The sequence below is a fragment of the Ammospiza nelsoni genome, chromosome 3, assembly GCF_027579445.1.
Source record: "Ammospiza nelsoni isolate bAmmNel1 chromosome 3, bAmmNel1.pri, whole genome shotgun sequence".
In the NCBI taxonomy this organism is placed as follows: domain Eukaryota; kingdom Metazoa; phylum Chordata; class Aves; order Passeriformes; family Passerellidae; genus Ammospiza; species Ammospiza nelsoni.
In genome coordinates, this window is record NC_080635.1 from 12,648,260 (window position 1) to 12,718,392 (window position 70,133).

At 44.5% G+C, this 70,133-nt stretch overlaps 1 protein-coding gene across 1 annotated transcript; it reads left to right on the forward strand.

Moving 5' to 3' along the window:
• The first annotated feature begins 24,005 nt into the window (after positions 1-24,005).
• On the forward strand, positions 24,006-48,199 carry KCNK12 (potassium two pore domain channel subfamily K member 12). The gene is made up of 2 exons (XM_059469246.1): positions 24,006-24,357; positions 41,846-48,199. The coding sequence occupies exons 1-2, from the start codon at positions 24,006-24,008 to the stop codon at positions 42,739-42,741; spliced, it is 1,248 nt and encodes a 415-aa protein (XP_059325229.1). The 3' UTR covers positions 42,742-48,199.
• Positions 48,200-70,133: the final 21,934 nt, after the last annotated feature.

Consider the following 70,133-nt stretch of genomic DNA (forward strand, 5'->3'; position numbering starts at 1 on the left):
ATTATTATTCTACCTAAACTGTTGTGGCTTGTTGATCTTCATCTAAGGTTGGTAATTTGCTCCATGGGTCATAATCAAAACCACAGGGGCATTTTGTGCCAGGGTCTCTGAGAATCCTGGCAGGGGCCTTGGCTGCTCAGGACAGCCAGAGGGATGTCCTGGGTGCTGACAATTATCTACCAGGACAGTGGGTAGATAATTATCAGATGATGATCTGACTCAGGACAGTGGGGGTGAGAGGCAGGAGAGCCACTTTTGGAGCAGCATTTCCTGGCTCTGGGTGCATCAAACACAGCCCTGCACCCCTGAGAAGCTGAGGTCAGCCTGCCAGCCCCTGCAAGTCACCAGCAATTCACCCTGCACTAACAGAGGGGGCTGTAGAGGCAAATAAGAGCAGCCAGGAAGCCAATCAATAACAAGAAATTTTATCTGCATTTGTTTTGGGAGTTATTTGGGCTCCCATGAAGCAGAGGTTTCTCTGCAGCTCTGACAGATAGTGATCAAACTGTCTCTGCACAGTCAACGCCACCACAGAAGGGAACATACACAATTCAGGAGCCCTTTCTATTTGGTTCATAACTTTATTTTTGGAACAAAATTAGAACTTTGTCAGCCTGAAAACAGCACAATAAAACCAAGATCATTACTCTTTCCCTGCTTGGTTGAAAGCTTTATGGCTCACACAGCATGTCTAATCCTTTATGTCCTGTCTCTATGATGCATCTAATGAATAATCTCCCTTTCTCCTCTATAATTCACTTGACAGCCAAACAATGTATTTTTTAAATCACACAATTTCTTAAGCAGTGTTTTGTCTCCCTTTTGCTCACCATACATTTACAGTTAAAACCTCTTCTCTGTTACAATACCTTCTTTCCCCACCCAAATACTCCCCTGCCTCCCCAGCACTGCCAATCAGCCACTTGTCTACCTCCAAAAAGCACTTTTGCTGCTTGGTCCAGATTTTTCTCCTGGGGCAGGACATGCCTTCTCCAGAAACTCTGTCTGCAGACTGACATCTGCAGCCAAAAGGCATTGAGAAACAAAAAACTATATTAATTATTGTGTAGCTCTGATGTTCAGCAGAATGGAATACCTGCAGCAGCAGTGAAGAATAGTGCTAGAAGTTTAAAAGAAGAATATTCAAGTCTTCTCAGAGAACCAACAGCTTTCTTCTACTACAGGTACTGGAGTAACTAAGAAAAGAAGGATTAGTTTGGGATTTTTATGGGCCAGTTGCAGAGAGAGCAATTCCTGTGAAGATTGCTTTTAATCAGTCACTTGGCAAAGTGTCCCAGGGATGAGCAAGATTTATTACCTTCACCTTGAGGCTGATATATAGATGGTCTTAGTTACCTGCAGCACACAGATTTGGAACAGTGGGATTTAAAAGGTCCTGTATCCCTCTTCCCATTATCTCCACCAGCAACATAAAGTTTGGCAGGAGTATTCCAAAAATTAGTAAAATATACTGGATTTACTCTGTTAGTAAAATACATAGAAATATACTGGTGAGACAGGGGTATCCTAAATTCATTGAAACAGAGAGATGTAAATTACAGAAAGCTGTACCAAAACCTGCTTAGAGTACAGGGGAGAAGCAACCCTGTCCACAAATTTTCCTCTCAGACCACACACACATCAGCTGGGCAAGTTAATGCAGTGTAAGAGTGTACATGCTAACTACTCAAATAGTTCTAAACAATCTTAGATGTCAATTTTTAAAATGAACTATTACCTGGGGTGGCTTTGGGTGAGAAGGGAAAGAAGGTAAAAACCAAAGAGAAATTGAGGAAGGAAATTTTTGACTATTGAGAAGATTTCTTGATACTGAAGAAGCCAGGTCTGAGGCTTAAGTCAGGCTCATATATATTGAAATGAGCAGATTTAGAGCAATTTCAAGCCCTAGCATCCAGCACATTTGCAGGTGGAGCAATGCATCCACTGGGAGCAGAGCTGCAGAGGGATCCAGCATCTCTGGGGCTCCAGACGGGGGCTCACAGCTGACCCCTATTCTCTGTGCAACCTTTAGTTGCACTAAATGCTACATTTTCACTGCCTTAAATTAACTTTTGAATGTTGATTTCTTCTCCAGGTGGAGAGACAGTCTCTTACTACAAAAAATTCAAACAATAGCTTTCATCCAGACCCCTGGCAGCACCAAGTCTTTTCTCAAGCTCCTGAGACAACACAAGTTCAGCTCTCCACAGGTCCTTGGCAAGAGCTCAGGGCTATTTTCACCTCCACAGCTGCCAGAGACAGTGCTGCCTTGAAGGAAGACACACCTGAGAGACCAAACAGTCCCTCATCCCCTCTAAACGTGACTCAGCAGCTCCACCTCAAAAATATGTTAGAATGGAGATGAGGGGAAAGAGGAGAAAGAAAGGAAAATGTATTGGAAATTTACTGTAACACAGCTACATTAATATTATTTGTAATATACACATATGTAGCACCCACTTTCATGCTCGGGGCCATTTAATAAAGCTCTAGAAATTGTGTTTTTAGAGCAGATGCTCAAAGAGAAAAAGAAATTTATACCCTGCTCTCTACAATCCTGGTGTGCCACTGGGAGCCTGGGAAGCTTTTCCCCTCTTGAGGAAAACTGAGAAACAATTCCATGGTTTGGGTTCCAAAACACACACCTGACTCTCCCAGCACATTTTAATCAAAGTTCTGCCATATCTTAGCTTTGTTGAGCAAAAACAAGGTTTTTCACCTTTATTTGTGCTGGAGGAAATGATGCAAGCAGATTTTTACCATCAATTAATGGCAGGGAAGCCACTTTTTCCTCCTGTGTCACCTTTCTCTCTTTCTGTCCTTCATTGGGTGATTTGGGAGAGGCCTGCAATCAGTAACTTGGGGTGTCAAGGGCACTTCAGCAAATGCTGGGGTTACACAGTGCCACTGCAAAGCCCCATGCCCTGCCATGCCCATCAGGTGCAGGTGTTTGTTGTGTTGGCAGGACAGGAATTCTTCTGGCAGCAGCTTCAGAGCAAGAGTTACCAAAGGCTCCTTAGTCCTGGAGGGCACATCCATTAAACAAAGAAATTTATGCTTCCTTTTTCTTACCCTATACCCAGAATCCAAATCACACAGTTTTATCACTAATGTACTGGGCGCTGATATTCCTCTTAAGGCTGTATTTAATTTTCAAGGTATATCTCATTTTTTTTAAATTATATTTTCCAAAAACATCTGTAAAGTCCAGTCCTACAATGCTCAGCAGAAGAAGGCAGAAAAAGGAAACCTTTTTATTCCTTTTAATGAATCTGGGGGGGCTGACATACATTTCCTGAATGCTTGCAGATCACAATGATTAATGAGGAAGGGAGGGCAAATAAATCATAAGTCTTGTATTTTATAAATAAATGACAAAGTTTAGAAGAACTTTTCTATTCTTCATTTCAGCAACAAGATTAATTCCCAGCTCCTTCTGGAGGACAGTCCCCCTTGAGCTGAGTGGTGATTCTTTTTCTGCAGGGAAGATGAAACAGAAGGAAGAAGAGGAAGAGAGGAGGAGGAGAGAGCGAAATAGATTTCAGGTTTAATTTCAAAAGAATTTTTGCTAACCTTGACAAAAAAGGATTGAGAATGTGCTATCAGTGAATTTCTGTTCTGTTCACCTACTTGGGACATTCCCCTGAATCATTAAAAGCCCTGTGTGTGACAGTTCACAGGGGTCTGAGGATGAGGGAAGAGACAAGGATCTGACTCCATGTTTCAGAAGGCTTGATTCATTATTTCATGATATATATTACATTAAAACTATACTAAAAGAATAGAAGAAAGGATTTCATCAAAAGGCTAGCTAAGAATAGAAAAAGAAAGAATGATAACAAAGGTTTGTGTCTTGGACAGAATTCGAGCCAGCTGGCTGTGATTGGCCATTAATTACAAACATCCAACATGGGCCAATCACAGATGCACCTGTTGCATTCCACAGCAGCAGACAATCAATGTTTACATTTTGTTCCTGAGGCCTCACAGCTTCTCAGGAGAAAAAATCCTAAAGAAATAATTTTTCATAAAAGATGTCTGTGACACCTGTGGACACAATATGCCTGACAGAGGGGCCAAAGCAGCTCCTCCCCAGAGTAGTTTGGCGTTGTGGCCAAGGGACATGCCCCAGTACACCAGGGACGGCACTGCAGAGGTGTCCCCAAAGCCACCACCCACCCTGCTGCATCCCTGCACAGTGCAGCCCTGCAAAGGGGCACAGGGGGAGCCCTGAGGGCTTGGAGCCACCCTGACCCAAAAATGGCACACAGTGGGAGCCTGTCCAGCTGGGACAGGGACACCCCAGAGCTGCTCCTGGGCTGCCACCCCGAGCCCACCACCATCACCTTGGGCTGGCACTGCAGGCACAGAGCTGGGCATGAGGCTACAGCACCTAAAGAAACCAGCCTTACACCCCTCCATGTCACATCACTCCAGAACTTCTAAGCATAAAAGACTGGGAAAACCACTTTGTTTCTGCTTTTGTATTTCAGACTTTTTTTGTGAACAGCTCTCCTTTCTCCCACTCCTGTGCTGCACAAGAGAAATATGGAAGCAGGGCACAGGGTGGCACTGGTGAGAAAAGGCTCCTGCTGTGATCTTTGGGAAAACCAGACAGATTTAGATGGGTTATTATAAATAACCCTAAAATACTAGACCTAACATGAATTTCATCTGGAGCTCCCTCCAAGGTTCGTGCAACCACCTTGGAGCTGCAATCAGGCACTCTGCTCAAGCAGAGCTACAGCTGACCTTGACAGGGAAAGTCCCCAAGGGCACAGAGTTTCTGGGGGCCTGTGACCATGGTCACAGGGGCAATTGGAAGAAGGTCACTCACAATTCCCTCCAGGAAACTGCTGCCAGGGCAGCTCCACAGCCACCTTTGATACTGCATCTCCCAATAGGTGCTGCATCAACAGCAATTTTATTTTCCATTTCTGAATGGCTCCAATCACCCTTGTAAGCTGAGACCAGTTTGCCAGTCTGGGTCCTCAGGTTGTCTCTTGGCTTTCTCCCTCATTTTTCAGTGTCTTTTATTCCTTCTTGCAGTTTAAGTATCCTATATGTAGCAATTTGTGTATTGGTCAGCAAAGGATCAAACAGTTTCCTTTTATCTCCACTGTTTCCTTATTTATGCAATGGCCTTTTCCATGGTTGCAATGTGATTTGTATATATTTTAACTTCTAATATTTTTTGAACAAGATGCAAATTACTGGCAAACAGATGCTGCAATACTGAATTTCATAGAATCATAGAATATTCTGAGTTGGAAGGGATCCACAGGGACCATGAAATTTCAACTCCTGGAACTGCACAGAACAACCCAAGGGTCACAGCGTGTGCCTGAGATTGTTGTCCAAATGCTTCTTGAACTCTGCCAGGCTTGGTGCTGTGAGCACTGCCCTGGGGAGCCTGTTGCAGGGCCCAGGCACCCTGTGGGTGAAAAATCTCTTCCTGATATCCAACTAAAGCCTTCCCTGACACAGGTTCATGCCATTCCCCCAGGTAATTCATCCTTTACTCCCTGTCTTGAAGAGGAAGCAGGGAGAAAAACACAGGAATAATTTTGCAAAACAGGGATGCCCAGGGGATTTTCTAAAGATTTTCCATGCCTCCCTTGTAATTCCTGGTGGCCCTTCTGCTTCTTCCCAAAAACTCTGTTCTAGTTTGTGGTGTGAAGCCATGTCTGTGACCCATGGACACCCTGGCAAGGGTTTGGACATGACATCAGCCAGAACCAAGGATTTTGTGTTTCTGACTCTGAGAGTCTCTCCCTGTGAGATCTCTCCCTGTGCAGCCTGTTTCCTCTCTTTATTTTGCCTTGCTTTCTCTATTTCTTAGACACAGGTCTAGACTGAAATTGGGAAGAGCTCCATTTACAAAAGTACAGTTACAATATGGAGGAGTCCAGCGTGAGATTTAGATCTAGAAAGCTCCAAATATTCTGTCATGTTCAAAAATAAGATGAAAAACTGTCTGGATTATAAACGTTTTCACAAAGAACAAATAGTAAGCTGAATTTAACAATAGTTCAGCTGAACTGAACAAGAATTCAAACAATAAATATGAAACAAGAACTAATGTCTAGAAACTAGAGCCAGACAAATATGAATTAGAAACTAGATACACATTTTTAAACTTCAAGTGTGATTAATCACTGTGAGTTACTGAAGTCTTTCCAAAAGATGGGCTTGAGTTAGACTCAATGTCTTGGGCTCCCCAGAAAAATAATTGGATTAAATTCTACTTTCACCTGATGATCAGAACATCCCCTCTGGTCCTAAGTGACAATGTCTGTATTGGTTGAGTCAGATAGAACAGAGCTTTCATCAAGACAACCTCAACATTTCATAGTTATATTAAACCATTGGGGTGTTTGCTTGTCTTTTCTGCCAGCTGCATGTTGACTTTTTTGAGATCTGGGTTCCTATGGCAGGCAGTTTATCTTCTTTGACAAAGCTGCCCAAATTGTGTAGCTGTCCTTAGGGCTATGAATACTGCTCTAATTCAGAGGAAAAAAGTTTTGATTAAGATTCTGAACTTCCAACCCTTCGGCATCAAGGAAAACCATGTGACTTTTATATTGCACATTGGTCATTAGGAAAAGTGTTTCCAGTCCATTCTGCAAGCAATCTCCAGCAAAACTGTGGAGCTGCTCAAAACAATTTTGTAAAATCACTGACACAGACATTTCTTTATATTTCATGACATTTTATTGGCCCTGTTACACTGGGACTTACTTCTCTCTACAGTGCCCAGGAGGCAGTTTTCAGTCAGTAATGGCTATTTTCTTGATCCCTTCTACAACTACATCAAATAAAATTCCAGTTTTATTTCTCATGTTCTGTACAAGCAGGGCAGTTTACAACTCATCTGAAGCAAATCTGGTTGCTTAGTTCCACTTTCAATGTTTAGCAAGAAAATCTTTTCCCTAAAGAAGTCATTATTTTTAGGGACATGTTTATTCTGTTTTTGAGAGGTCAACACACGTCTTTTGCCCTTAAAATATTCCCCAAAGAAAGGAGGATTCTTAGATGACCAGGTATCTCCCAGTGGATAAGAAGCTCTGTTATTATTTCTGGAAAAAAAGAAAAAAAGGAATGTAAGACTCCATGTTGCGCTCTCAGGTACTGAGATACCTTGGGTTTTCCCCTGAGCTTAAAAACCTCAAAAACCTGACCATGTCTCAAGGCTTGATGCAGGAGGCAGACACTCAGCATGCTGTCATTAGTCTTCTGCAAATTACCAGCTTGTGAAGGAATTCATAAGTGCTCAGTAAAGATGGAGGAGAAATCTCTGATCCCTCCTACTGTCTGTCACACCATTTTGCTGATTTTGGTGGAGCTGCTTTTAATTAATTAAGTGAAAGGAGCCTCTTTTATGTTCCCACCATAAAATCTCACTTGATTCCTCATAAATAATGTCTCTGGAGCTCATTCACAGTAATAAAAACATATACAGTGCTGATTAAAATGGTTGTAATTTATATGCATTAAAACCTCGATTTAAAGACAAATTAAGGGGCAAAATTCTTTGACCATGACACTCTAGCTTGCATTTCATTACAAACTAAAGATTCAAGAGCTGAGATTGCTATGTACTGGCAAAGAACAATAAAATTCAGTGACATGATGTTCCAATCCTTCTGTGTTGGGAAAAAATGAAAGGAAGTGGAGGGAGGAAGGGAAAGAAAAGAAAAGAAAAGAAAAGAAAAGAAAAGAAAAGAAAAGAAAAGAAAAGAAAAGAAAAGAAAAGAAAAGAAAAGAAAAGAAAAGAAAAGAAAAGAAAAGAAAAGAAAAGAAAAGAAAAGAAAAGAAAAGAAAAGAAAAGAGAAAAGAGAAAAGAAAGAATAATAAAAATAGTATTTTCCATAGGTTTGCAATGAAGTCGTCAAGGCAAGGTTCAGGAGAGCAAATAATCTATCTCAGTGTCCATGATGATGATGATGATTCAGATGGTCACCCCAGTCATTTTTAAAGCAAAGGCTCACTTTGCAGGTTCATGTGAAAAGTCTGAAAGGGAAGGGAATTGCAAACTCCACAACCAGCCCCATGCCTGCTCCCGCATCCCATCAAGCTCCTCCTTTCCTTCCAATGATAATGAGCACAGGGATGCCCAACACTTTCTAGGAGGGTACCTGATGTCTTAGAAGAACAACCCTTTTGCAATGTGTCTCTCAAAGCAATCACTTTGCTTAGTCTGAAGGAGCATTTCACAGCTTTTTGTTGTTCTGACAGTTCATGAGCAGCCCACAGCATGCAGGAACAAAAATCATCAATTAAAAACACTGGAGCCAGAGTTGGTATTTCACATATCAAGGGCTGAGGTGGCCAACTGCCTGAATGGCAAAAGCAGCACAAAATTCCATGTAAGGTTCTATGCCTGCTTCTCCCCTGTCATAATTCAGTTTATTACACCAGTTTATTTAACTAAAAGACCTTGAGCTGTGCCTTTCATGCTTTCCATGCACTCAGGCTAAGGATATCTTTTCAGTCTGAATGACCCTGGGATGGGACAAGCAATGCTGAGAAAGAACAGAAGCAGGATTTCAGAGCAAGAATTTGGACAAACACAGGACTCCCGTGCTCTGCCTGAAGCAGAGCAAAATCACTTTTTTCCTGTACAAAAGCAGAACCCTCAAAGGCACAAAGCTGCCGAGGACAGAAAACCATTTTTAATGTGTTCAACAGCTGTAAACAGTATTATCTGCTAAGTTTAATGATTAACTATTTCTTTGCCATTTGTTCAAAGGCAGACAAATGCAGACACTGGAAGTGCAGCCAGACTGTTCCATCAGAGTGCACTCAATGCAGCCAGGGCTGTAAATGCACTCCACATTGGCTGAGAGCTCATCTCGGGGAGGCCACTAAAAGCAGCAGCCAGCTCTCACAAAACAAAACACAGCAAAGGCCCCACCATATTTTAGATTATCACAGAACATTCCTGGTGAGGCACACTCTGAGCTCCTGAGCATTCAGGCTGCTGCTGCACAAAGCCATTTCCACCCCACAGCCCTTTGTTGTCATCCTCCAGCCAGGGGACACCTTGTGCACATCACCACGTTCACTGGACTGAAATAAAGCCATCCACCTCCCCAGCACCATCAGTCACTTCTTCATTTCCTGTGCTTTCACCTTGACCTGCCTTCAACCCAGCTGAGTCAGAGCCCCCTTCCTGCTTGCATGGCTTGGATGAGTGTGCCTGGTGTGAGTTTCACTACCCACAGAGTTATTGGCTTCATGTTTTATAGTGAGGTTGAAATTACACTTTTTCCATGCCAGTAACAGTTCCTGTCAACACAAGGCCACGTTATCCATTTCTCTCCTGTGCACCTGCACTTGTAAACTCTCTGCAGAGCAATTCATGCTGATGATATAATAGGCTTTCTTCCCAACAAGCACAGAACTGAAAGAAATCATTGCATGGTCAATGTAGTGGAGAGGGGAGATTTGTAAAATCCAATTATAATTACAGACAGAAACATTTCTATTCAAGATTTTTACCCTTGATGTCAGTCAAAAGTGATGAGATTTTAATAAAGAGGACTCCTACAGATTAAAATCAGTCAGTGCAGTGAAGGGATGTCTGTGCTAGGTTTTAGGCTGCAGCAGAAGATTGTGATGGTGTTCACAAGGGTCTGAGGAAAGAGTAGAATAGAAAGGAGTGATAACAAAGGTTTGTGGCTTGGCTCTCTGTCCGAGCCAGCTGGGCTGTGATTGGCCATTAATTACAAACATCCAACATGGGCCAATCACAGATGCACCTGTTGCATTCCACAGCAGCAGATAATCAATGTTTACATTTTGTTCCTGTTTGAGGCCTCTCAGCTTCTCAGGAGGAAAAAATCCTAAGGAAAGGATTTTTCATAAAAATATGTCTGTGACAGAAGGTCCTCCTTCAGCAGCACCCATTTACATCTCTGAGGGCTGAGCACTGCTGTGCCTTCCATCCTCTGCAGCATTTTCCCCTCTGGGCAGAGGTGCAGGAAAATGAAACCCCTGAAACAGCCCCTGAAGCCAAACAGAAATCTCCAAAGACTGCAGAAACCTGACATTGTGTTTGGCCTGACGTTGTGTTTGGCTAGAGCGCACTCCCAGACCAAGATAAACTTCCAGTCTTTGGCATGAAGTGGAAAATAAATTTTAAGGCATGAAGACATGGCTCTGTCCTTCCCTAATGCCCAGCTGGTCCCCACTCCCCTGCCCTGCTCAGCTCTGTGGAACACCACTCACCACTTTCTGCTGGTGAACCTCTTCCTGCAGTGCTGTGCTCTGAACACACAAAACCCTCAGATCCAGGGGATGGGGGTGCTCAACCTAAGCTGTTGAAGTTATGTCGCAGACATCTCTACATGAAAATCCTTTCCTTAGGATTTTTCCTCCTGAGAAGCTGTGAGGCCTCAGGAACAAAATGGAAACATTGATTATCTGCTGCTGTGGAATGCAGCAGGTGCATCTGTGATTGGCCCATGTTGGATGTTTGTAATTAACGGCCAATCACAGCCCAGCTGGCTTGGACTCTCTGTCCAAGACACAAACCTTTGTTATCATTCTTTTCTATTCTATTCTTAGCTAGCCTTCTGAGATGAAACCTTTTCTTCTATTCTTTTAGTATAGTTTTAATGTAATATATATCATAAAATAATAAATCAAGCCTTCTGAAATATGGAGTCAGATCCTCATCTCTTCCTTCAACATAAGACCCCTGTGAACACCATCACAGACTTATTCTGCAGATGTCACTGGGAACCATTCATATATTTCAGAATTAAGCCTGTGATGAAAGGCTTTGCTGGAAAAGGGACTGAGCTCCTGGTGTTTTCAGGATGAAACCTGAAATTTGGCAGATTTTTACTGCTGCAAATAAACAATGCCAACAGCAAGAAGAGGTTTTCAAGCTCTTTTTACTGGGAATTGACTTAAAATAGATTTATTAAGCAGGACTGAGAAAGCACTGCAGCACAAGCCATTTGGGACAATGCTGCTTCACAAACACATATGGGATGATATTGAAATTCCAGTTATTCAACCCTGAAATTTTAGTTCAAAAAGCCAGTACCATTTTGGGCTCAGTTAGAATTTTCTTTATTAGTTTTTAACTTCAAAGTTAACCATCACCATAAAGCAGGAACACAGTTTTGCTGTAGATTTCCCTGGGGATCCGTGCCTTTAGCCAGCCATGCTCAAGAAGAAGAGGGTACAGGACTTTTCCCTGCATGTGTGGGAACAGGCAGGAAGTAGAATTAAAAATCACACCTGGGCAATCTTTTTAGCCCCAGGTCTCCCAAAAGATGCATCAAAAAATGCTGTGAAAGCAACCCACATACCTTTGAGAAATTGCTGAGCTGCTGGTGCACTGGTGATGCAAGCAGGCAGAATTTCTTATGACCTATGGCCCCATTTATATCCCTTTTTCTTTCAGCAGTGTCTTTATTTATATTTTGCAGTTATTTGCTTTCTTTGAGGGTGGAGAGATAGCAGTCATTACTTGCTGTCTTTTACACTTGAGATGTTTCCATGGATCCAGGATAATTGCCTGCTTTCAGAGTGCTAAGGTAAAAACTGTGTAACAATTAATGTAAAAGGAGAGGTTTCATTGAGTTTCCAGTGTCACAATATCGTTCTCAATAATATTGACAATGCTGAAGGCCATAATTCATTAATACCAGGGAATTTAATATCAGAGTCAAGGAGCCAGCTTATAGCTATCACACCTCTGCTGGGAAATGATACTGAAAGGAGTTTTATTGGAGAGGATTTCAGACTTACAGAGGCAGTGGAAGAGGCAAATGCAACTTCTATCAAAGCTTTGCTGCTGCATAGAAGACAAGTTTGTGCACAAGTACCAGATAGGAGCCATGGGGATGTGGATGTAGTTTCATGTTACCAGGCAAGAAGCATGGCAGTAAGCAATAAATCTCTTTTCCATGTCTCAATCTCCTGGCAGCAGCAATTGAAAGGGCAGTTGATAAAGACTCAAGTTTCTTCCTAGTAGAAATTAATCTTCTAATTATTCAGAATTGTCTTCTTATTGAGAAAATACTGATTAAAGAGGTTGGGGAAAGAGCACAAAAGAGGACATCAATCTGCAATGATAAGAAACTAAAGGTCAAGATGACAAAGTGTGGATGTGCCTCTCCTAAAAATGACAATGTGAATGTGCAGCCAACATCATTCTCCCATTTCTGGGCTCTCTCATGGTGTTTCACTGAGCTAGCACAGCCCCATGGATTGAATTTGACAGCTTCCTTGCTCAAGAATGTTTGCACCTACTTTCCAGACTTGTAAGCACAGAGGTGTCTATTTTACAAAAAAATTTTTTGCCTCTTCTTGTTCATGAAGGGTCCAGAGTGTTGAATTTAACAAAAACCTTCCAACAGCCTTTTTTTCCTCCTCTGTGATATTTTTATGCTTCTTAATCAAGCAAGGAGAAAAAACCAAAACAACATACTTCCAGCGGATCCAAAAGACAAATCATTATTTTAAATTTACAGAGTAAGGTCTGCCTTGAAATGAACATCCAAGGCAATTGCTGTATTTTAAAAGCTCCCCAAGTTGCAGGCTTAATATGAAGCAGTTCTCAGCAGAATGTCTTTTACTGCCTTTTCAAATAAGAGCCTAACCATAAGTATAGATCTTCTGGATAGGCTCAGTGTAAAAGATCAATTGCAGAACGGGCAGCTTGATGTTTGCAATCTGTCTTTTAGTAAACATTTCTCTTTCTCCTCCTCACTTGGAAAATTCCTGCTGGGTTCTGAACATTGGAGACCTTGAGGAGCTTTCATGTTGGTAAATTATAACAGACATAACTTTTTCCTGGTTTTTTTGTTTTTTTTTTTTTTTTTTCCCACTGATAAGGATGTTCTAGCAAAATCATCCCTAGCCTTTCTTCCTAAATGCATTCCTCAGCCAGCTTACAAAAGTTACTTGACTTCCAAAAGTCAATATTGCTATAAAAAGAGCATGGAAATGTAACACCCCTTTTAGTGGTGATTGGAAAGAAATACTGTGTGTGACTGAGGTCTGTATGTTACCCAGCTTAAAATACCTGCTGATGTTTTGGAGCACTTTAGCCATTCAATTCAGTTCAGTGCTATTGCAGACGTCACTTTATATAACACACTTCAGACTCCACCTTAGAGGCAGTGCAGCTTTTTGCTCTCAGTTCTGCCTATTGGAAGACTGTTTAGAAATTTGATTATTTTAAACAGCTAGGAATATTCTCTCAGTGCATTCATAGGCAATACATACTCATTTGCTTTTGAGACGATGTTATGCTTTAGCTTAAACATTCTTTCCCTGACCTTCATCCCTCTGATTCATGTATTCCTCAGTCCTATGAAATCCAGCATTATTTAAATATGATGTGGCCTAGAAGAAGGATCCTAAGGTCAGGCAGCCCCTGGGATTCATAACTCCTACAGCTGCCAAATAAAGAACTTCTGGACTACATCTCTATCAGCTGTACACCTCCTGTGTGTGTGAGAGAGACCTGGGCATACACACTGTGAGCTCATAATTATTCAGCACCCAACTGATAAAATCCAGGCACTCATCTCCTCGATCATTTCCAGCTGATTTATGGATTTATTTTGTTGTTAGGCTGAATCCCATGGCACAGGTTACCACGGGCTGCAGTTAAGGCAATGAATTATATTCTCTTGTATTGCAACAGCCCCTTTAAACTTCAGCACTTGATCAGAGGTGGGAGAATTTGCTCCATGGGATCAATACACAACAGTACCACTGAGTAGTGTAGTGCACAATCCTCTTCAGGACCAGGATTGCACAGCTCCAGAGACACTCCATACTTGCCAAATCACTCAGACCAGAGCAAAAGGAATGTTCTGCAATCCCCAACCAGAGCAAATTGTGACTGGGTCACCGTGAGTCCCACCCTTCTAAAGTGTCATCAGAATAACCAGAATGAATCATGAGCTAAATCAGGAAAGCCAAATGTTAGGAAGACTAAACTCTGGCAAATGTAATGTTTCCTTATTGAGGGTAAGCACGATACAGGTGTGGTCCCTCAGGTACACCCTGCAAAGTCCAGCCAGCTGCTTCATCCCTCTGCACAGACCCTGCTCTGGCAGGAGCTCTCACCAGCTCAATCAGAACATCTCACAATCTCCAAGACCCAGCCAAAGTCCTCAGGTGATGCTGAGAGGTCTTTCCTTCTCCTGGAAAATACTCCAAAAAATCTAGGATCCTCTCTAGATTGTTCCATTCTCCTGGATGGACAAGTGTCCAAGATGTGACAATTGTCTTTTAGTACAGAGAGATAAATTTAGTGATTGGGATCAAAGTCAGAAACATGGTTTGTAAGGACAAAGTAAAAATAAAATTAACATATTTTGCTTGGGAAACGTCATTTTTTCCTCCCTATTTAAATTCTAAACAGTATTTGGATCATTTTTACTCATGAGGAATGAAGCAGACCCAGGAAATTTCCTCTAGAAAAGTGAACATTCCTTTTCTAATAACATTTCATACTGGAGAAGGATCTCACTCACTTAGTCCATACCAGTTCTCTAAAGCAAAAAAACTCTGCAAGCAGTGCACTGAAATCACATAAAATTGAAATAAATAACAACCTGTGATTTCTTGCCTGAGATTGCTCTGCTGCTTTCCCCAGCCCAGCCCACAAAAAAGCAGCTATTTCATTTCTGTGTTATACACTGCCTGTTGTTTGTCAGCAGGAAAAATTCAGAGTATTAAAAATGCTTACTGCTCTGAGAGCAATAATAAAATGTGTGCTTGTCTTCAGATTAGCTATCACTGGTTTTTCCTGCAGAGAATGAGAGAAATATAGATGTGAAATTCCATGTTGTTATGTATAAAATAGTCTTTGAAGAAGTGCCTGGGGACTTATATTGTATGGATATTAATGTGTCTTATGCAGCTAAATCCCTGCTCACTATTTATAAAACATAAAAGATATGAAATCTAGAATCTTGATCATAAAACACAAATTAAATCAACACAGTCAGCTTCAGAAAGCCTGAATATATTTCACTTCATTAGAAAATAGTAAGCCACACTGGCATTTGGACAGAAATGAAGCCTGCTTGCTAGAACATGTTTTTTTCACAGCATTTTCCCCTTATATCATTATCAGCATGACAAGGTCTCCCCAGGACCATGGTTCTCACACCAGCAGGATTCTCTTTTATTTCCTTCAGGGATGGTGGGAAGCTGGCCATGATTTCTTTGCATCGCCAATGGAGCTGTGATAATGCATCAAAATAAAAGCTGTTCTATTCTGGAATATGTCTGAACCTAGGGAGAGAAACAGGACCAGGGTCTGAGGGGTGAGTAAGGCAACTGGAAGAGAAATTATTGGACCAAGGTGATGCAATGTGTCAGCTCTTAACTGGTGAGAAATCCATGTTTTCCAAGCCTGACTCAGGTGCCCTGGCTGTCAGACCAGGAGTCAGGAGCTGTGGGTGGCACATGGGCTGGACTGACACAGAGTCACTGTAAAATGGGAATGGCTCCATCCTGAGACACAGCCAAGAGTCCCAGGGAAGGCAGCAGCCCCTGCATGCCCTGGCTGGGACACAACACTCAGCCACCCCGAGGCAGCTCATTTCCATGTGGGACAAACCCCCTATCTCCCAAACCTCTGTCAGCCCACTGAACTTCTGGTTAAGAAAATTCAAATACACTTTGGCAAGTGCTGCTTGAAAAATGTGTGCCCTAGACCATGCTTAACTCCACGTCAGCACACCTGAAGGGCCAGCAAGGGGACTGCACAGCTGGAAGGAAATAATCTGAGAGGACTCAGAGCTTCTGAGCTCTGTGCTCCTTTCTGTTCTCCACCCCTGCACTTCTCCCAGATGCAGAGCTGCAGAGGTGATCTCCCAGCACAATTTACTCCACTTCTGAAGTGCCCACTCTCAGGCACCTGCCATCCCCCTGTCCCTTTGTGTCCACCTCATTCCTTACCTAAGCAATTTCTGCCCTGAAGCACACTGTGCAGTTTGGTTTCAATATCATATGTTCTTCACTGTGCATTTTTATTTTTGAAGTTTCCACTGATGCATTTTCACTAGATAAGTGCTGGTTAAATGCTAAATCAATACCCCAGTGCTCTAAAACCAAAGTGAGAGCACTGGCCACACTACACCTCCAATGCATTAAAGCCACTGTAACAAGTTTAATCACTTTGCATCACTTTAACTGCTCCTTTGTGAAATGACTGCAAAACCCTGCCAAACAGCTTCATTTCATTTTCCCCCAGTGCCCAGGTGAATATGGGCAGTGGCTATCTCTAAAAATAGGAAAATAGGAGGCTGAAGTTCAGTTTCAGGCTAAGACCAGAGATGGAAATTACTCTGGTCCTGAGTGTTTTCCCTGGCACATTTCTGCATGCTCAGCGGCACAGCAATTGTCTTTCTTTCATAAGATGCACAAAGAATGTTTTGGTATTACATATGAAACACTTTAAATATGTTTATGCGGCCATAAATAACAGGAAATCTTAATCTGAAAAGGCCCTATTAAACCCTCAACACAGCAAACTGGAATTCTACTTTTTTTTTAAAGCTTGATACATTTCCCCATTGCTTATTGCACTTGAAACAAGAATGGACAGCTCTAAAAGGAAGCCCTCCTCACCATGACATTCTCTTCACCTTCTGCTTCCTAGGAGGAGCTTAAAATTTATTCTAAGGATGCTGTGTTGCTTTCCTTGTATGTACCTGATACCTGCACAGGAACCAAAGCAAAGTCTTCAGCCATGCACTTCCCATTCTACACATCCTCAAGAACAAACCAAGTTGTGTGAAGTTGCTTGGTCACAAGTGGAACCTGTTTATGAAAAGCTTACCAGGGTAAATGACCTTAGAGGAACATCAGCCAGCACCTACCTGAAAGGAACAAACAGGACAGATCCAGGGCAGGGGGACATTTTAGCCTGTTTGGTGGTAACTGGCAGGTGTAATCAGCACACAATTGCTCTCTGAAACTTCTCACCCTAGAGAGCAAATCTAACAGGCCAAAGAGGTTGCCAATATTTTCTTCATAGCTGTGATCAAATGTTGCCTGTCCTGAACTCCTGTAAAGCCTCAGCCTGATGGAGTGAGTGTCCTGATTTCATTTGGTGCTGCTGCCTGGAGAGATTTGCAGGAGCTGCAGCCACAGGCTCGGTCAAATACACCCAGTACACCTTCAAATGGCATGAAAAAGGTGTTTGCCACTTCACAACTTTGATTCATGCTGTCCTTGGCTTTTATCAACAGGATAAAGTAGGCTTTCCTGTCTTGAAACTCTGCCTGCCCAGGGACCCCATTTCCAGATGCGCATTCCTGTGCTTTCCTTTGGGCATGGAGGGAGGGTGGGCAGAGCGACCCCTGCCATGCTCACCAGCCCAGCTGGGTTAAACACTCCCCTGTCAATGCAGGCAGGGATGTGGAATGCAAGGAGGCCCCATGCCCATGCCCAGGGATTGTTTCCTCAGTGGCATCACGAGATTCAGGGCTGCCAGCTCCCAGACAGACATTCCTCCTCCACTTTTCACCACGCTCTGCTGCAGCAAGGCAAGTGCTTCTGGGAACAGGCTGGAGACTGGATCCCAGCTGAAAGTAGCCCTTCAAAAATAGCAATTTTTAAACTGAATCATTTTCCAAATCACACTCTAAAATTACTTCCCTTCCTGGCAAGCTCCCTGCAGCTCATTGGTACACAGGCGAGCATGGACTTGGAGGATGCAGATTTCTCAGGAGCTGCACCAATCCCATTCTGCAGGTTTCTGCATCCATCCATCCATGCATCTGTCTGTCCATCCCTCCCCTCTGCACTGGGAAGCTCAACCACAGAATACAGGGGCCGCATCTCTGACCTTAACAGAGATTTACAAAGAGCTTTTCCTCTTTCGTCCAAATTCTTGTAAAGGGAAATGGCAGGTGACAGAACTGCCTAAGTGGCCTTTCAGTCCTTTCAAAAACTGAGCTGTTCCCTTGGAGGGCTGGAGGATGCTGACCTCTCCTGAAAGGCCAGGCCCTGGTTAGGCTGAACAAGGTGAGATCCAGAGAAAAATCTGGTTTGTTGCCTAATAGTCTACATGAATTCAACAGTGGGTTGTGCATTCAGAAATTATCCTTTGCAGGGTCTCAGAAATATTACAGAGCTGCATCTTCCTGAGTAGTAGAATAGTGGCTTTCCATTATTAAAATGCATTAAAAATCCCTTGCATGTCAAGCCACTGAGTGAGATTTCCCTGTGCAAAGCAATAATAGAAAACAAATTAGCAAAACTAATGCAGGAACAGCATAAGCCAGTAGAGTGGAAGTTTTTCCCATAAAATGTGAGATTTCATACCAAAAATTGTGAGCAAGGTAAGCCATGTGAACACAGAGCTACCTGCACAAGATGCAGGGTGCCTGCAGCTTCCATTGGCAGCGCAGGCAAGTGAGAACACATTATTAATTAATTAATTAATTTGTTAACATGCTCAGGATACTCGGAGCACTAGAAAGAATCAGGCCCTCTGAAATTGGCTCCTCATCAGATTTAAACTGAATGTAATTGGCAGCACTAATTAGATCATTCTCAGTGAAAGTGAGAGAGTAGTAGTTAGATCACTGAGCCTCAGGAAAAATAAAAACAAAAGCCCATTGCATATTCATAAATTAGCAGGAAGAATGAAGGAATCTGATTTAGACAGCAATTGCTGCCTGTTTCTCTTGAACCTGTGGAAATATTCTCCCAGTAAAACCATGTCTTTGGTTAACAAAAGTTTCCCTACAGCCTAGCATCCCCTAGCAGTTCAACCCAGCAAACCAAACCCTGCACTGGCTGACTCCTACATCTCACCGTGACTCGATTTTGAGTTTGGGAGGACAAGAAATGGTTCCCAAAGGATTCTCAAGTTTATCTCATCAGCTTCTTTGGCTCTGCTCCCACGAAACCCAGAGTGCTACTGGCAGAGCAATGGGGGCTTACAGAGCCCAGCTACCTGGAAACAGTTCCATGCCAAGACTCCTCATGGACCACCTGCTAATCAACACATAGAGTGTCGTAGTTTTCAACCAAATTGTCTGCAACAGGCAACTGATGGCTTCAAGAGCAGTTATAAGCCTGGCTGTTTTCTCCCTCCCCTCCCCAAAAGTTCACCCTGATACAGAGAGAAGACATGAGAACACAATAGGCTACTTGGGTCATGGGACTGGTCTTCTGTTTCAAAACCTAAAAAGTGCCTGGGGAGGGTCAGGAGACCCTAGTAACTTCTGAGGTTCCATGGAAACACACATTCATCCCCAAATACTTTGTACTTAGTATACTTCTCACTGTCTCAGTCTGTCATCACACTAAGTCAGGTACTGGGAAGAGCCCTCTATCCCAAAGTATCCAAATTTCTAACTTAAAAATGAGGCATATTCATTTCTGTTATGTATTGTGACTGAAACCCTGGCTCACAATGCTACCAAGGCACTGATTGCATAGACTACAAATTACCTCATCCATTTTTTTTACTACAAGGTAATACCCAAGATTCTGTTTCATGATAGGAGGTAAAGGTGAAGAAGAGCAACATCTCATTGCCTGTGCAGCTCATCAAGCACCCAGGCTCACCATAAGGCCACTCACTGAAAAATAATTTCTTTGGTACATGTTACAGACAAAAACCAATTCATACAGCCCATATTGGGCTGCATGGAGAGCAACACAAAACCATCTGCACATTAACTCCAGCTGCAGGAGCAGTGACAAATCCATTTGCCTTTGGTCACTGTTGAGGTAGAAAATATGTCCAGCTACAGCAAACAAGCCACATATTTCAGGTCAGGGACTGCATGGCATGTTTACCTTCAGACTGTGTGGTACACTTCAAAATAACTACTTCAATATAGTGGTAAAAAGCTCCTGAATGAGGTACTTGATATTTTTTCTTGGCAAATATTTGCTACAGAGTCAGTGGGGACGTGTATGAGTGAAGCTTGTACTGGAACCGAGAACACAGATGTGGAGGTCTTGGTATCCCTGAAGTCAAAAGAAGTAGTCTTGCTAATTTGCTTGTGAGTTACACAGTCAAACCATGGCTGGAAATTTAGAGGATTTTACCCATTTAAAAAAATAAAATAAAAAGAACTACTCCCTTGAAAGGAATAACAGTAACTGGTCTTTTTCAGGTTTAAAATACCATTTTAAACTTTATTCTTTAATAAAGGGATGTAATGTTTAGCAGTACAACCTATTTGCAGACAATGCTTTAATTAAACATTTAATGAGCCCATCTCGTTTCTTTGCACGAGCTAAACTTCACACAACCAAGATAATAATGTAAACACCACATTTTGGTTATTAAAATAATTGCTTTCACAAACACTGACCTCCTGACAAACCAAATGGCTGGTGCCATGCACACAGTACTCCCACAGATCAGGGAGGACCTAATTTTAGCATAAAGCCCAATTTACAGCTGACCATTAGCTTTTAAAAAAATTCTAGGCAAAGACTTTTAAAGACAGTGGTGTTTTCACCAAATCCCTCAATATTTCATTCAATTATTCAAGAAAATAAAAAAACATTATTCATTTAACCATATAACAGCCTTTAAGAGTGTTACCCAAGCAGGGGTGCAGCAGCAGCAGCTTCAGGATGTTTCCTCATATCTGGATCAGAGCAACCAAAACCATGACCTTCCTTTAAGCCACAACTCTGTAAGATTTTTTATCTAGCTAATGGAGTTTTTCCAGGAGCCAGTTACTTTGGAAAGGATCAAACATTTTCAGTGGGACTTTAATGAGGAAAAAAACCCAAACCAACATTTTCCCCCTAGCTTTATAGCCAAAAAAACCCCTTTAAGTATTTCTGCAAAATGGTGACAAATTTTCAAGACTCCAAGTAAAAAAATCTTAGCGAAATGAGTTGTCAAAACATTTTGAAAAATCTGTCAACAGCTCGAATTCTTAGAAACCATGATTCGGTGATGCTGGAAATACAACCCTGTCCATGCTGAAGCAGCTCAACCACGTCCCTTGCTGCTTCAGCTGAGCTTTTTTCCTCATGGAAAGTTACTGGTAGGCTTTCATAGCCATGAGGTGGTTCCTCAAGCTAATCAGCATCCCACCAGCATCATCCTTTCCCAGGCAGGACATCTCCAGAGAGGCCAACACAGACTCCAGAGGCAGCCAGCTTCTGCTGCTTGGAAACTGTCCTGTCACCCAAGGAAATGGCCAATTTCTCACTCCCCACCTAGGGGAAACCATGCCCCAGGAGGGCACAATGCATGGCATGGTGACAGGCACGAGTGACACAAACTTTGCTAACTGGCTTCTCACTGAAAACATCAGGGCCTCTCACAGTAGGTGAAATTGCTGAGGACTCCGGAGAACTGAACCCTCGTTTTATAATGTTCCCCACAGGAAAGTGGAAAAAAGCAACCACATCAAAGAACCAAACAAAACAAAAACAAAAACCCAAAACAAATGACCAAAACATAAACAAAAACAAAAACTTCCCCTGCAAACACAAAAGCACCAGGAATCTAGTGATATCCATCTGAAGCAACACAATTCAGGTAAATGAGCTTAGTTTTACATAATCTGACACAGTGGATTGCATGTAATCATTCCTGGATTTCCACAGTGGAAATTATTTTCAGCAATTGTCATTGGCACTAAATGGTCCATTTCTGACCCTTGACCATCCATGGGAGACTTTCCCCTCATGCCAATGGTCTTTTGATCAGGTCTGATATACTTTCCCAATGTTTTTCCTCCTCTTGTGTTCTTGAGATCTGCTATTGCTTTCCCCAGCTATTGGGTTTGTGATTTATTGGTTTAATTTTTTTATTTTTATTCAGTTTTAGTATTTATAATGGGACACAACTGACACTTTGAAATAGGAGATACTTTTTTTTCTTAAGGGTTGCATGTGGTATTGGTTGCCTTGAGCACAAAAGGAGATTGGAAATCTTCTTTGATACTTCTAGACACTTCCACCTCTACTGAACAAAATGCTTTAGCACAACAGCAATAATAGCAAAACCCCAAAGTTTAGAGATATTAGTGGCTATCAAAACATGATACTTTGATTAGACATGTTCCTAGGAAGCAGAGGTGTAAACCCAAGCAGTTTTCTTCACCTGACAAGTATGAACAGTGTGTTAGAAAGGAAGGAAGTCCTCCTGCTATGGATGTGGTGGCCAAGAGATAACTGCCAATAATGTGAAATCTCACAGCAAAGCAAAATCTCTCAGATCCAAAATAAGAAATAGATGTGTGAAGCTATGGAGATGTTCTAGTGATGGCAAATAGCCCTTTGCTAAAAGACATCATGTAGCTACCAAGAGGCAGCAAATATTTTCCTGTAGATGAAAAAAAAAAAAAAAAAGAAAAAAAGAAAAAAAAAATAGAACCTAGGCTAAAAAAACCCATAAACCAGGGCACAAGCTCCCATCCCAGTGAGACTGACACTGGCAACTGTAAATTGTGGGGAGCATTTCCTCCTCCAAGCCCAGATCTTTCCTACACGTGTTATCAACCCCTACACATATGTTTGCAGGACTGGCATCACTCCCATCCTCTTTGCAATGCTTTATCAGTGAGAATTCTCATTTTATTTTAAAAATACGAATGTAATTATTTACTTCAAGTCTCCCAGGAAAGGACTGCAGTTCTCACTGCAGCATAACAGATAAGAAAGGCTACAGTGTTTGTTCCAAGGCAAACAGCAAAGACAGAATCCAACATCTTAGGAGGAGAAAAATCACTTTTCAGACACGAGCTAAGATTAAATGGGCATTTGGCACCGAACCCAAAATGTATCATTTTCTTGGGTCTACCTCAGTGGAGTCAGATCAGAAACAACCATTCCTTCGTCCAGAAATGGCTGAAATTAAGTAATTAGCGCTCCACCGACCACCACCAACTCCCTCACGAACACCGTCTCGGCACGGGGCGTAGAGAAAAGCTTTTGAAGCCAAACCAGCCCCGCAGCGGCCGCGGCGCATCCCGCACATGGCGAGGGAACCGGCGTGCCCGCCGCGCCCGGCCGGTGCCGCGGGGGGAGCGGAGAAAAGTGGGAAGGGAAGGGAAGGGAAGGGAAGGGAAGGGAAGGGAAGGGAAGGGAAGGGAAGGGAAGGGAAGGGAAGGGAAGGGAAGGGAAGGGAAGGGAAGGGAAGGGAAGGGAAGGGAAGGGAAGGGAAGGGAAGGGAAGGGAAGGGAAGGGAAGGGAAGGGAAGGGAAGGGAAGGGAAGGGAAGGGAAGGGAAGGGAAGGGAAGGGAAGGGAAGGGAAGGGAAGGGAAGGGAAGGGAAGGGAAGGGAAGGGAAGGGAAGGGAAGGGAAGGGAAGGGAAGGGAAGGGAAGGGAAGGGAAGGGAAGGGAAGGGAAGGGAAGGGAAGGGAAGGGAAGGGAAGGGAAGGGAAGGGAAGGGAAGGGAAGGGAAGGGAAGGGAAGGGAAGGGAAGGGAAGGGAAGGGAAGGGAAGGGAAGGGAAGGGAAGGGAAGGGAAGGGAAGGGAAGGGCGAGGCAGGGCAGGGCGGCCCCGTCCCGCCCCATCCCTCCCCCGGCCGGGCGCGGCGGCCCCGGGGGCGCGGCAGCGGCGGCTCCAGCGGCCCGGCCCGGCAGCAGCGGGGCTGCGGGAGCCTCCCCGCCGGGGATGCGGCTCCCCGGGGGACGCGCCGCACGCTCCCGCCCTCCGCCCGCCGTCGACCGGGCGCCGCGCGGAGCCTCCGCCTCCGCCTCCCCGCGGCGTCTCCCCCGCGGCGGGGCCGCCGCCGCCGCCGCCCCGCATGGCCAGAGCGCTCCGGGCGGTGCGCGCCGCCCAGCCCGCGCCGCTGCTGCCCGCGGCCCCGGGGCCCAGCGCGGGCGGGCCGGGCCAGCGGCCCCGGGGCGCCGCCGTCGCCAGGCGGGCGGGCAGCCCCGCCGGGGGATGACTCAGAGCCGCGGCCCCTGCAGCGAAGCCGCCGCCGCGCCGGGCTCCGCGCAGCGCCGCCCCATGCCCGCGCCCCGCGCCGGGGGCCGCCCGCCGCCCGCCGCGCCCGCCGCGCCGCGCACCGGATGATGCCCCCGCGGGGGGCGGTGGGCTCCTGCCGCCGGCGGCGCCTGGCGCCCCTCAACGAGGACAACGGGCGGTTCCTGCTGCTGGCCGCCCTCATCGCGGCGTACCTGAGCGCCGGCGCCACCGTCTTCTCGGCCCTCGAGAGCCCGTCGGAGGCGGCGGCGCAGCTCCGCTGGAACCGGACCCTGCACAACTTCAGCCGCATCTTCAACATCAGCCTGCCGGAGCTGCGCGCCTTCCTGCGGAGCTACGAGGCGGCCATGGCCGCGGGCATCCGCGTCGACGCCCTGCGGCCCCGCTGGGACTTCCCCGGCGCCTTCTACTTCGTGGGCACCGTGGTCTCCACCATAGGTGAGCGCCGCCCCGACGGCCCCGCGGAGCGGACGCGCCCGTCCGGGGGATGCCGCGGCCCCGTCGTTATAGCGACCAAAGTTTGGGGAGAGGCGCTGCCGCGTTGCTGTGGCAACCGGGGCTTCGCAGCGCCTCCGGGTCGCTCTGTCCCCGCTGACCTCCCGTCCCGGGGGTCGCGGTCCCCTCCAAACCCCCCATCCCGCTGCACAGAGCCGGGACCGGCGCTGCTCCCGCCCCGCCGCGCTCCGGCTCCCGCGGGCTCGCAGCAGCGCCCGCCGTCGCGGCTGCCGGAGCTCCGTCCCTGCCCAGCACACTCCTGCTGCCGGCGGCTGGGCTGCTTCGTTCCGCCGGCCCGAGGGAGCGGACGAGGCTGGCGGCTGCCTGCCCGAGTGGCGCTGCCGGCGCCGGGATGCGCTCGGTGCCGGGAGAGGCGCACGGGGGCCGGCAGTAGCGGGCTGATGCAGATGCTGAAGGAGAGAAAGGCTTTCGCCGCTCAGCTGGGTACCGGCTTTAACTGCTGGCAAAGTTAGGATGTGTGTGTGTGTGTTTAAAGACGCGAAGTCGCTGTCCTCCAGCTGTAGCACAATACGGTTCTCAGTGTATCGCTGCAGCCGGCTGCAGTTTTTCCTATCCCATAGGTGTTCAGGAAGAGCAGCACTTTGTAAAGCAAATTATAAGTTATGGTGGGAGTATTTTTATTATTTTTTAGACTCTGTGGCTGTCTACTGCTCTTGGACTATTACTTGAGAAACCCTGTCCCTGAGTATAAGATCTTAGCAGTCTTAACTCTGCCAGTTTGTAAGTTCTGTAAGAAGCCAGGTGTCTTCTGAGCTTAAATGTTGTGTTTTCCATCTGTTGTAGAGGAAGAAACTCACAGCTCGTTATTGCATTTGCACTCATTAGGTATGGAAAATGTTTTATCAATAATGACTAATCTGTATAATGGAGTCGTGATGGTGAGTACAGCAGTGTTGTCAGGTATTGTTACTTTTTGCGTTGAAAAATCCAGTTACCTTTTGCTTTGCAATTACATTTGGTAGCCCGGTCATTAAAGCACCGTTTTAATTAAGCACTAAGCTTTCTTCATCACAGGAACGTATGTTTAAAAGAGATTGTTTTGACTGATCAGAATGAGTGAACAAAAAAGCCAATGTTTTAACAAACCCATTCTTTCAGTACACAGAAATCTTCAGGTGATGTGTAAACACACTGCTTTCCTGCCAACTCCAGCTTCTGCTCTCTGAGGTCATTGAAATGTAAAATGTTTCTGTTTCCATCTCCACTTCATTGCCCGCCTGCAGTTATTTGTACCTGGGCAGGGGGACTGAGGAGCTCAGCAGGGGTTTTGCCAGGTGAGAGGTGTAAATGGCAGAGCCAGGAGTTGTGTTTCTCATGTTCCTGTGGCACCAACCAAGAGGCAGTAATGTCACATCTCACATGCGAGGTGGGGGCTGAAAACTGGGGGTTTTTTGTGATGTGCAACAAAGGCTGGGTTCTGACAAGTGCTCCTCAAGTCATTCCTTCCCTTGCAATGCTACCTGGCAGTGCTTTCTCCTGGATTGCTTAGAGTACTTGGTGTGAGTTCAGAGAGCTCTGAGTGAGGAGATGCAGGCTGAGCTGTGCCTGTGGGCACTGCAAAGGCTGTGGCAGAGCTGCTGTTCTGGGGATGCCAAGCTGCACAGCCTGGCAGGAGCAGTGTCTGCCAGATCCCAGCATCCCGAGGCTGCTGTGCTCCATCCCAGCATGGCTTTCACCCTGTACATTTCACGTGTACAGCCCCTGCAGATGAAGAGGAAACTGCTGCCCCCACCTCAGTGCTGCTTCGCTTCGTGTGCCTGTTCAAGCTGCTGCAGCTCACAGAGGCAGAGCCCATGAAGAGCTCAGCTGCAGCAGGGTTTCTTCCACCACACAGTTGTATTTGGTTATTTTTGGCAGTTCTGCCCAGCAAAAGTGAGAAAACCTCATGAATTAACTAACTAGTTGTTCCACTGAAACATGACACTGTGCTGTTAGTCAAATGTGCACAAAGCTCTCTGGCTCATGGTCCCAAGCATGAGAGAAACCAAGTGGCAGGGCACTGAGATGTCCCCTGGATGAGCAGTTCCAAAGCCATTCTTTCAAGGTCCATTTTTCCCTCCCAGCCAGTTCATTTATGTACCTTCCCACCCTTTGATTCCCCTGTCAGCTCACACGCCACGTTATCCTGGCTCTGAGCAGTTTGATTTGCTTTCCTGTCGTGCTTAATTGACAAGAATGCTGTTTTTACCCAGCCTTGCCAAGAACTACCAGACATGCAGAGTCAAAACAGCTTTCCTTCCTCCACAGCTTCATCAGTTACGTGTGTCAAAGCAACTTTATTACTCCAGCTAAACACTGCACCATCCTAGCGAGGTGGAGGAAAGCTTCCTTACTCACTGCTTAACAAACAGCAAGTATACTCAGTGTCTCTCAGGAGTAAATCACCCACAGGTTACTCAGCTTGTCCTCTGTAGAGGATTCCAACTCACAGGAATCTTGCTATCTTTTCAAACCCTCACGCTGTTCTAAATAGGTTTAATAAAACTACTAAATCTTTCTCATATAGGCATTGAAATACACTGAAATCCAGGCGCAGGGCTGCAAATCTTCCTGGAGTTTGTGTGAGCTGAGCTGGGAAAGACTCATCTTTCCTTCCCAGTTCTTCACCCTTCTGTGAACACAAGGGTTTGGAGTAGCCAGGCTGGGAGAGAACTGTTCCATCCACCCTCCTTGAGCAGCTCCTCTGCAGAGCCAAGCAGCTCCCCTCTCTTAGGTGCCTCCTTGGCTGCAGTTCTGCACTTCCCTAAATCCTCAGGGACACAATCAAACAGTCTGGGTGAGAAACGTGTTAATGGGGTCTTTAAGAAATGAGAGTTGAAATTGTCATTTTATAAAGCATTTTCCTGAATAGCCCACAAAGTGTGTGGCTTGCAGTCCATAAAACACCCTCCTGATAGCGCTCTGGGCATTCAGTTTTTATTACTGTATTGTTTGTGCTTGAATAATGAAATGTTGAGTCTGTTTTCATTAGACACATCTGGATTTTCAGAGCTATGTAAGAAAATCCTTCAGTCTAACTTCTGATTGCTGGCTGTTGGACTACACCATCTACTCAGTCATTGTTTTGCACTCCAAAAGGTATTGGGTTGCTTTGTAGGCAATTATTATTATTCTGATTTCTTTAAGGAGCAGCTAGGTGGAATTTATTCTTGATTCTTTGGTCTAACTGACTGTAGACTTTGGTTTTCAGTTGAGTTTTTTCCTTCCCTCCCCAAATGCCAACCACCTATAGTACTTTGTTAAAGACTAAAAGCAAAAGTGTAACTCAGACCAGATTTCTCTCTGGTAAAAATGTTACAGATGCAGGTGTAATCAGTCCAGGCTTTCCCTGTATTCTGGTAGCAGAGATTTATTCTGCCAGCACACCAGGCAACTCTGGAATGCCTGAAGATCTGGATTTCTGACTCAGTCCATGAGTCTAGACTTTGTACCCAGATTTTTTTCCTCTCTTAAGGGTTACAATAAATCTTAGGTGTCTGTATAGTAAAACCTTTTGAAACATAGACCCATTTAAATTGGATTCTAAGCTTCTTATGTGTAAGTACATGTTTCAAAAATCAAGTGATAGAATTGATTTATAGAAATCCATACCAGGCATTAAAAGATGAGGTCAAGTGAAGCACTCTGATATATAAAAGGGATTTTTTCAATAAAATATTTTTATAGCACCTTTACTGTGGGCAGATGATTTTGGGATGGAACAAGTCTGGGTTATGTGTGCTTGAGAAATGCCTCTGGGAAGGAAAGAAGCAGGGACCTTCTCTCTGTACAGCTGTGCAGGGGTTACAGGTGTTGGGGACACTGTGTGTAGGAGTGAGCAGAACAATTCGTACTTGCCTTATCCCTGAGGCATCCTGTTAAATTACTCAATATTCCTGTGGACTGACAGCTCCACCCAAAGGGATGGGGGCATCCTTTGCTCTTAAGGAAGAGACACAGTATTCTGTCAGTTTTCTGCCATCTCACTGGCTCTGGCAGAGGTTTTCTCCTTGCTTGGGATCTCAGCTGGGTTGGACCTTCTTCTCTCTGGCTCCTGTGGAGGGACCAGCACACCCAGCCCAGCATTTCTGCTTGTGCTCCACAGCCTAAGCACCATAACTCACTCCTAAAATACCCTCTGGCTCTGTATCATAGTCTTGTGATAGTATCTGTCGATCCAGATGTTCTGGAGGTGATAATTTAATGGAAGTGATGTGCAAGGCACACTTGGACAGTTCAGCAAGCACAGGTGAGATGTTGGACTGCGCTGCCAGGAGCCAGGGGTTGAGAGCAATCCTGGAGAGCAGACACTACAGAGGATAATTTGGTGAGAAATCCCACAAGTAACCAAGATGGTCTGAAGGTTCAAGAGGGAAGTATATTCATCCCATCTTCGTCTTGTATTCCAGGATGTGAATTAGAGCTGTGTCGCAGACATCTCTACATGAAAATCCTTTCCTTAGGATTTTTCCTCCTGATAAGCTGTGAGGCCTCAGGAACAAAATGTAAACATTGATTATCTGCTGCTGTGGAATGCAACAGGTGCATCTGTGACTGGCCCATGTTGGATGTTTGTAATTAATGGCCAATCACAGCCCAGCTGGCTCGGACAGAGAGCCGAGCCACAAACCCTTGTTATCATTCCTTCCTATTCTATTCTTAGCTAGCCTTCTGATGAAATCCTTTCTTCTATTCTTTTAGTATAGTTTTAATGTAATATGTATCATAAAATAATAAATCAAGCCTTCTGAAACATGGAGTCAGATCCTCATCTCTTCCCTCATCCAAGAACCCCTGTGAACACCGTCACAGAGCTGCAGCCACAGGCGGTTCTGGCTCCCTGCTGTCTGTGGGGTCAGCCCAACCAAAAGGTGACAGCCCAACCAGGGTGTGCAAATTCAAACCTATTAGTTAAATCAGAGTCGGCTTTATCTTTTTTATTTCTTTTCTTTTTAATTTTATTTCATGGAAGGGCAATTATTAAAGCCCATTATGGAGGAATGTGACATCCCCCCAGCTTCGGGTGAGGGCTGGCTGCCCTTTCAGGGATCTGGTTCAGAAGGTCAGCAGCACTGCTACCTCCTCAGGGCTCTGCAGCTCTCTGGGGCTTGTACAGGCAGCTTTTGCAGAGGTTTCAGATTAGGGGGGAGCACCTCCAGATCTGACCTTCTTAAAGTTAAGAAATAATCAAACAAAGCTGAATGAGAAAGCAGCTGGAAGAGGCAGCAGTGTTATTAAGCTGCAGTGTCAGGTTATTTGTCTTTGCCATCCTATACACAATCTGCAGGCAGAATGGGAGGGTGTTTGAGGCAGATCTGATTCCTTCATGCTTTGATCAATGTGCCCCTGGATTTCTGAGTTATTTTCTCACTCAGGCAATCTCGATAAAGAACAGAGAGCAAGAGGCTCAGAGGGCAGCAGGTCAATGGTCAGCACATTTCTGTGGAGAGTTCTGATCCTACACTGATTTTGCTCAGATGAAGTACTGTCACCATAGCAATGTTTTCTGCTTGCCATAGCTGCATGGGAGTATTAACTTCTTTGGGTGCCACTGATAAGAATTTCCCAAGTGTGTGGGCATAGGTTGGGTGCTCGGAGCAGAAAAGTAATCTAAATCACAGCTTGCTTTCTTGTAGTTGAGAGCAGCAACATAAATCTTTACTTGGAATACATCCATGTAATTACACAGGTGACTTGAGGAGTCCCCACTGAAGGGTCATGATTAAATCATTTTGATCCTAAATTTGTTGGGATTTTATTCTAGAAGGCAGGAGGGAGAAACTCAAATACTTGAAATAAAACCCTTCCTAAAATTTAAAAAATAAAAAATTGTGAAAAATATTACTTTAATTTCAGTGCTTTTTAGGGTTTGCCTGTCCCTGTAGGATTATGCCAGCCACAGAAAATTAAGCTTTTACTGTGCTTTGGCCATCTAAACTGAATGATCTCTACAGAGCATTTCAGTTCAGATTAGTTAATCTAAACATTTCAGATGTTTCTTTAATATTAACCCCAGCTAAATGTTTCAAAACATTAACATCAGTAACAGATAGAGAAGTCAAGGACAAACAAATTGTATTTCTTTTGTGGAGTGTGAGGTGCTCAGCTGGAGCACTGAAATGTGTGGTCTCAATATCAAATGTCAAGCACCACAGCTTTGTAGAGCAGTCATCCAAAAACCAAATTTTGCCCAGCGTTACATGAGATATGGTCCAGCATCTCAGAAGCTTGGGGAGAATTTATAGTGCCTTACCAGGTGCTGGTTCAGGTTCAAAACAAAGACCAGTTGGAGTTTGTAGGCATGGATTCTCCCTTTTTGCATCTGGCTTGTGTCATTGAAGGAGCCATGTCTGCTTAGTGAGCAGGTACCTTGGATTCTCCCTTTCTGCAGCCTTCAGGGTCCCTCTGGCTTGTGTCACTGAAGGAGCAACGCCTGCTTAGTGAGCAGGTACCTCCTGCTCAGCACAACATTCCATTTGGTGTTTGGTGATAGTCCTGCAGACACCTCTATTTTAGTTCCCTGTGCATTTACCAGAGCTTGTGGATGCGGTTGCAGAGCAGACCCTGGTGTGCCCAGGCACCCTCTGACAGCTCTCCATCCCCTGTGGCTCCAGCCAGTCTGTCTCCATGACCAAGCAACCTCCCTGTGAGCCCTGTGAGCCTGTGAGGGATCATAATTACAGGGCTTATCAGCTGCCCTGCTTGCTGCAGGCTCATAAAGCCAAATCCTGCCTGAAGCTCTGTGTCCTGTGTTCCCATGGAGCCCTGCCACCCCTGGAGCCTTCCCCCACTTTGTTCTCCTGGGGATATTCCCCCTTGCCTTCTCATAGTGCTTATCCACTGCTGCTGCTCACCTGCCTTTCCCAGCCTGAGCTTCTCCAGCTTCTCCTGCCCTCCTCCAGTTAGGATGCCCTTCCCTACTGGTGATTTGTTTGCTTGATTAACTTTCAGATATTTGTTTGCTGACTTTACAGTCTTTCACGTTAAGGACTACCAAAGTAAAGCTTTACAGCTTCTCCCTGCTCCTCATCACCCTCACTCCTTTCCCTAGTGTTAATCCTGCTATTGACCCTCATTTCTTTCTTGGTTTGTTTCCTCCTTCTCTCATTGTCTTCAGTTTGACACAGATCATACGCACGCCACAATTTTTTCTCACTTGAACCACAGGGTCATCTTTGCCGGCACAGTGTCTTGTTTTTATACAAGCTTTAATTGCTCTTCATCGTGGAGAGAAGAGGAAAACAATTACAGGGTAGTTCTGTTGAGAATTAACTGTGTGTAACATTACCTGCTGCTGGCAGTGTGCTGGAAAATACAATGTCATTTCTTCATTTTAATGAACGCAGGATTACCTTATCTTTAAAGCTGTTAAGTCAAAGAGAATTTTGCCTCTTGCCATAGTGGCATCAGGGTTAGAGCAACAGAAAAGCAGCTCAGAACATTTCATATGCAATTTTCTGACTGAAGCAGCTTGGTATTATTGAAAACATAGCCTTTGGCCATGATCTGAATAAGCCTTGCTTACCTGTATCAAAAGAGACAGTTTTTGTAATGTGTCAGCACCAAGTGCTTATCTCAGGGTGTTTTGGGAAAAGATGTTTAAGGTCAAAATTAGGGTTCATGCTGGTGAACATTTGAAATGTGAAAAGTCCTCCTGAGCACAATAAATGTTTGAAGTGACAATAAAAACCTTTTGTGAATAAAAACACTCTAGTAACAAGCAGAACTATAATCCAAGGGGCAATTGCATAGCAATCCAGACAAATAAAATACCTCCTCAATAGCCTGTTTCTGCTGAAGTCAATAGCAGACCAGTCTGCAGAGCTTTAGGAAATCCTACCTTAGGTGCTTTATTGGCACACCAGGTTTATAAAACAAATGCACTTGTTATTAGCATGTCAAATACATCCCCCTGAGCTCAGTGGGTCTGCTGATGGCACTGGCTGGTACACCTAGACATGGGAAGGTTTCAGTACAATCTTTCTTGAATCAAATGAGAAGTAGAATGAAAATTAAATCTAATTGCATTAGACAAGGCAAAGCATTAGCAGCCTTTAAAAGTAATTAAAGCTTTGGAGTGGAATAAGATAAGAAATTGAATGGTTTGATGTTAACATACGGGATTACTTATTGTGGGTGAGCACTGCTATTGCTCGTGTTTAAAATTCCATAAGTGTATGAAAGAGGCAGTAATACCTTGAAAAGAGTTGTAGCCCCACAGGAAGTCCTCACTGAATTTTAACCTTTCTGAGCTTGTTCCACTGCAGCTTCTTCCCCTTTAGAAATTATTGTCCAAATGTTTCCCAATAATTCTCAAGTCTTACACAGGCAAATTTAATCTGCAGCTAGAAGAAATTTGTCCATGCAAGAGCCGAGTGAGGAACTATTTCAGTTAAAGCCAGATAAAATGCCTTTGGTTATTCATCATTATATATTCTGTCATCTTGTTGCTCAGCCTGAGAATTGTGGAAGCAATATATTTCTCTCCTGAGGTCAAACAAAAAACACATTCATGCTCAATGTGCATGGAGTCAGGTCTGCTTTAAGCTTGATGGAAATAGGAGGGAGTGACAGCAGTGTAAAGGTCTTAAACCCAAGTTGTGATTTTCACAAGAGAGGCAGAAACAAGCTGTTTGATATGATGATTTGTTAGTTTATAAAAGCTGCTACTGGCAGAGCTGTGAGGACCAGGAAAATCCCAGATAAAATATGAGCTCAAAATTGTCTTGGTAGTGTAGTGGAGTTGTTCAGTACCATTAAATTTAAAAATAGTCAAGGGAAATGCATACTAAGGAAGGAAGAGTTAAATGAAGAAGTAGAAAATGCGAAATAACTGGTTAGTCAGCAGTCCTGTCACCCTCTATTTCTGTTACAGTAACTTAGAATTAGGTCTTTGTGCCTTCACGAATGGATTGGAAGAGCTGCCTGAGCAAAATGATACTTGAGAATTTGCTCTTTGCTTTTAGCTGAAGCTTTTTAAAATAAGGGACCCATGAAGGTATATTTAAATCATTAAGAGGCCCAGGTAGGTTTATCAGAGGTTTTTTTTTTTTCATTAAATTGTAACTGTGGAAGTTTGTACAGAGATTTGAAAAAAAATAAACAAACAAAAAACAGACCTAAAGTGGAAAGGATGTTTTCATGTTTAGGGCCTTTTTATCCCTGGGTACATCTTTAGAGCCAAACTCTTTGTAAAGCAGAATAGCTGAGACAACCACGAAGAAACAGATGTTCTCTGAACACCTACCTACACAAACACCAGTGGCAGAAGAAAAAATATTTCACAAGTCTGCTGTTTAATCCAGTCAAAAAATAAGCCAACAGTATAACCATGGAACAGAACCTTTCCCATCTGCAAGGCTCAGGAAGCCCACGAGTGACATCTTCTTCTGTCAGACTTCTCATGCTGGGAAATATGACACAGACCCAAGATCATTGTGAAATCTAGATAATGCCGCTTCTTAGCCTGAAAGGAGAAGTATTGTGAGATGTACTGGCACTGGAGTGACAGTACATGTGCAAGTATTCTTTAGAAGCCAATAATACCTCAAGAATATAACAAAATCTGGATGCCATTATTCTTTTCCACTTGGAGTTCAGAAAAAAAATTAAAAAGGCTCAACCTTGGGGGTACATAAACATCTGAAATGCAACTGCAAGTTTCAATAAACAGCAAAAGCAAAAGTGTGAATGCTAATGTTTGAAATGACAGGGCATAGGCTTTTTTCTTTTAGGGTGTTGCTTAGAGACACAATCATCCACACAAAAAAACATTCTCAAAAACACATAGGGAAATAAGAATGGAAGCAACTTTAAAGGATGAGAAATTATGATTGCAACAGAAATCTACTTTTGGAACAATATTCACCTAGAATCATCAGCTGCATGAAGACTGTAGGAAGGTCAGAGGAGGTGGCAGAGTATGGCTTCACAGATGGGACACATCTGAAGAGCAAGAAGGAATTGGTGATTCTTGGGGTCCCTGAGCTCCACTGTTGTGTATATCCATGGTTACTGAGCCACATTTCATCTATTTCCTGGTTACCATGCTTTTGTTTTCTGTGTGTTTTTAAAGCAGTTACTCTAAATGCAGGGGTGTTTCCTATGTCTGGTGGTGGTGCAGAAACCCCTGCGTGGTATTTTCAGGGTCCCCAGGACGAAGGAGTAATTGATGAATTTGACTCCATGTTCTTAGAAGGCTAATTTATTATGATACGATATGATACGATATGATATGATATGATATTGAACTAAAACTATACTAAAGAATAGAGAGAGGATACAGACAGAATGTTACAAAGAATGATAATGAAAACTCGTGACTCCTTCCAGAGTCCGACGCAGCCTGACTGTGAATGGTCATTAAGTAAAAACAATTCACGTGAAACCAATGAAACAACCACCTGTTGGTAAACAATGTCCAACCACATTCCACAGCAGCACAACAGGGAGAAGCAAATCAGATAATTATTGTTTTCATTCTTCTCTGAGGCTTCTCAGCTTCCCAGGAGAAGAAATCCTGGCAAAGGGATTTTTCCAGAAAACACAACAGTGACACCCCTGTGCTTTAGGTGATTCTGGGCAGTGCAGTGAGCCAGGGCAGATGCTTCTTCACACAGCCTGGATCATGAGCAGGGGTTTGATACCCTCCCTGACAGCTGCTAATGTGACACTGTGAAGACCCTGAGCCTGTAGTGCAAAGGAGAGGGTTTTTTCACAGTAATACAACTTTGTCAAACAACTGTGGAGCGTGTGGGATATATTTTTCTGTTATTAGCACCACCACTATTTCAGAGAAGATTATAGCAAAATGTTTTTCCCCAGCTGTTAGGATAGGAAAAGAAAACAAGCCAGAGACAGGACCCTGCAATCATCAGTGTGGAGGCAGCCACAGAAGCAGCTCTGGGCTGGTTTAGATCAATGTACAAGGAGACAGGCTGCCACCAAAGGAGAGAACATCCTGCTCTCATCCCCTTTTTCTGGAAGTCCTCCTTTGTGAGGTGGTTTAGGACTAATTTAGGCAACACCAGCCCATATTCTTTCTGTTTTAACAAGCCATTAGGGTGCTTTGGCTGTGCCAGGGGGCAGGATAACTGACAAACAGGAGGATATTTAGTGGCATCTTGCTGAAGGCTTGTCCAAGAAAGACAGCATAAAATGAAGAAAATAATTTCAGTTTTGATTTTTTTGATTGCAAACCATAGACTTGCCCCAAGAGTTTAGCAGACAAGAGGATTATATTATTTATAAGAACAATAAAACCTTAAGTATTGAAAGAAAGTTTATGAACAACATGTTAATAGAGAAGGGAGATTGTCACACCACAGGACACATCCATCCCTCTAAAGTCAATTCAGCAAGAATAGTGCTGGTTTGTAGGTCTTGACTTTATTTTCCTCTGTGTAATTTGAATTCCTGCTCCTGATTTTCATCTTTCTCTGAGCTTTATTCTCCAGCATCTCCTTTTAGGAGAGGCTCCCTGCCCCTCATTCAAAACCATCTTCTGTCGCAGTAGGATTAGGCAGAAAACTGAACATAAGCTTGCCAAAGATTTTGAGCCTCAAGCCTGTGACTCTCCCCGTGTATTCCCTCTTCAGGGGGGCCTGCGTAGCAAGACCTTGGGCCAGAGCTGCTGCTCAGCTGGCAGCGCTGATGGCTTGGCACAAGTCAGTCCCCATTTGCTTGTACAAGGTGTATAAAGAGCAGCTGGCCCCAGCCAGGGAACCATAAAACTGCTTTAGGGACTCTTCTGCTTCTTCCTTGGCTTGGTTCTGTGCCAAAGCAGCTTCAGCTCCTTCTGTATCTATTGGGTTTTGTCTTCAGGACAATGGCATATAGTGAGCAAGGGTGGACTTGTTTGGTTGGTCCTTGATGTGCACTTCCTTTGCAGGCTGTGCACAGAAAGGGCAACCTGCAGGACAGCTGAGGAAAAAACTTTCCTACTTCTGCTGAGTGGAAAGAGCAGGAATGCTGGTGCAGGTGCTGAAGCAGAAGCCCCAGTGTTTATCTTTTTAAGGGCCATGTATCACTCAAACATACAAAAGTTAGGCCACTTGAGCTGATTAATGTGCCTGCTGAGTACCCACTAGAGAATGAAAATCTTTCTTGGAAAGCTCAGCTAGAAAGTGTCAGGTTAGGAAAACACCCTTGGGAAACCTGCTGCCAGGAGGAGAAGTTAAACCTTCCTGAGCAGCCAGATTTTGAGGAGGTTATTCCTCTCTCCTTCCCTGAGGTTTCTCTGGGATCACCCCCAGTGCCTTAGACCCCATCAAGGTGGCCACAGTTGAGGTTCCTGAGGTGAAACCTCACCCTTACACCTCTCACTTTCACCCTAAATACATTGTTCTGGCTGTTTCACACATGCCAGCCTCTCCTTAGGTTTTGGGCTCCTCTCTTCACCCTCCTTACAATTCTGTTATCTCTTTTTAAAGCTAACATACAACAAAGAGGAGTGAATATGTGGCCATGACCTTCTAGCCTGTGGTTTAAAGCATGGCTAGCAGAGAAGTGCCAAGGGTGATTGATTCTGGTGTTCACTAAGGCATCACAGCACTTTGGATAACCAATAATTTGATCACCGTTGTGTGTAAATAGAATAAAATTGGTACTGTAGAAAGCCTCTAAGAGTCACCTGCAGGTCTTTGAAACTCCTTAAAGTTCAATTAATCATCTCCTGGCTCTGTTCTGCCAGCGTGGCCCCCTTTGAGCAGCAGTTGTCTCAAACACCTGGATGATGTTTCACAGGTGGAAATGAAACAAGGAGCACCAGCAGAGACATGGGTGGTTTTTAACTACATTCATTGGGCTCATCATGGTGCTCTTTCTTGGATGAATGGATAGAGAGAATGATTATTGAAGTCAGCCCTTATTTGCATGGTCACTCAGTATTTTCTCCATGGAATATCTGCCCCAGTACATGGGTTACCAAGGACTACAAGCTTGTGTGTGATACAGATTAGGCCAGCCCTAAAAACTGCAGTTATATCTCATTTATTCAGAAATAGCACAGGTCCAGCTTAAGTGATCTTAATTCACACAGTGCTGGAAAGACTGCTGCTGTTCAGGAGGTGTTTGCAGATAGTAATCTAAATAAGATCAAGTGGGATTTTGCAGCAACTTCTATATTAAAGGCTTTGCAATAGAAAAGCTCTAAAATAATTTACTGTTTGAGCCCAGAGTGGGGTATTTTAGTAAAGCAGGTTGAGAAAGGTGTTGAAGGGAAAGTAAATCTTTAATTTGTAGTCAGGAAATGCAGAAGTTGTAAGAACTGACTCGTTGTATTCCCACTCCTTGGGTAAAAGCTCTGGATGCAGCAGTTTTGTCAGCTCTGAGCTGTGACCCTGTATCCAAGGCAACTGTTTCTGGATGTTAGGTGGTAAGGAGCTAGAGAATAAATGAGAGGCAGTTGTGGAACATACAGGTGTGATTCCCAGGGGAAATAATGATGAAATGCTAACAGGTGGGAAAGGGTGGAGAGAAGCACCAGAACCCAAACATGGGATTCAGAGTAGGATGTTTGGTTCCTATATACATGTATAGTGTGGTTTATTTGTCTGTCAAGACCAGCCAGGACTATTGGAGAGCTATGAAGTAACACAAGTGTGAAAAAGACAGGAAGCAGGAAAAGATGAGAATTGGTAGCTCTTTGTTCCTCTGTGTTCTGTAACTCCCATCTCTTAGCCTTTATGTTGTAAGAACTTCTTTCCCTCTGGAAGCAGCATTATGGTTATAGTTGTTCTGTTGTTGTTTGAGGAACCATTTAAAAAGTTTAAAAAGTTACTTTCAGCAATTTTAGTTTCTTTTGATTTCCTTGAATATAACTACATGATGGTTATAGGGTGGTATAGAGGTGATGTGCTCTGATGATCTAAGTGCTCTTTCACTCTGGGATTTCAAATGACTGCTCCAGTGTGCTGACCTGCTGTGTGATGAAATCCTGTGGCTTATAAGAAGAACTAGGGGTGGCTGAAAGAGGCAGGGACACATTATGCCCTTTCTTGTGCTGTTTTCTGTGACTTCCTTGTGTTCAGTTTTTGAAGTGACCAAAACTTTATCGCATCTAGAGTAAAAACGTCTTTTACTGCAAAACTGTCATCCCCTTTAATCTCAAAATGTAGTAAGACAAGGTAATTGCCAAAGTAATTTGACTGAGAGAAGAGCTCACAAGTACTAAAGCTGCTATTCCTCTCTGTCTTCTGGCATCAAACACCTCTTACTCATAAGAAAGTGGGTAAAAGAAAAGAAAGCAAGAGCAACAGGAAGCATATGTCACAAGTTTGTCCATCTGTTCTACCTCTTGAATCCATCCCCAGCTTAAGTAATTTAAAGCTCCAGATGAGCAGGATTGTAACCACAAACCTGTTATGCAAGTCAGTATGAGGGTCTCATTAAATGCCAGCACTCAACCATGAGAGGCTGCTGAAGAGAGTTTTTATCAGCTCATCTTTGCTAATTCTCTTTGGGGAGGAGAAATACCAACCAGCTGAAATTAATGCTGCCACAGAGCTTGTGTCTGAGCTGGTGGGGCAGAATTGGCACGGGGGAGGTTCAGATATTGAGCCACACAAAGTCAACCCCAAGGCACCTGTGAGGTGCCATGGAAAGCACAAGGCCCTGTTGTGCTTTTTCCCTGTACTGTGTTGGAAGCATAGGCAGTTCTGGATGAGTTTGCTTCATCCAGGCATCAGTTCTTAGCCTTGGGCAGGGGCTGAGCTCAGGGATGAGGTTCAGAACATACCAGGACCAACTCCTCGTGCTGGGGGTGACACCAAGGGACAAACACAGCTGGTGGAGGAAGGTCCTGCATGGAGAGAGAGCCCATGACTGCTTCCCTCAGCCAGCTGCTGACCTAAGGGATGTGTTTTAGTGGTGGCTTGGCAGTGCTGGGGTAGCAGTTGGACTCTATAGTCTTACAGGTCTTGTCCAACCTAAATGATTCACTGTTTGCCTAGCCTCATTTTTGGCCTGTTTTCGGCCTGTTTTATGTATTTTTTAGCATTCTCATTGCTGTGATGGGCCCTTTCACCTTCTTGCCTAGCTACATACTGAATTTTGGAAGCATTTTGCTTCAGAAAATCTTGATGAAACAAACAGCATCAAAAATATAAAACTTCATCACCTCTCTTGAACGATCACCAGGAAATAGTAAGAGGCTTCAGCACATTTACAGCTTGATCCAAACTGTTGCTATCTCTTTCTTTTTTTTTTCCTAATTAATAAATGTGTCTAGCCATATGTGTGACAATAAACCCATTTATTTTGATGGTGATGTTCACATGCTTGCTGTGAAGCACATGTTTAAGAGCTTTGCTGACAAGGCACAGGCAAACAGATGCCTTCTCCAACACAAGTTGGCTGTGTATCCCTAGCTGGCAACCACAACAGGCTCCCCAGCTCCTTCTGAGGACCAGACACTTTTGGATATGCATCATCAAATGAGAGGACTCCTGCTAGCAGCCAGCCCAATCCAGAGAACAGCTCCATCCCACAGAGAAGAAGGAACTGAGAATTTTCCAGAGCCCATGGCAGGCTTTGTGAGGTCTGCTCAAAGGTGGTGTTGCTAACACTGCAAAATGGAGAGAAGAGAGAATACAGTGGGTCCAGAAACCAAAACATAATGACCTCTTTGGTAACATTTTCTAGTAATACTGGGTGAGTTTTTCACTGACTTTTACACAAAATACTCTTTTGACAGTGATGCTTTTGATCATAAAGTCAGAGGATGGTTTGGGTTGGAAGGGACCTGAAAGGTTATCTGTTCACATGGGTAGGGACACCTTTCACTAGACCAGGTTACTCAGATTGTGAGGTATGGGCTGACTTGCTGGCACACAGCTGTTTCTGAGCCTGCCAAATCTGTTGTGAGAGTAGGACCACGTCTTTCCTCATTCATCTTCATGTCACTGGAAAGATACACCTGAGTTTACCTGTCATGAGCTTTTACAGTCTTCTGTCAACCAGTGGGAAATTCTCTATCAACACAGTAGGAAAGGAAAACAGATAAACTAGCCAGAAAAATTCAGCCATTGCAAAAATAGATCAAGAGATTTCAAGCAGCGATCTCAACTCATTGTATAGAGGCAATATTATCCTGTTGCTGTTTATAAAGGTGTGTTCTGGTAATAAATTGGATTTAATTATTTCACTATGCTCTGTAATAATTTCATTATATTCTATGCTTTTCCTTCACAAACTTTTGTTTATATAGTCTGGTGTTGATATTTACCTCCTTGAATATGTTACTTGCTGGGTATTTTGGTTGAGCAATACAGCAATGAAATCTGGGAATGTAGATTTTTTACAAAACTTTAATTTAGATTACATGTGGTTATTTGTTCATGGGACATAAGCAGTCACCTCAATCCTGTCAATGTTTTTTGCCTGAGTCACCAAGTGTTTTTACAGGGGAGAATGGCAGAAAAAAGCCAATACCTGCAGAACTGAGTTTCAGAAGACTTCTTGAGATAGGATGTGAAATGTAGATATTTTTTTTCATAAGATAACTGGTATCAGCAAATGACATGAAGTAAACTTACTGTATTTATTTGCATGCAAATTAAAGTTCACTTTTGCTGTTATTTAACCATCTGTTAGCTACAAGGCATTACTGCTTACTTATAAAACTTTGTGTATGAGTAATGGTATAATAAGTAATATTACAATAAGTAATTCATACGAAGAGGAGTTGCATTAATATTGTTGCTGGATCTTCCCAGAGTTTGTATACTCTGATTTTTCTGTTCAACTGTGCAGCAGTGTTTTTCCCTGCTGTAATTATCCATCTGCAAGTTCCCAGTGCCCCCAGGCAGCTCTGTGGCGTGATGGCTTTTCCTTCCCCCTGTGATGATACCAGGTGGGCTAGAGTCACAGCTGGGATTTGGAAAAGACTTAAAAGTGCTGTTATTTTTAAAACAGAATTCAATATTTGGGAGGTGGTTTGGTTTTTTTTTTTCCTGTTATACAACCTGAAAACTTCCATCTTCTCAGTGGGAATGGTATAATCAGACCCCTGTAACAAAAAGGTTACACTGGGTTGCAGCTTGTGAACAGAGAACTTAAATTTTCCATCAGGTTGTGATGGCTGACACATGTGGGAGCAGGGAAATGGCCTCTTCACCTCATCCCACCTTGAAAAGGTTTGGGCTCAGTGAGCCTTCCACCTGCATTTCAAGTGGTGTTGCTCTGTTAATACAGATAATAATCCTTTCATCTTGCAAGGATTTTTTTGCTCGCTTTTGAATTTTAGTCATCTCGTTGAACTTTTGGTGCCTTCTTCCTTCTTCACCAAACTCGGTTTTGTGTTGGCCTAAGCTGACTTAGAGCTGGCACTCCTTTTGTCCAGTGACATGGGAGCCTTGTTAAGGTACATATATCACAAGCTTATCACAAAAACATGAGTTATTAATGTTGCCTGTTTACCTCCACACTGTAGGTTTTGGAATGACCACACCAGCAACCGTGGCTGGAAAAGTGTTCCTCATCGTTTATGGCCTTTTTGGCTGTGCTGGGACCATCCTCTTCTTCAACCTCTTCCTGGAGCGCATCATCTCGCTGCTGGCGTTCATCATGAAGGCGTGCTACGAGAGGCAGCTGCGAAGGAGCGGTCTCCTACCTCCCAACTTCCGAAAGGGGCCGGCCGTGTCCGGGGTGGGCAGCCTCGTGGGCTGGAAGCCATCCGTTTACCACGTCATGCTGATCCTGGGAATCTTTGCTATTGCCCTTTCCTGCTGCGCCTCGGCCATGTACACGGCAGTGGAAGGGTGGAACTACGTTGACTCCTTGTATTACTGCTTTGTCACCTTCAGCACCATCGGCTTTGGAGATTTGGTAAGCAACCAAAACGCTGTGTACCAGCATCAGGGATTATACAGATTCGGGAACTTCATGTTTATATTAATGGGAGTATGTTGCATATACTCCCTTTTTAATGTCATCTCCATCGTAATCAAACAGATTTTGAACTGGGTGTTGAAAAAATTCGAATGCAGATGTTGCCCAAAGTGCCATAAATCCAGTACCCGCCTCAGCCGCCGCAACGCCATCACGCCGGGGGCCCGCCTGCGCCGGCACAACGTGGCCAGGGACGCTGACGGGCAGTACGACAGTGACACCGAGGGCAGGAGGCTCTCTGGGGAGATGATCTCCATGAGGGAGCTCACGGCCTCCAGCAAGGTCTCCCTGGCCATCCTGCAGAAGCAGCTGTCCGAGACGGCCAACGGGTACCCGAGGAATGTGTGCATCAACACGAGACAGAACGGGTTCTCGGCGGGGGTGGGGGCTCTGGCCATCATGAACAACCGCTTGGCAGAAACCAGTGATTCTAGGTAGAGCTTTTGGAATTCTGTTTGTTTCTTAAATGAAAATGAAATGGTGGTTAGGGTGGAGTTGCCACTGCAAGCTACTGGAAGGATTTACATTTCAGAGACAGCCTTGGTATTCATTGGGCATTCAGCATTTTACTTTTGGGGGTTTTATAAGTTTTCTCTAATATGCAGTGAGATCTTTACCATTATGTTACAGTTTTCCCCCAAGGGGGTTTTTAATGAGACTTGGATGTCTTTGATGCAGAATCTGGTGCAATTACAGAAGAATGGTGTGCATGGCTAGGATGGTGTCAAAACCAACATGTTCTTCTTCAGAACAGCACCTGAACCCAAACTCTGTGTTAAAAGGCATAAAGCGGGCAAGTTGCACTCCAGATTCAAACATGGGGTTGGTAAGTTTTGGCTAACCGGTATCTCCCAGTTTGCTGAAGTCTGGATCTGGTCCTGAGCCTTGTACTCAGTGCTCTTCAGCAATTCCTCATAGCAGGCCTCTGTATGACATACACATACACATAGGTGGCTGTTGTCACACCAGCTTTAGGGTGGCTGTGCTTCACCTCAATAATCTCACTGACTTCAGTGGCAGAGGATGGAATGGGCTGAACTCCCCTCCTACAAATGATGGGGTTTAGCCAGGCTTATCTGAAAGACCACCTGCCACCTAACTCTTAAAAGCCAGGGGATTATCAAGGACCATGTTAAAGTGTGCAGAACTGTTCCTACCTGCTGAATAACAGAAAACAGGCAGTTGTCATCTTCAGAACTGACTTTGTTTAATGCCAGAGAAGCCAGTATGCACCTCTGGTGTCAAACATTTGCATCACCTCAAAAATGCTTACTTCCTTACTTTCTCATTTAAATAAGCCACTAAAATGAATGTAGGCTCTCTGCTGTCCTAAATTTGCATCTTCTGCAGTGTTGTTGCAGAGATTCATGCAAATCATCTCCTTGCAGTTCTCTGAGGGCCCCAACCCTGTACTTGTTTCCCAGAAATCTGTGCAGGTTGTACAGAAGAAGGGCTTTGCTTTGGAGTTCCCCCTGAAGCTGGCTTCCCCCAAAATGTTGATACCAAGCCATAAATTGGCCTTTGGCTGTTGCTGCTGCCATCTTAAACCATATTAAACCTGTGCTAGCCCAAATCTCTGAAGAACCAAAAGCAAACCTGGTCTAGAGTGTGTAGTTTAGCATGACAAGTGGGTGCAGAGAATTTGCTGCAAACCTCTTTCAAAAATGCATGCACAGCTCTGGATCATTTCTCCAAATTCTCTCTACTACACTGTGAAGATAATAAAAAGGCTTCTGCTGATTCCAAGCAAGAAGTAAAACTTAAGCTTATGTTCTGAGAAGCCTTCTCTTGGAAACTTACTGGAAAATTGTAGGCAAGATCATGAGTAGTAGGCTGGTCACTGAATAAATTGAACAAGCTGATGAACAAAAACTAGGAATATTAGAAATGTTTGAAAATATTTCCATGAAGTTTTATATGGATATTTTACTCTATTTACTTTTGTTTGGAGTTTGGAGTAGCCATAATTTTTGCTTTCTTTTAAATTTTTAGCAGTGAAAAATGTTTTGGAATTTACCCTTGGAAAACGAACTTTAAATTTGAGGTTTATGCACACGTGAGCCTGCCAGCTGAATTATGGCGGTGAATGTATCTTTTCTCCTGATGAAAAGAAATCAGAGCTGCAGATAAACCATCACACATGGGTCTGTATCACACTGTAAATGTCACAGCTTTTATCAAGATGTGTTTGGCCAGAAACAAGCAGTGATGATTTTAATGTGTTTCCAGCTGGCGCAGACTCACACTTAAGGTTCTGTGGTATGGTAGGGGCTGCACTCAAGAGGCAGGAGCTTTCTTGGTGGCAGAGAGACTCCTCAAGGTCCATCTGTCTGAGTGCCTTCCTGTCTGTGCACTCCTCCTCTTTGAGGAAGCAGGAAGAGGCGCTTGGTGCTCCTTTTGAAGGCCACTGAAGGATAAGTTTAGGCAGGATGCACAGGGACAGGTCACGGTCTGGAAACAGCTCTGACTGCTGGAAGACCCAGTTCAGGCTGATGCCTTCCAGAGATGCAAGGGAAAAGCACAGGCAGGGAACCAAAAGAATGAAAATTTGTTATTTCCCCTTGGGATTACCCCCACGGGTAAATCTCTTACTGTGGTGATTTATGTGTTTGTTTATTAAAAGTGTGAATGGGACCCTGCTCTTTTTTTGCAGCCCACCCTCTCTTAGGGTCGTATCTTGGTCATCTTGGCATTTTTCATCATGGGCACTATTGCTCATTAGAACTATTACATAAATCAGGGCAGACAGGCTCTGTCCCAAAGGACTTAGGAATTTGAACTGATAGGGCCCCAAGCCACAGCAGAATTACTTGTTTATTATTTTGCTCATAAAAGCATGCTCAAATCTATCAACATTCTGTAAACTCAAGAACTCTTATTTTTATGGTAACAAATTTGCAAATTAGGGGGTTTTTTTCAGTGAGTTGTTTCAAAGGATAAATATTATAACCATGATTAAAATCCTTTTTAAAGTGTAAATTTGTGAATTGTTTTCAAACTACTTATTCCAGGCTGGCAAATACAGTGAAGTAATACGAAATTGTACATACCGCCTCTGTACTTTTTCTGAGTCCAGGCAAAGGCAGACACATAGTCTGCTGGAACGTGATTGAAAGTTTCCAAGCCTTTCTGGTGCCATCAGTCACAAGGGTGCCTTTGCAGGACCCTTTGCAGTTCCTATTAGCTCCAGAGGAAGCTGGACCAGCTCCTAGAGCTGGGCATCTCAAGGAATTTGGGCATCAGATTGCTGCTCTGTTCACTTAGATCTAATGTTTACTTACACCCAAGGTCCTTGATAATCTCCATTCTGCTTCTCTCTAGCCTCAGAGGAAGTGCATGCCCAGTTATTTACAGTGGCCCTGTTGCTTGCAGGTCTCAAATCCCCAGATGCTGACATAAGTCAACCACAGGGACCACCAGGTTGTATCCAAGTCCTATAAGAATCCCCAAACCCATCTGCCTCAGCAAAGCTCAGTTTATAGGAGGGTCAGAGCACAGTAATTGACCGGGGTCTCACTGGGAAGCATCTGCTGAAGGGTGGCCTTACAGTTCCCTCATATTCAGTAGGAGAAATATTTTCCAAGGATGCATGGAAACCAAGCTCCAAATCTCTGCTCTTCAGCCTGCCACCCCTACCTGGGCACCCATCACCCCTGTGCATGAGGACATGAGCCAAGAGGCCACAGGAGGTTTGAGATCAGTCTTTCCTAGTCAATTGTGCTCTTCCTTTAGCCTTTTTTTTTTAATGACAACTCCTCTTTGAACTTGCCAGGCTTGGGCACCTAACTCCTCTTTCATTGTGGATTCCCCAGGGCAGCCTGCTGCATTGGTGAATTACCCCCTAAACCTGCACCAGTTGCACCAAGTGCAATTCCTCCTGGTGTTTCATTTTCACAGACAAAGCATATACCAGCAATACCTGGACACAGACTGAAGCACAAGAAATCAGAAGGAAACAAGAAAACAGAGTGGGAAAGTGAAAGCACACTGCACTAGATTGCACTTTCTTTTCAGGTAACTTGGGAGCTGTATTACATTCTTGAAATGGGTTGGGTTTTTTTTTCCTTCAAATTTAATTATAGGTAAACTCAAAAGAATACAGTTGAATTAGATTTTAAAAGTTCATCTTCCCTGGTACATCCCCCTCTGCACCACGCTGTAGAACTGCAGTAGTAACTCTTCACTGACACAGACCAAGACATCCCAGCTGCCTGCTGAGCCCACAGGCAGCACAGGCCTGAGCTCAGATCCTGTCCCCCAGATTGGTCTTCTGCTACCTGAGCCCAGGGAAGAGCACTCAGGAGCAGCAGAAGGCTGCAGGAATTAGGACTTCTCTGTGGGCTGGCCCTAATGAGAGCAGCAATGGTGTGAGCTGCTTGGACAAAGGAGATCCCATGTTCACCTGGCACCTGCACTAACACCTTGCAGATGAAATTAAAACTTAGGTGCCAATTGATGGGCAACAATGACCAAATTCAAGTGACATCTTCTCTTAACCCCAGAGGTCAGCACAGAGCAGCCACAAGGAATAATTTCTTGTGAAACCTGTAGCATTTAGCAAGTCACTCCATTGACCTCTTGCGGTCTGTCTTCCCTGTGTGTGTCTTGGACAAAGTTTGGAGTCACACCAAGATGTCATCCGGTTCTCACTGGTTTCTTCCCATCTGCAAGCACTGTTCTCATTTTGAAAAAATTCAAGTGGCTCTTTATTTCCTTGCAGTGCAGACGATGTCCTCCAGAGCATGCAATGTTCAGAGCAATCCCAGCCACAGAGGGCAGTGTCTGAGGACAGGGCTGTGCTTTGCCTCCCTGCAGAAGCAGCAGTGCACAGCAATGCATCCAAAGGCTCTTTAGGCAGTTCAGCTCTGATTGCAGCCAGAATTACTGGTGGAAGAGAGGAATCCCAACTGAGCTCTCTGGGAGTGCCCTGTGCCATGCTCAGGTCACCCAGAAATGCCCCTGTTGGTGTAGTGCTGCTGTCTCAGCACAGCTTCAGGCCTGGCCCTCAGTCTTTTCTCCTCCCCAGCTTTCTGTGGGTGAAAATTTGAGTATACTGTGACCATTTACCCATATTTCAGTCATGCCTTGCTGCTGAAAGACTTTAGCAGCAGTGGAGGTCATACAGCCAGGCATGTGGGCTCAGTATAAACCTAATTGAGAGTGTGGGATGAATTTATGACTATATGGAAATTAGCTGTAGCAATGAGACCATTCTCACATTTTAGTATTTTTCTAGCCTTTAACTTGAAAAATATTCATTGGCAAATCATTGCAGTGAATGTTCAGAGCTAATCTCAACAAAATCATACTTTGCTGATTGCTAGCCTAGCAAATCTGTGGGTATGGCTGCTGCTCTAATTGGATTACTAATGTGCCTTTGCAAACCAACACACGTCTGCAGTGTTACATTTAAATAATACAATAAGTGCTGTGTTACATAATAAATTCAATTAGGAAAAATTACTACTTGACTCACACAGAATAAATAATGAAGGGTGCATTGCACATTGTACAACCAGTATGCAATTTTTGATCTTTTTCTTTGTTGTTGTTGTTGTGAATATGTCCATATTTGAGCTGAAATTATGCTTTCATGAATGCTAGGAAAAGAGAAGCATTACATTGTGGAAAATAAAGGAAAGTATGGACAATTCCACTGAGTTTTGACACAAAGGCTATTCATGTTAGCACATACACAGTAAGTGGTTCGTTATGCATTATAAATGCATTGTGTAGCAATGGCACTGAGGAAAGGAAACTACTTCAGTTTACATGGCCACAGTCTGAATGCAGCTACCAACAAACACACATACCTTTTTTCTTTCTCTCTTTGTCTGCTAAATGAGTAACATCCACCCTTTAATTAAATTATCTCTTTAAACCCTCAAAAAGAAAATGCGGTTGCCCTACATTTTGCATAGGCAAAAAGAGGTCTAAGATCAAATCCAAACTTTCAACTCTAAGGATCCAGAGTGGTATAGTTCAGCTTTGAAGTGGGGCTGCAGATATGCAGCCTTCAAATGTATTGTGTTTCATCCTTCCCTGGAAAAAAAAAGAGAGCAAATACAGATACAGTTTATTGCAGGTTACCCAAAAAAGTCTGGTGATTTAGCATGAGGGGGAAAAATACAGCAGGATGAAAAGCATGGGGAAAGGAAGAAGCTTAGAGGTGCTCTGCAGCAAATGCAGCAGAAAACCAGAGAGTTGCTTTGCATTCCTCGTGCATTTATTCCTCGTCACACAAGGCTGTGACACTGCTACTCCCAAGAGGCTCTCGGGGCATCGTGGGCTCAGCCACCTCATCTGGAACATGGAGAGAGGCTTTTTGTGAGAAATGCCTTTTCCTGGGGGAAAAGGGACCACACAAGTCAGTTGCCCAGCTTTTACTGGGAAAGCAGCCGTGCTGGTCCCTTGCAGTGATGATCAGTGTTTGATCAGTGTTTTGGATCTATCAGAGGTGCAGATCCTCTTGCCTCCAAATCCTCCTAGTCCCAGGGCTGTGTCACACCCTGGTGTGTCCCAGCCAGCTCCCAAGCCCAGACTTGGCACGAGGATGTAGCTGGGTTTGACAGTGTGTGTAACATCCCAGCATCCTATCCTCAGCATCCCAAGTGTTTTCAGGATCAAACCTTCAAGCAGGTGATGCTTTTTCAAATCTAAGTAATACAAAGAAGTCTCCATATTCCTTTTTTTGCAGACTGTAAGAGTACTTTTTAAAGCCAGTGAGTCAATGCAAGATTAATGCTTTTATAATAACATGCATAAACAACATGAAAAACTTACTCCTATTTCTGACAATGTGCAAATCAAACACTAGGTTTTCTCAATGGGTATAATTTCCTATTCCATGCAAGTAAAATTATGTCCAGGAAGTTTTTGCTTACAGTATCATCCATGGGCTGCACAGGCAGTGCAAGAATTTAGTTCCAGTTTTACTGTAAAACCTCAGTATCTGAAAGCACAACAGCTAAAAAATGGTTTGGGGATTGTCTGTGGGGGGTTTTTGTGTGTGTAAACATTGTTTATTTACAAAAATAAAAATGCTATAATTCTACATATACAATCCCATTTTTAGTTTTCACTAGAATTCTATTTTGTTGGATACTCTCAGCAAAAAATATTCGTTCCAAATTTCCAGCCAATTTAAATCACTTGAGTTTCAATATAACCTGTTGAAAAGTATTCCTATTTATTTTGTTTCTGTTTGAAAGGGCACAGCTTGGTAGATATCTTTAGCTGAGCTGGCTTTGCTATCTCCTACTACAAACCTCAAAATTTTACTTCTGGAGCTGATTCCCCTGGCTTTGGTATTTGCTCATTTCTGCATTGAATTCTAGAAGGAACGACCAGTTTTGTGCTGTTTTCTGGTTGGTATGATTTTCCTTTTTGCATTGATTGCAAATAGCTGAAATATGAACACCAGCAAATATTCCCAGACCCACCAAAATTAGTCACTTTTCTGAATGTTTTTCTTTTTTAAATTGTTTTGTAAAATCTAGAATCTGATTGTAAATTACGTCATGGTTGGAATTAGCAAACTGAAATTTTTTTTAACAGAATTGCTTGACATGAATTCTGTGAAGGATGCTAATGAATCAGTTTCATGTAAAAGGACTTGCATATTTCATTTGCCCATTCTATCTAATTTGTTTCAAATTCTTAAAGTCAGAAGTATGTTAGTCCCATTTGGAAGAAGCCCTATGCTGAACGTTTGCTTCTGTGAATAGATCTTTCAGAGGGATTGAAATGGAGCCTGCCTGATTGCTGCAAACAGAATTGCATGTGTAGACCTTTAAAACCTGAACATTTGTACCTATTTGGCCATTGCAAACCAAGGGCATGCTAATGTAATTCCAATTCAAGCAAAGAAACATAAATCACAGGGCTCGACTGGCTGCTAACCACTTTAATCAAAAAGGCCACACAGCTTCAGGGCCAAGGGTGATGGATGGGCTCTTGACACACAACAGTGTTATTTTGGAGGTTGGTTTGGTGGCTGGGAGGTGGCTCTGGGGTGGTTAAAGCAGCTTGGCTGGGTGGATCCAGGCAGCTCCCTTTGCTGAGATGTTTGCCAGTACTAAAAAAGTAAAAAAGATAATGGACGTAGCATTGAGCCCCTCTTGAGAAGCACAGCAAAGTGCTGTGGCCTGTGCTAGGCTGTTCCTGGTTCTGGCCACCTTGGAACCCTTGGTTGTTCCTGAAACTGGAGTGTTTGGGACACTCCAGTTTGCTCTTTTCAGTGCCTCTGCACTGGCAAAGCAGCAATCCTACTGTGATGCTTCTCTCCTCATAAAACGGATAGAGAGATTTTTTTGGCTTTCCATATGATGACAGCATATATAAATATTAAAAGATGAATCAATTACCGAGTCTGGCTATATTTGCTAAGAGATCTTTATCAGTGAAAACAAGAAGAATTGTGTTACCAGTACAGTGAATCAACAAAAGTAAGTGTTCTGAACAGAAAGTAAGGTGCTAAAATATACAATTGGACCCCAAAGCTCAGGCATGTGTCACAAAATTATCATTCTTTTCCGATGCTCAATGCACCTGTGTCTTGTGGGAAAAAGCCTTGTTTTCTGCCTGCTCCTCGGCATGCAAGGCTTATCTTTTCTTTATCTGTAAGAAAGCAAAATGTATCTGAGGACATGCCTTGGTCTGCACAGCGCTCAGGGGTGAGCTTGCCTCCATCCCCAAATTTAAGCCTGCCCGTGGACCATGAATACTGGTCCAGCCCCCATCAGAAAATGCACAGAATGTCCCTGCTTTGGGGTGCCTGTGGTTTTTGGAGAGCAGCTGAAGGTCATGGCAAAGCACAGCTGCCTCCTCCAGCCCAGCCCCTGCCAGGGTGGGATCCATCCCACTGCCAGCCCCTGGGCTGCAGCCAGGGATTGTGCTGCCAGGAGAGTGGTGCAAATCATCAGCACTGTGCTCTTATCCCTGCCTTCCTAATGGGCTAAAAACAGTGGAAAACAGAGAGATCATTTTCTATTTTAATGATCAAAAGGGTGTTGCCCATTATTCACAGCCTACACACAAGATGTTATGATTTTCAATTTTCCTGCACTGATCGTTCAGTCCATTTGGCAGCTTACCTTCAATTGGTCATGGTTTTTCAAAAAAAGGTGGAAAAAAACCCCAAACAGAAAACCCAAACACCCATTATCAGCATTTCAGACAAGAAAAATAATCGTGAATGTGGTGGTAAGGATCTCACATGCAAAAGCTTTCAGCAGAGCTGCCTCTGTTTGCAGCAGCTCGATCTTTGCATGGCAGGGAGAGCAGTTTGGGTTCAGGAGAGAACCAGATGGTTGTTTGGGGTGCTGGAAATTGCCCTACAGGCAGCTTCAGCATCAAAATGGCACTTTTGGAACAAATTTCTGCATCTGTTTCTGCACTGTTAGGGACATTTCACATCCCTACTGCTGAAATCAGAGGATGGCAGCAAATGTTACACGGGCAATTTATTGTCACATACTGTGCATATGGGTATTAGCCAGGGACATTTTCAACAACCAAGAAACATTTCAGCTGAGTGTTGGTCAGAAAAAAGGACATTTTGCCATCCATAAAGAGCTGCAGCAGGTCCCAGTTCCTGACATCACCCAACATACTCCCAAAGAGCCGAACCACACAAAGATTACCTAAATAAACCAAAAGAGTTGGGAGGGTCTAAGAAGCAAGTGTTCCTGTGGCTTGAATCTGGAGTAACTTGGTTGAATTGCAGGTAGTAAATAACCGAATTAAATAGATGTAATGACTTAAATGCCTGCTAGAAGTCAAAAGGAGATGCATGTATTTTTCCATCACAATTTTGATTGTGTTTACCAAGAGATGAAATGAAGAAACATAAGTTCCTGTAAATTGTTGATTGGAAAACAGATTTTTACTCTCTTTCAGATAATACTTCCTTGCAAAACATTAAACTGGAATAAATTTCAATATTGAAATCTGTATAAACAAGTGTCAGTATTAAAAATGCTTTAATCCTGGGTTGACAGGAACTTAGTCTCCAGCTCACACCATAATTATGAGTGCTCTTTATGAATCAGTCCCACTTTTGATGTCAGCTCAGGATTTTTCCACTGTAAGATCTTTGAATGAAGAGGACTAAAAGCCATAAACAAGCCAATCAAAGGCGGATCACGTTTCTGCTGGTTCATCATGTACAGTTTGCAAACAAAAATGGGTATTTTGGGCTTGGCACCCCTTCATTCACAGAAACATGGTTATGGATCCAGGAGGCAGAGACAGCTGAGGTGCAGCTGCTTTGCAGAGCAGTGCAGAGGCATTGGCAGAGGATGTGTAGAGCTGGTGGTTAAGGAGACAGTGGAAGAACCCACTGGTGGTGTCCAGGGAACGTTCCTGTGTGTTTTCAATGCCGTGAAACATGATGGAGTATGGATTCTCTACATCTGGGAGGATGTCAAATCCCAGGTGACGTTTGGAATGTTGCAGTTAAGCTCCTGCAAAGACTTTTGAAATAAACAGGAAAAAAAAAAATGTTGCCTGGGATGTGCATGTGAGTGCTCTTGTGTTTTCTTCTGAGCATGGAGGGTGGGAGGCGAGGCAGAAGCACCTCCTGGGTGAGAGAACCCTTGGAAATGGAAACCTCAGAGCCATATGTGGAGACCCAGGTGCTGGGTAAATGGTTGAGCAGAGGCAGGAGGGATAACAACTGGTGGGATGTGCTTCTGATGTACCCCATGGTCATCTGATAAATTCTGCAGCTGAGTGATCCTTTTCTCTGCAATAAAACAGAGAGCAGATGGAAACTGTTTGCTCTGTAAACAGTTACAAGGAACTCCCAATATATCCCCTCTCCACAACTCCCATTCTAATCAATAGAAGCCATCTGTTCAAGGTATTAAGATAAATCTTGGGAATTTTGATATTGACTGGAAAGGCACTTAAAAGATCAATCACACTGTGAACAGAGAAATGTCATTGCCCCAAACGTGGAGGCTTGCTAATCTTGCCAGATAACATGGACCCAGAGGGTTTATAAACCCAGGTAAAGTCCTCACTATTGCTCTCTCCATCTTCTCAGCTAATAAAATAAATAAAATAAAACAGGCCCCAGAAAGAGCTGGTGCTGGGCACAGGCTGGGGATGGCACCTGCTGCTGCTGTGGCCAGCCAGACACAAAACCTGCCAGGGCTGCTGTGGCAGCCCCTGCCCATCAAAGCACACACAACTTATTTTACCAGCAGAAATGATAAGGGTGGAAGAGTTGTGGCCACCAAAATTATGCTGGGCCCAGCAGTGAAGGAGAGAGGGAAATTTTTGGCTGTTTAGCCCTCATTTCATTCATGGTGGGTGTCCCCAAAATTGCTATGCTGGGAGTCTAATTCCTCTAGGATTTATTCAGGGTCTCCCATGCTTCAAAGAAGTTAAGATTTTCAGACTGTTTCAAATTCTTCACAGTTCCAGCCATAAAGAGTGTGATGGGAAAATCCTACTAATCTGTTAGATATTCATAATTACAGAAAATCATAAATCTTTTGGTTTTAATAATTACCCTTTTTACACCACTATATTTTGATGTTGCTGTTCAAGTGCCTTCCTGATTAGCAAAAATATCCCTGAGGAGTCACCAGCTACTTCAGCTCATTTCCTAATGGGAAAAAAAATAATTCACTGAGCTCTGCTGTCCAAGAAGACAACAAAGCAAATGAGTAGAAGGGAAAACCCACCAGGATGAGCAGCACCAGCAGCTCTGGGAGCTGCTCCTGAGGTCGCTCTCTCTTGTCCTGGTGTGGGCAGAAGGCCTCTGTGAAAGCACCCAGGATTGGCGCATGTCAGGAGCTGGAAGAAGGCAGCAATTTCAATGGAGGTGATTTCAGGGCGGATGGTTGCCCTTGTTTCTGCTGCTGGTGGGGAGCTCATCCGTGCTGCCCTCAGGTGAGCCTGGGCTGGCTTGCTCAGACCAGGAGTGGACACAGGCCTGCCAGCACCCAGCCATGACATGCATCTGTCTCCAGGCCCCCAAAACCCTCTCCAGAGGCAGGAATGTAAAAATAGCCCTTAATCCAATCTATTACAGCAGGACCCAGCCCTCACATAAGGGCTGCATTTATATTTCCAGTACCAGGATGATGGGGCTGCCTCCAGTTCCCAAAGGGATTTTGTCCCATGCTCATTCCAGCTCCCAGCTCGGTGTCCAGGCTGCCTGCTGGCATGTCACTGCTGTGCCACCCTGGGACAGAGCCTTTCAGGACCCAGGACATTGCTCTGGCTGCCCTGGGTGATTCCAGACCCTGGCAGGGGGCTCAGAGACCTTGGCATGGAGTCAAAAACACCTGTGCTTTCGATTTTAGCCCATGGAAACAATTACCACCTTTGTGGTAATTGTTTAAAGATTTACAAGCCACACAAAGAGTGTATGTTTACAGGAGTTTGAATAGAAGGATAGTTATTTGTCACAGGGTGAAAAAGTAGAATTCTGGGGTTTTAGAATGGGGGTTCAAGAGGCAAGATGGAGGAATCTGAGCATGTCCTGTCCTCCTTCTCCTTCTCCTTATCCTCCATCTTCTGCTGTGATGGTGACACTTTTGGATTGGTTTAGAGTAGAGACAGACTGTCTCACATAGGTGATAGGCATTGGAAAATTATTGTAAATAAAATACAAAACTATTGTAAATAAGGTAGTTCATAGTATAAAAAGTTAACGCCACCTCAAGGGCAGTGACTGTGCCACAACCTAACCTGCTGCACAGATCTCAGCAGGTCAGAGAAAGAAAGATAATAGATATAAGAAAGATAAGAGAATAGATAATGTAATGGATAAGAGAAAATAAACAACCTTGAAAAGCAGAACTCAGCTTCTTTGGTCATGGGTCTGGGAAAAAAGACTTTCTAGTACCTCAGGAGTCATCTCAATGACAGAAACCTGAGAAGAGCCCTGCACAGGGCTGGTGTTTAGGGATGAAGCCATTACAGGGGGTTCATTAGACCCTGAGCACTGAGATTTGGGGGTTTTTATCATGTATTGGGGTTTTCAGTGGTTCCAGACACCAAGCTGGGAACTTCATTGGGGTGAGATGATTGTTTGCTGCTGGTTTTTCCTGGGACTGGGTTTCATTGTCCTTCCATCTCCAGTGGGCACCTGGTCACACACACCCATAAACACACTGACACCTTCAAAATACTGGAGTGAATCCAGAGGATGAGGCTGGTGAAGGCTCTAGAGGATAAATCCCATGAGGAGTGACTGGGGTAGCTGGGGGTGTTTGGCCTGGAGAAGAGGAAACTCAGGGGTGATCCTATCACTCTACAATTCCCAAAAAGGAGGATGTGGCCAGGTGTGGGTTGGCCAGGATTCTTCTCCCAGCAACAGGAGTAGAGCACACAGCCTCAAATTGTGCTGGAGGAGGTTCATGCTGGACATCAGGAAGAATTTCTTCATGGAAAAGATTGTCAGGCACTGGAATGGGCTGCCCAGGGAGGTGGTGGAGTCACCATCCATGCGGGTGTTCAAGAAACATCTGGACATGGCACTCAGTGCCATGGCCAAGTTGGTGTGGTGGTGTTCAGTCACAAGTTGGGCTGGATGATCTCAGAGGTCTCCACCAACCTGACTGATTCTGCAGTTCTTCCTACATCATATCCAAAAAGTACATTTTGTGCAACTGTTGCATTTATACAGGAACATTATATAAAGGTTAAAATCCACCTCACCCTAGTCATGTAACCAGTTATTTTGGTGGAAATGACGCTATTTGAATGAGTGTCCCAAAAAAGATTTCACCTGAAATACCCTTGAAATGTGCTGTACAAGTCATTAAAGCCCTCACCATGCCCACCCTTTTTCTCTTTGCTTTTACCCACTTTAATTGGAATCTTACCCCATTTATTCCTCTGCCTGCTTCCAAGTCCTCTGTTTCCTTCCCACTGCTTTATTCTCCCAAGCCAATCCAAGAGCTGTGTGTGACCCTGTGACCTGCTGAAATCAGTGCCAAGACCCCCATGGCTGAGCTGATCACCACACCAGCCCTAAAAATGAATCACACCCTCGCATCTGCACTGAATGTCCTTGTCCCCCTTCCCTCCTTCATGCCTTGCCCCGAGTGATTCCTTCAAAGGACAAAATTCTGTCACTGAGGGTAATTAAAAATAGTTCATACCCTGCTAGGATTGCAGGTTTAAAAATCTGAGTGCCAGGGAATCAAGGCGTTTGCTGTTTTTGGAGGAAACGAAACTCCCACAAGAAACATATAACTTAATTTTGCTGTCAGATGTTCCCACAGACTCCTCTTGAAAGTCAACCAAAGCTGTATATATGTGCCTGAAGTCAGTTTTAAAAAAGAAATTACATTTATATTTAGATTATCACCCTCCAGTCATTCAAAATGGTTCATGTGGGAAGTTTATAAAGCTATGATCAAACCCTTCATTTTGGAATTTATTGATGTTTGAGTGTCTTGGGTCTTCTGCATGACAACTTCTGTTTGTCTTTCACACACACAACATGTTGGCACCAAGAGAGATGGTCCTGAGTGACCCAGCCCTGGAGCAGTGCCAAACAACTGGGGACACTTTCCCTTTGGGACTATTGGCAGAATGAGAAGAAGGAGCCCCCTTCCCTCACCCCAACAGCTGCAGGTGGATGCCTGTTGGACAAAGTTTTATGTCCACATGTCCATCACTACTTAAATGCCAATCAGTTGGCAAAATCCTGCATGTATGGCTCCTTGGCCAAGGAAACTCTTCTGACCTTCTCATGCTCCTGGTGAGCCAGAGGAAGGAATAACAAAATGCTTGGTGGGGAGGATGCAGTGCAGCCATAACTGATGTACCTGGGTTTGCTGTGCTAAGAGAGGCCATCTCATGGCCCCTCTCTGCTTTCAGAAATGTTTGCTCTCCTGCCACACATTGCACCAAGGGCAGGCCTGTGCACTAGAGGCACATGGATTCCGGCAGAGGAGTTCTGTGCTGTTCCTCTGTCTCCCAAAAGAGATCAAACCTCCATCCTCGCTGAGCTGTGCACCAGTGGCCACCCCTACCCCTTCCTGGGGACATTATATGGGGCAAGTGACCCCAAACCTCTGCTCTTTTAGTAGGAAATGTGGGAATTTGACAGTGTCTTTCAAATAAAGGATTTCTGCTAACCTGTGATGTCCAGGGAAGAAAAGCTCTTCAGCCTGACACACTGCTGCAGCTTAATGACATGGAAAGAGAAGTGATGAAATCAATGGAGGGACCAAACCAGAAGGACTCCTCTGGGGCAAGATAAAGGGGTACCTTTGCTTTATCCATGTGCTTCAGGCTCTCCTCAGCTCATGCCTGGTCAGACAGGGTCAGAATTCGTCTCCTGCACTCCTGGCCAGAGCCCTGTGCATGCCAGGGGCTGCAGCAGCCCAGGTCTCATTACATCAACTGCATTTGCAATGCAAAATCAAACCAATTCATCTGAATTGTGCAGGGAGAGAAACACTCATCCCTGAAATCTCTGCAAACCAGGTAAAAAACCATCAGCAATGGGAAAGGAAAAAGCCAATATGGACAAGATTATTCATACCCGTATAATAATGTTGACTTGTACCAATATTTATTTTTATCGCTCATCTTTGAAAATGTAGGTATAATTAAACAACCTCTCATGAGCATCATCTGTGCTAGTACTGAAGAAGTGAAATATTCCTACATAGATCTAATAGTTGATGGTAAATGTTAGCATATCCTTGAGATTTGCAAGACCATTAAAGCAGAAATTATCTCATATTAAAAATGGTTATAGGCAGTTACAGGCTACATCCATAGCCCTTTAGGGGAAAAAAAAACGAACCACCAAGGATAATTTTTTAGTAATTGTTTCCATCTGAAGTGCATTACCTCTTTTCTAGCCCCTCAGAGCATTGTCAATAATGAGAAGCCTGTGGATGAATCAGACACTCCATCTTGGCTCCCTTCTGTTGCTGGTGATTTCCAAGCATCTCGTGACCAGCTGTAGGCTCCTCCACAAGCGTCTGAATGAGACATTTTTGGCACCCTCATTTCATATACATTATTTGATGGTCTCGTGAGTCTTTTCCAACCTGAATGATTCTGTGAGTCTATGCACAGAAAGATACCAGAGAGTCAAGGACTTGTCCACCACAACATGGGAGACCTGTGCAGGAATTAACAGCAAATCCTTGAGCCCCAGACAATGTTGTAGGCAGCACATTTATCTCCTGAAGATGATCAGAGTCCTGACCCTACAAATCTTGAGCACCTTGGCTCCAACAGAAACACAGAGTATTCATCAATTTCTGAATTTTTCACCAGACCAAATCCCTTGTGCACATCAAGTTGGTGAAAGTGGACACCAGACGACTGAGATTATTATTATTATTATTATTATTATTATTATTATTATTATTATTGGGAATTGAAAAAGCTGGGAGCAGATATTGCCACATAAAAAGCCAATAGGGACAATTCCTCCCATCGTGCAGGTATCAGAATTAGGGAGCAGGAATCAGAAATAAGCTCAGCTCAGTGGGATTGTAACAAAACACCATTTATCAAAGCAGTCTAAAAAAAGCATAGTCTAGGTTTTGAAACTGCTAGTGAAAAGACAGCTGCATCTCTCAGCACTTTTTAAAGCTATCCTAAAAATCACTTCGTTTTTGCTTTGTACCTAGGCCCTGAAAAGCCAACGAGCTTTTTTATGGTATCATGTCCCAGCCTAAGTGCATTTTGATCTACACTGCAATGCTGTAAAAATGTTACATCAAAAGTACAAGTGAAAACAATCATGAGGGATTGTTCACTCTTTTTAACTGGTTTCACCTACAAAGAGCAGAGGCTACAGAGAAACCTGGAGCCACAGACAGGCTCTGCTGGAAAGTCCCCAGAAATATCACAGCCCTTTCTTGCCAGAGCACGTCATTTTATTTTCCAGAGCAAATGGAAACATATCCAATGCAGAATCCTGCCTCAAGCCACAGGTGCTCTTGCTTGCCTTCCCACAGAGGTGGTGAGGTGGGCACAGCCAGCAATACCGTCAGAGAGGGCTCATGCACCCTCTGAGCACCTCCACAGCAGAAAATACAATTTAACCCATGCAGAGGCAGCAGCTAATGTGGGGGAGAAACTCCCTGTGCACTGCCGTGAGCAGGGGCAGGCGCCCAAAGCCCTGAGACCAAATGTGGGGGGATCTGGGTGGCTCTGGGGGAATTTGGGCTGCATTTGGGGGCTCTCCAGCATCCATCTCTCAGCAGATCCTTCTCCCAGGGCTATTCCTGCACAACTGAGAGGGATGGGGATGCCATGGGGGTCTCAGCACATCAGCTGGGGTGTTTTAGCCATTCCTCACCTTCCTGCCTCTCACTTCGGTCAGGCCTGCAGGACACCTCAGTGTCAGGATCTCTGGCTTGTCTGAGTGACCCCAAGAAAGGTTAGAAACTCTCTTTTCCCAGCCTGGTGCTTGAAAAACGAGCCAGAGCTCTTCAGTTTTCGGTCTTGAAGTTGTTTATTAATTCTTATCTATAAAATTTTCTTTCTGCCCAGCCGAGATCTGCTCAGCAAGGCAGCCACAGGCACTCTGACTGCCCCTGAGGTGGTGTTGTCTTTTTATACTAAAAACTAAGAATAACATATTTACAATAACTTTCCAATACCTATCACCTATGTTAGACATTGCACTTATATTCTAAACCAATCCCAAAGTGCCAACATCACAGCAAAAGATGGAGACAAAGAAGAAGAAGAAGAAAGGCTGGACATGCCCAGATCCTCCCATCTTGTCCCCAAAACCCCCATTCCAAAAATCCTAAAATCTACCTTTTCATCCGGTGATAATTTTATTATTATATTATTTAAATTTCTGTGACTTTCAGATCCTCATACAAAGCTGGTAACTTGCTCCAGGGGTCAAAATCAAACCCACAGGTGCTCTGGGCTGTGTGCCAGGGTCTCTGAGCCCTCCGAAAGGGGCCCCAGCAACTCTGGACATTCAAAGGGATGTACTGAGTTCTGACATCTCAGGATCCAAGCTCTGAGCAGGGCAATGGGTGCCACCACAGTGCCCAGGTGTCCCTGGCAAGGTGCTCTTGGGCACCTGCAACAGCTGCAGTGCCACAGGGCACAGCCAGCATCCATCCCATCTGCAAGCAGATGGTTTGGCACTGGTGCCCAAAATGCTCCTGGATGCCCTTCAAGCAAATAAATATGTAACTCCAGAAGAGGAGATTCAAAAGCCATTTTTTAAAATTGAGAATATAATTTTATTAAAGGGTTTTAAAGACATTGTCTTTGCCCAACAGAAGGAGAGGAGAGCTGGTGTACTGGCAGGAGCCTGGTGTTCAGGGTGACACTGCTGCTCACAGGGAGTCTTTCAGAGAATCAGAGAATTCCAGAATCAGAGATTTCCAGAATCATTAAGGTTGGGAAAGACCTGTAAGATCACTGAGTCCAACCATTAACGCAGCACTGCCCAGGCCACCACTAAACCATGGCCCTGAGTGCCACATCTACATCACTTTTAAATACCTCCAGGGATGGGGACTCCACCACTTCCCTGGGCAGCCTGTTCCAATAGCTGACAACATTTTACATGACAAATCATTTCCTAATATCCCATTTTTTCCTCTCATCCTGTTTATTTCCTCTCATCCTGTTTACCTGGCACATTTCCCCTCTGCCCGTCAGGCCCTTGGCTCAGCAGTGGCACCAATCCCCCATTTCTGAAGAAAATTATGTGGGATTTCTGATGATTTCATTCCCACATCCTCCACTTCTGATGATAATGTGGTGCTGACATGGAGGCTCTGCACAGCCTGCCAGAAGAGAAACAGCCCCCATAAAGAAAATCATTCCAAGGCACTGCTGGTACCCACAGATGCCCAGGGATGAGGGGGTTTCTCAGGCCAAGAGTTGATTTTTATAGGCTCAAGTCAGTACCAGTAGCACCCCATATAGTCAGGAGAGGATGCATTCACTGCATCATTCAGCACTGTCAGTCATCTTTTAAAATCTTTTAAAGTCATCTAAAATCTTCTAAAACTCCAGAAACTGTAGCTGGGTGTTATTAGCATCAGTCCTATACCCTGCAGTATTTTTTTAGTACCCCACAAGGGTTTAATATGCCATGCTGGCAGCTCTGGGACCATCATCCTGCAGAGAGCTTGCTCCTGCTTGGTTCAGTGCTTTCCAGGAAATTTGTTGTGGGCAGGATTAGAGCACCTGCAAGGCAGATGTTGAGGCCATGAGGAGAGCTCAGAGTAGGCAATATTTGCCTTGGGAGTGGTGTGGAGTTCAGTTCAAACTGCAAAGGTTTCTCTGCTCTGGTTAAATGACACAGGCTGTGGAGACACCCCAGGGAGGGAGAAGTGACAGGTCCCCAAGTGGATTTTCTTCCCCTGAACAAATTCAGCCATTCAAATCCCAATAGATTATCAATAGACAGGCTCATATCTCCATCTGGACAGGCTGCAGAGCTGCAAGCCACTAAAAATAAGGGTTAGAATAAATGTTGTTCTCCCCAGAAAGGGGCTGAGTGGGGAGGGGAGGGTGACACAAAAGTGGTGCTTTATTTAGGGTCCAAGCTTCAGGGGGGAAGCAAAGAGTTTGTCTCCTTTCAGGACATCCATGAGGATGCCTGTCCATGTGCTTCTCCACTCTGAACTGGATAAAGACCAACATCTTTCTATATTGTTTTTCCAGCAACCATTTTTGGCCACTCAGTCCATTTTAAGACAGAGTCTTCTGACTTTCAGGGTACATTGAAGCTGACAACCTATTTCTGCTGGGCTGGTTTCTAGCTGGTCTCTGAAACTGCTACAAGCAGAGCCCAGCCAGGGTTTCTCCACAGCTCACACTCTGACATAGAGTCACATCCTACTGACCACAGCTCTCATGGGTGTTCTTTACATGGCCTGACAGGGGGTGCAGAGCAGTGGGAAAAAAGCATTTCTAGAAAGGTGAATTTTCAGCAGGCACAAGACAACCTGATGGCACCAAGCTTTCTGCCATCCAGTTCCTGGAGCTGTTCTGTACACATTCAGGAGCATCAATCTCAGCAGCCACTTTCCTCCTCAGCTGGAACTGAAAGACTTTGCTAGTGTATATATTTTTTTAAAAGAAGAACTAGGACCACTTTCTGTGCACAAACAGCTTTTGTTTGTTTGGGTTTTTGTGTGGCTTTTTTAGAGCAGCATGTGAAGGGCACCCAAAAATTACAGCCTCTCCCACACTTCAGCCTTCAGGTTCAGCAGCCCCACTCAGTTTCCAAGGGCTCAGGGCTTGGTTTCACTACCCAACGAAGGGAGAAGTGAAACATCACACACAGACTCAGTGACCTCGTCCTGCTCTATTCAAATTGGCGCAAATTTTGTCACTGACTCACATAACAGCAAAATGAAGCAGCCTGTGGTTCTCCCTTTGTACCACTTCAGTTTAAGCGGATGCTTCTCATGGCTGTACTTCTCCTCTCCTCCCTGTTTGCCTGTCCAATCCCACAGCACCAAAAGCAGAGGAATTTCATGGAGCATTTGCACTGTGCTGGCTGCAGTGCAAAGCAGGGCTGTGTCTGGGGACAGATTAAACTGCAGGAGAGGCAGGGCAGAGCTTCCCTCCCTCAGCAGCCAAAGGTGTCCAACACCATCCTAAAGGTGCACAAAGCTCTTGGCCAATACAGCCAGGGGAGGGTTTTCCAAAACCCTCCTGACTGATGGTTATGGAGGTTTCTTTGAGTTCCCTGTGAAATGCATTATTGGCTGCCTGCTCTCTATAGACCAGATCCATTGCAATCTATTTTCTAGACTAAATTTTCCCATTTGGATCAAGATCCTGTTTGGGCGGGCCTCACAAAGGGACTGGCCCAAAGCAGGCACAGCAGCTCAGGATTTCACACCAGGCATCCCTCCCATGATCCTGTGTCCTCCTGAAAGGACCAAAGAGCAAAGTTTCAGGCACTATCTGCAAATGTCAGATTACTGCACAGTAGCCATGATATTTTCTGAAAAATCCTTTCCTTAGGATTTTTCCTCCTGAGAAGCTGAGAGGCCTCAGGAACAAAATGCAAACACTGATTATCTGCTGCTGTGGAATGCAACAGGTGCATCTGTGACTGGTCTCTTGTGGTTGTTTCTAATTAATGGCCAGTCACAGTCAGCTGTCCAGACTGTCTCAGTCAGTCACAAGCCTTTGTTATCATTTTCTTTTTCTATTCTTAGCTAGCCTTCTGATTAAATCCTTTCTTCTATTCTTTTAGTATAGTTTTAATATAATATATATAATAAAATAATAAATCAAGCCTTCTGAAACATGGAGCCAGATCCTCATCTCTTCCCTCATCCTAAGACCCCTGTGAACACTGTCACACTGCACTGGTTACCACACTCCCCCAAAAAACTCCTTGTTCACATTGAACACCTCCAAGCAGGCTGGTGCCTTGCATGATATCCTTTGATAAGGGTAACAGGGGAAAAAAAATCCCAAGTGCATGCCTCAGGATGTGTGGGAGGTGCAGCAGAGCCTTGGATGGTTTGATTTCCTCTCATGTGCACAGGATAAATAAGCATCTAGTCACTGATGGAGATCAGTTCTCATTCTTGAAAAAAAAACACAATAAAACTGAACTTTGTAATACTAATGGGCAAGATACTCATCAGCTTTCCAAGTTTTCCAGTAAGAAAATTACACTTTTATCTACAAACTACACTCCAGAGAGAAATTAAACCATTGAGAACTACTGAGAGCACAACAGCATTAGCATGGATTCATGGGCCAAATCAACAGCCAGTCTAATCTCAGGGTAAAAAAAGCATTTACTTCATGCATCTCCTCTGATTCCCACTGAATGAGCACATCTCTTACAGGAGAGATTACAGAGCTCATCCTGTAGCAGAAAGATAAACAGCACTGCAGCTTTCTTATAACCACTGCTGTACCATGCTGCATGATGCTTGATATCCAGCCACAGCAGCACAGAAACTGATCTCTTTCCTTCTCTCCCTCTCAGAAACTGATCTCTTTCCTTCCCAGAGTCCAAAAAAAAAAAAAAAAAAAAGAAAGAAAGAAAGAAAAATAAAATAGAGAAGGAGCTGTTAAAACACTGCTGTAGGGGAAATTGGAATATGACTCAGGTCTGCCAGAGCCAGGTCAGCTCTGCTCCAGGGCTGTGTCACTGCACTGCAAGGCAGGTCCAAGCTGGAGTCTCACAGGATTTTCCCCCTCAGAACATCAAATATTTTAATTTGGCAAGCCACCCAGCCCTGCAAGTGTCTCACAGTGCTGGTGGCCCACTGCCTGCTCAGCAAGTGCTGCTCATCTTCTGGGGCAACCTCAAACTAAAACCTCTGGTTTTGGTCTCAGATGGCTTTCTTTAAGTTAAAGGCAATAACCAGAGCAGAACAGCAGTGGCCAAATGAATACTGAAACAGCACCTTCCAGAACACTTCTGGAGAAAGGCCCAGCCTGTGCTGGGGGCCAGGGCTCTCCTCTCAGGCTTCTGTGCCAGCATGGAGAAATGCAGCTTTTAAACCCTTGAGTTTCACTGGGGATGTACATCCACAGAGAGAGGGAACATCTCACAGAGCTCTGTGCACCCCCTGATTTCCTGCCCCTGCACCACCAGCCATGGGCATCATCACACACATCCTTTCATACAGCAGGCACAAAGTAAGCAGGCTCCCTTTTTTTAATGTCATTGACTGCCACCAAGGTGGGAGTGAGTTGCTCCAGTGCATCCCAGTGTCCCTGAATGGAATGATAAATGCCACAGCAGAATGAAGATATGAAAGATGACTTCCTGCAAGCAGAAAGGGAGTGTGAGCTTGAATCATCCATTACTGCCCAAGGTGAAAAGAGTCAGTAGGTACAGAAACCAAAACTCCCACACTGCCCTCCCAGGTCATGGCAAAAAAAGACTGCAGCCAGAGCATCCGCACTAAAATGAGCATCAGAATCATCTTGCTGGTCATTTGGATGGTGAACAATATAAAGCTTGGTTTTTAATTTTTACCTTCTTCATTAGCACATGAAAGCATAAGGAAACTACCTGCCATTATGCTGAGACCCTGAAAACCAAGAAAGGGACACACTGTCAGCAACAACCTCCAGCAGAAAGGAAGAGGAATAATTACTGCAAATATCCAGCAGGAGGGAACTGCTTCTGAAACAGCATTTCCCCAGTCACCCAAAACCCAGGCTTGCACCATGGTAACACATGCTGTCATTCCTTGCAGGGCTTGGGACCACATTCTGATCAATCAGCCACATTTCTGATCCTTTGTAGAGTGTTTTTTGTTGAACCAGAAGCTCTGGGGAGGAGGTGCAGCACGTGCAGTAAATGTGGCAATGTTTGCTCTCTCTGTGTCCCTGCAGTGCCACTCTGGCTGCATCTGCACAGGGAGAGCCCAGGCAGCTCTGGATGGGCTCAGGTGGGTGCAGAGAGGTTTAAAAGCTTGGGCTGTTTGCTGTCAGAGGCATCTGGGAACAGCCACACAAGGGAACCAGCAGGCATGCTGAAAAGACTGATGTCACAGACATCTTTTATGAAAAATCCTTTCCTTAGGATTTTTCCTCCTGAGAAGCTGTGAGGCCTCAGGAACAAAATGCAAACATTGATTATCTGCTGCTGTGGAATGCAACAGGTGCATCTGTGATTGGCCCATGTTGGATGTTTGGAATTAATGGCCAATCACAGCCCAGCTGGCTCGGACAGAGAGCTGAGCCACAAACCTTTGTTATCATTCTTTGCTATTCTATTCTTAGCTAGCCTTTTGATGAAATCCTTTCTTCTATTCTTTTAGTATAGTTTTAATGTAATATATATTACAAAATAATAAATCAAGGCTTCTGAAACATGGAGTCAGATCTTTGTCTCTTCCCCAATCCTAAGACCCCTGTGAACACCGTCACAGACTGATAATCTCTGCTCTGAAGAGCACAGCAGTGGATGATTTCCTGAAGTTTCGTGCACAAAAAGAAAGGGGCAGTGTGACAGTGGTCACAAGGGGTTTCAGGGTGAGAGAGAGATGAGAATGTTGACCTCATGTTCAGAAGGCTTGATTTATTCGTTTATGATATATATTACATTATGACTATACTAAAAAGAAAAGGCAGGAAAGTTCTCAGAAGGCTAGCTAAGCTAAGAATAGAAAAGAATGAATAACAAAGATCTGTGTCCCGGCACAAAGCGAGAGCAGCTCTGCCGTGAGTGGTCAGTAAATCCAAACATCCACAGGAGACCAATCACAGATGCACCTGTTGCATCCCACAGCAGCGGATAATCAATGTTTATATTTGTTGCTGAAACTTCTCGGCTTCAGCAGGAAAAATCCTAATGAAAGCATTTTAATGAAAAGATGTCTGTGACAGGGCAGGACAGAAGATATTTCAAAAGCTCAGTATGAAAACAATTCATGTTCCTCAGGGTGCGAAGCAGCATCTTCAGGCAGGCACAGAGGCACTTTAGGAGTGCTGCCCAGCTTCTGCCTCCCCCCCAGCACGGCCCAGCAGCGGGTTGGAGATGGGACCAGACTGCCAGAGTGATGTGCAGCAGCCCTCCCTGTGCAGGTCTGCTCTGTGCCAGGGCCATGGGCCCATTGCCAGAGTCCACAGCAGCTCACAGGGGAGCAGCTGCCCAATTCTTGGAGAAAGAGGGAGCATATTGAAGCCACCCCCTGTGCCCTGCCCTGACAAGCCATGCCTTTGCAGCATGAAGCAGGACAGGGGTGGATCAGCAGGGAAAATATTCTCATAAGCACAGGCTATTTATTTATTTATTCACAGCTTTTCCCTCAGCTCTCATTGTTCAGCACTCCTGTTTTCAGTCTTCCAACCATCCCCACAAAGGCAGGACCATCACATCCTTAAGGAAACTGCCACAGAAACCAAGCAGCTCAATGCAGGTGCCAAGGCACCTTTTCCCCACGAAGGCAAAAGAGCAAACACATTTTCTCACCTCTAGGAAAGCCCTGCTTGCTGCAGCTGGAGGAGCAAACACAACCTGTCATCTGCTTTACAATTGCTTCCCTCAGCTACAGGTTGGGACAGGGGACACTGAATCAGGAGGGCAAGTCCCAGCTGCCACTGAAAGCGATCAGAAATTGTTGCTTCCCTCTTTAACAGCACAGGCTGGTCCCTCTCAATTTGACTGGCAAAGCAGAAGGTGCAGGGATGCACCCACCCCTGTCCCACCCCATGCAAATAAAAATCTCTGCTGGCAGTGAGAGAGACACGCATAAAAGAAGCACTGGATGGTGCTCCCTGTGCACAGGAACAGAGCAGGAGCTTGGCAGGAACAGGGGAAATGCTGGGAAAGGCTGCAAGGCTGGGAAAAGAACAGGAATATCTGAAAGACAACTGCTAACAAGGCTCTTTCAGCAAACAGCACCAAGAGCCAAGTTATACCTGCAAGGGTTGCAGCCATCTCACAAGATGACAGCACCTCTCCCTTTGTATTTTAAGGCTTCAGGTTCCTTCTTTCCAGGTCAGCAAGAGGCAAAGAATTCAATGCTTGACCTCACACTTCTTCAGATACAGAGCAGCAAATGCTCTCCCTTGATTTTTCAAATAAATCTGCCCCAGTGCAGAGTAGCAAGACCAGCTGTCTCACTGCTTCACAGCCAGAGAAATTGCTCAGCCTGTGTAGTGGCTGGGTGTTGTAAAACTCATTAAATTAATGCCATGAAAACCAGTTTAAACCAGCATGGTAATCTCGCACCAAACCGGGTGAAACTGCTCACACAATCCCAGAGCTCAGCAATGAGCTCTCCCCCAGGCTTCCCTGGACCTGGAAAACTCAGACCAGGAGCACTCCCAGTACTGACAGGGTGGTTGTCAGCCCAGAACAGCTACAAGCTCTAAGAGCTGATGCAAAGTTGCACTGCTCTGCACAGCCAGGCCACCAGCAGGGCTGGTGTCACCAGCAGGGATCCAAAGCTCTGGAAATCTCCTCAGGGCAGTGTCAGTGCAGCTGCCAGTGGGCAAGGACTCACCTCAGCCCTGTTCTGCCATTGCTGATTCCAGAACCACCTCAGCTCCAGCAGAGGAAAGAGACCGAGTCACTTGGTGACTGCATTGTTATTTGAGATGAACAGGCACAGCTGCAAGCTGGAATATGCAGACAAGCCCAAATCTGGCAGGCAGCATTCCCTGGAGTCATCCAACCCTAACTGGAGCCTTTGACCCAAGAGGCAAACCCAACACTTCCTCATCAGGCTGGCTACCAGGTGCTCCTGATCCCTACAAGGGCAGTGAAATCACCAAAGGAAAATTAATTCCTTCAGTGTTTGCTCATGTCCCCTCTTTTGTTTTACCTCATCTAATGCAGTTTTCTTCATGAAGAGCCTTCTAGATGAACAGTAAGAGCAGAGACCAAAGGACCACTTGCCTGCAGCACTCAGTACCCAGCTTTTTCAGGTGAATGAGCAAAGAGAACCTTGCATCTTTATTGAAGGCTAACACTGCATGGTCTCACTGCTCCTCAACAGCCTCCTTAGTTTCCTTTGGAATTTTGATAATATTTGCATCCCTGGCACAGCTCTGCAATATGCAGACAGGTTGTGGAACTGCTCCTGCCCCATAGGTACATTTCTGAACAAAAAGCTAAATTGGGACCAGCAAAAATAGCCACCCAGCCTGCTCAGATGAAATCACAGTACCTGTAACCCAGTTTGCCAGCAGCTCTGGCATATGGAGACTTAACCCTGCCTGATCTCCTCCTGCCTATACCCAGCAGCAGAGGGAGGGGGAAGTGTAGTGTAGAAGAGAAAAACAGTGCAAAAGATTAGCTTTAAAATCTTGTTAACTTGCACTTTTCTCCCTTGAGAGTGTTGAAGGGAAACCTGAAAGAGAAAAAAAGAAAGAGAAAACCTGAATCTTCTTTGCTGCAGACACACGAGCCCCTCCCTGAAGCACACAGAAGGTGCTGCCCTGAGCTGGCCCATCACTCCTGAGTAACACATGAGCACCTTTCACCCTCAGACAGGCAAACCTGGCCACACAGGAACACTCTATCAGCCTCCAACTGCAACACAAACATAGAAGGAGCCTGTCCTCAGCATGCTGCAGATACACAGAACTGAGGCACTGCACCCAGAAAGGAAGAGTGGACACAAAGAACATAAAAGGAATGAGGAAAGCAGAGAGGAACTCCTCAGTGAGGAACTCCTTGGCTAAGCAGACACTTAAAGTGCACACGGGGTCAGAGGGACAACAGAGAATTCCTGGGAGAGATGACCTCTGCTGGTTTTATGCCTGTTCTCTTGGTTACATGGACACGACACTGAGCAATGGGTATTTTTGCTCAGACCACAGGGATCTCAGCATGCACAGGCAGAGGCTGTCAGTACCAGCCATTCCAGTCTCACAGGAATGTTTCTATCAACAACCTAAAGCAGTTTGAGCCAGCATTTTTGGATACTTTGGTGGTTGAAACAATCAAAATTGCAAAAACACGCATTGTTACTTCATGCAACAGATTTTTCATTCTGATGCTTTTCCAGACCATGCATTAACTGTGCTGTTTGTAAATGCAAATCTGTTTTTGTCTTTGTGAGCAAAATGCACTTTAATTTAATGGCCAGAAAGGTGTTATGCAGCACCCCAACCTCTCAAACCAGCCTTTAGTGCTTCTGTAAAGCAGATCTAATATGTCCCAGTCCTGGTCTAAGTACAGGCATTTTCCAAGAGCAAACTGAACATCCCACCTCTTTTATGACTATTTAAATGTTTCAATGGACAGCACTGCAACACATTAATCCCTGACACAGCACTATAGCACAGCTTTAACAGCAGCACTGCTGTCCTCAGCACACACCCACTGATGCAATCTCTGAACACAGCAAGAGTTTGCCTAACATCTCTAGCATGATTTTATTTCTATTCTCTCCTGT

Excerpts from the sequence above, each read along its gene's own strand:
- KCNK12 (XM_059469246.1), top strand. The coding sequence starts at position 24,006 with ATGATGCCCCCGCGGGGGGCGGTGGGCTCCTGCCGCCGGCGGCGCCTG. Across the intron at positions 24,358-41,845 it reads CACCGTGGTCTCCACCATAG|GTTTTGGAATGACCACACCA; the intron begins GTGAGCGCCGCC and ends TCCACACTGTAG.